The sequence below is a fragment of the Sciurus carolinensis genome, chromosome X (assembly GCF_902686445.1).
Source record: "Sciurus carolinensis chromosome X, mSciCar1.2, whole genome shotgun sequence".
NCBI classification, from domain to species: Eukaryota; Metazoa; Chordata; class Mammalia; order Rodentia; family Sciuridae; genus Sciurus; species Sciurus carolinensis.
Window position 1 is genome coordinate 9,145,426 of NC_062232.1, and position 72,089 is coordinate 9,217,514.

At 38.3% G+C, this 72,089-nt stretch overlaps 2 protein-coding genes across 3 annotated transcripts; both read left to right on the top strand.

Annotated features, from left to right (window-relative positions):
- The first annotated feature begins 20,083 nt into the window (after positions 1–20,083).
- On the top strand, positions 20,084–36,067 carry Tlr7 (toll like receptor 7). 2 transcript variants are annotated; one of them, XM_047535906.1, is made up of 3 exons: positions 20,084–20,212; positions 20,524–20,606; positions 31,279–36,067. In XM_047535906.1, the coding sequence occupies exons 2-3, from the start codon at positions 20,604–20,606 to the stop codon at positions 34,414–34,416; spliced, it is 3,141 nt and encodes a 1,046-aa protein (XP_047391862.1). In that variant the 5' UTR covers positions 20,084–20,212; positions 20,524–20,603; the 3' UTR covers positions 34,417–36,067. The 2 variants fall into 2 exon arrangements, with proteins under 2 accessions (XP_047391862.1, XP_047391863.1); XM_047535907.1 differs by lacking the exon at positions 20,524–20,606 and having other exon boundaries at positions 20,153–20,212.
- Positions 36,068–52,720: 16,653 nt separating this feature from the next.
- Tlr8 (toll like receptor 8) lies at positions 52,721–67,626 on the top strand. The gene is made up of 2 exons (XM_047536825.1): positions 52,721–52,795; positions 62,728–67,626. The coding sequence occupies exon 2, from the start codon at positions 62,734–62,736 to the stop codon at positions 65,845–65,847; it is 3,114 nt and encodes a 1,037-aa protein (XP_047392781.1). The 5' UTR covers positions 52,721–52,795; positions 62,728–62,733; the 3' UTR covers positions 65,848–67,626.
- Positions 67,627–72,089: the final 4,463 nt, after the last annotated feature.

Consider the following 72,089-nt stretch of genomic DNA (forward strand, 5'->3'; position numbering starts at 1 on the left):
CTCCTCTAAAATTGTTCTTGTCTGGTCTTTTGGTCACATCACTAAAAATGCTGACTAAAACAAGAATGAGAGGGGAAATTATTGCCAAATACATGAGCATTTTAATAGGCTATGACATCTACTCTAGATTCAGATGGAATTATTCTACTAAGTGAAGACTGTGGTTCCAGTGAGGCTAAGGTGGGTTGGTTATTTCTTCATCAAGTGACCATCTCGTTTGGGTGTGCCTGCCACTTTTCTTGGTTTTAGCACTGAGAATACTATATCCTAAGAAATCATGGGCAAACTAGGATGTTTGGTCACCTTAGATTCCTTGCTTGTAAGACAGAAAATTCTGGATTCCCAGTGCCACCTTGGCTAAGAAATCTCATGAACAAGAGTCTGCCCTTGTGCTGAGTGCAGAAAGAAAAAGAAAAGCAGATTATATGTCAAGCCCAACAATGTGCCAAAGACCTGCACCATTAATAGATCTTTTTTTTATTGTAAACAAATGGGATACATGTTGTTTCTCTGTTTGTACATGGAGTAAAGGCATACCATTTGTGTAATCATAAATTTACATAGGGTAATGTTGTTTGATTCATTCTGTTATTTTTTCCCCTTCCCCCCCACCCGTCCCACCCCTCTTTTCCCTCTATACAGTCCTTCCTTCCTCCATTCTTGCCCCCCTCCCTAACCCTAACTCTAACCGTAACACTAGCCCCTCCCACCCCCGATTATGTGTCATCATCCACTTATTAGCGATATCATTCGTCCATTGGTTTTTTGAGATTGGCTTATCTCACTTAGCATGATATTCTCCAGTTTCATCCATTTGCCTGCAATGACATAATTTTATCATTCTTTATGGCTGAGTAATATTCCATTGTATATATATACCACATTTTCTTTATCCATTCATCAATTGAAGGGCATCTAGGTTGGTTCCACAATCTGGCTATTGTGAATTGAGCAGCTATGAACATTGATGTGGCTGTATCTCTGTAATATGCTGATTTTAAGTCCTTTGGGTATAGGCCAAGGAGTGGGATAGCTGGGTCAAATGGTGGTTCCATTCCAAGTTTTCTAAGGAGTCTCCACACTGCTTTCCAGAGTGGCTGCACTAATTTGCAGCCCCACCAGCAATGTAAGAGTGTACCTTTCTCCCCACATCCTCGCCAACACCTGTTGTTGCTTGTATTCTTGATAATCGCCATTCTAATTGGGGTGAGATGGAATCTTAGGGTGGTTTTGATTTGCATTTCTCTTATTACTAGAGATGTTGAACATTTTTCCATATGTTTGTTGATTGCTTGTACATCTTCTTCTGTGAAGTGTCTATTCATTTCCTTAGCCCATTTGTCAATTGGATTATTTGCATACTTGGTGTAGAGTTTTTTGAGTTCTTTATAAATTCTGGAAATTGGTGCTCTATCTGAAGTATGATTGGCAAAGATTTTCTCCCACTCTGTAGGCTCTTTCTTTGCATTGCTGATAGTTTCCTTTGCTGAGAGAAAGCTTTTTAGTTTGAATCTATCCCAGTTATTAATTCTTGATTTTATTTCTTGTGCTATGGGAGTCCTGTTGAGGAAGTCTGGTCCTAAGCCGACATGTTGAAGCTCTGGACCTACTTTTTCTTCTATAAGATGCAAGGTCTCTGGTCTGATTCCGAGATCCTTAATCCATTTTGAGTTTAGTCTCGTGCATGGTGAGAGATAGGGGTTTAGTTTCATTCTGTTGCATATGGATTTCCAATTCTCCCAGCACCATTTGTTGAAGAGGCTATCTTTTCTCCATTGCATATTTTTGGCCCCTTTGTCTAGTATGAGAAAATTGTATTTATTTGAATTTGTGTCCGTGTCCTCTATTCTGTACCATTGATCCACCTTTCTATTTTGGTACCAATACCATGCCGTTTTGTTACTACTGCTTTGTAGTAGAGTTGAAGATCTGGTATTGCGATACCCCCTGTTTCACTCTTTCTGCCAAGGATTGCTTTAGCTATTCTGGGTTTTTTATTCTTCCAGATGAATTTCATAATTGCTTGCTCTATTTCTGTAAGGTACATCATTGGGATTTTAATTGGAATTGCATTGAATCTGTATAGCACTTTTGGTAGTATGGCCATTTTGACAATATTAATTCTTCCTATCCAAGAACATGGGAGATCTTCAAATCTTCTAAGGTTTATTTAATTTCTTTCTTTAGCGATCTGTAGTTCTCATTGTAGAGGCCTTTCACCTCTTTTGTGAGATTGTATTTTATTTTTATTTTATTTTTTTTGAGACTATTGTGAATCGGGTAGTTTTCCTAATTATTCTTTCCAAAGATTCATCACTTATGTATAAAAATGCATTAAATTTATGTGCATTGATCTTATATCCCACTACTTTACTGAATTCACTTATGAGATCTAAAAGTTTTCTGGTGGAATTTCCTGGTTCCTCTAAGTATATAATCATATCATCAGCAAATAGGGATAGTTTGAGTTCTTCTTTTCCTATTCATATCCCTTTAATTTCTTTGGTCTGTCTAATTGCTCTGGCTAGAGTTTCAAGGACGATATTGAATAGAAGTGGTGAAAGAGGGCATCCCTGCCTTGTTCCAGTTTTTAGGGGGAATGCTTTCAGTTTTTCACCATTTAGAATGATATTAGCCATGGGCTTAGCATAGATGGCCTTTACAATGTTAAGGAATGTTCCCACTATCCCTATTTTTTCTAGTGTTTTCAGCATGAAGGGGTGCTGTATTTTATCAAATGCTTTTCCTGCATCTATTGAAATAATCATGTGATTCTTGACTTTAAGTCTATTGATATGGTGAATTACATTTATTGATTTCCTGATGTTGAACCAACCTTGCATCCCTGGGATGAAACCCACTTGATCATGGTGCACTATCTTTTTAATATGTTTTTGTATGCGATTTGCTAAAATTTTGTTGAGAATTTTTGCGTTGATGTTCATTAAGGATATTGGTCTGAAATTTTCTTTCCTCGATGTGTCTCTGTCTGATTTAGGTATCAGGGTAATATTGGCTTCATACAATGAGTTTGGGAGTGTTTGCTCCTCTTCTATTTCATGGAATACTTTGAGAAGTACTGGAATGAGCTCTTCTTTAAAGGTTTTGTAGAACTCGGCTGAGAACCCATCTGGTCCTGGACTTTTCTTTGTTGGAAGGCTTTTGATGACTTCTTCTATTTCATTACTTGAAATTGGTCTATTTAAATTGTGTATGTCCTCCTCGTTCAGTTTAGGCGATTCATATGTCTCTAGAAACCTGTTGATGTCTTCAAAATTTTCTACTTTTTTGGAGTATAGATTTTCAAAATAGCTTCTAATTATGTTTTGTATTTCAATCCTGTCTGTAGTGATATTTCCTTGTTCATTCGAATTTTAGTGATTTGGGTTTTCTCTCGTCTTCTCTTCATTAGTGTGGCTAAAGGTTTATCAATTTTGTTTATTTTTTCGAAGAACCAACTATTTTGTCAATATTTTGTATTGTTTCTTTTGTTTCAATTTCGTTGATTTCAGCTCTGAGTTTAACTATTTCCTGTCTTCTACTACTTTTGGTGTTGGTCTGTTCTTCTTTTTCTAGGGCTTTGAGCTGTAGTGTTAGGTCGTTTATTTGTTGAGTTTTACTTCTTTTATTGAATGCGCTCCATGAAATAAATTTTCGTCTATGTACTGCTTTCATAGTGTCCCAGAGATTTTGATATGATGTTTCTTTGTTCTCATTTACCTCTAAAAATTTTTTAATTTCCTTCCTAATATCTTCTGTTATCCATTCATCTTATAATTGCATATTGTTTAATCTCCAGGTGTTGGAGTAGTTTCTGTTTTTTACTCTTTCATTTATTTCTAACTTCAATCCATTATGATCTGATAGAATACAAGGTAGTGTCTCTATCTTCTTGTATTTGCTGACATTAGCTTTGTGGCATAATATATGGTCTATTTTAGAGAAGGATCCATGTGCTGCTGAGAAGAAAGTGTATTCGCTCTTGGTTGGATGGTATATTCTATAAATGTCTGTTAAGTCTAAATTATTGATTGTGTTATTGAGATCTATGGTTTCTTTGTTCAATTTTTGTTTGAAAGATCTGTCCAGTGGTGAGAGAGGCGTGTTAAAATCTCAAAGTATTATTGTGTTATGGTCTATTTGGTTTCTGAAATTGAGAAGGATTTGTTTGACGTACATTGATGAGTCACTGTTTGGGGCATAGATGTTAATGATTGTTATGTCTTGCTGATTTATGCTTCCCTTAAGCAATATGAAATGTCCTTCTTTATCCCTTCCGACTAACTTTGGCTCAAAGTCCACATTATCTGAAATGAGGATGAATACTCCAGCTATTTTGCTGAGTACATGTGCATGGTATGTTTTTCCCCATCCTTTCACCTTTAGTCTATGGGTATCTCTTTCTATGAGGTGAGTCTCTTGCAGGCAACATATTGTTGGATCTTTCTTTTAATCCAATCTGCCAGTCTATGTCTTTTGATTGATGAATTCAGGCCATTAACATTCAGGGTTATTATTGAGATATGATTTGTATTCCTGGTCATTTGGTTCATTTTTTTTAATTTTATTTATTTATTTATTTTTTTGACACACCTTGGTTCCTCCTTTATTTGACAATTCCTTTAGGATAATTCCTCCCTTTGCTGATTTGCATTGTTGTTTTTCATCTCTTCCTCATGGAATATTTTGCTGAGAATGTTCTGTAATGCTGGCTTTCTTTTTGTAAATTCTTTTAGCTTTTGTTTATCATGGAATGATTTTATTTCATCGTCAAATTTGAAGGTAAGTTTTGCTGGGTATAAGATTCTTGGTTGGCATCCGTTTTCTTTCAGGGCTTGAAAAATGTTATTCCTGGCCCTTCTGTCTTTTAGGGTCAGATTGAAAAATCTGCTGATATCCATATTGGTTTCCTCCTGAATGTAATTTGGTTCTTTTCTCTCACAGCCTTTAAAATTCTGTCTTTATTTTGTATGTTAGTTATTTTCATTATAATGTGCCTTGGTGTGGGTCTGTTGTAATTTTGTGTATTTGGAGACCTATAAGCCTCTTGAACTTGATTTTCCATTTCATTCTTCAGATTTGGGAAATTTTCTGATATTATTTAATTGAATAGATTGTTCATTCCTTTGGTTTGTTTCTCTAAGCCTTCCTCAATCCCAATAATTCTTAAATTTGGCCTTTTCATGATATCCCATAATTCTTGGAGATTCTGTTCATGATTTCTTACCATCTTCTCTGTTCAACTTTGTTTTCAAGGTTAAATATTTTGTCTTCAGTATCTGAGGTTCTGTCTTCCTGGTGTTTTATCCTATTGGTTATGCTTTCTCTGGAGTTCTTAATTTGGTTTATTGTTTCCTTCATTTCAAGGATTTCTGTTTGGTTTTTTTTCAATATCTCTAACTCTTTATTGAAATGATCTTTTGCTTCCTGTATTTGCTCTTTTAACTGTCGATTGGTGCTATCATTCAATGCCTGCATTTGCTCTTTCATCTCATCATTCAATGCCTGCATTTGATCTTTCATCTCATCGTTTGCTTCCCTGATCATTTTAATTATGTACATTCTTTACTCCCTTTCTGTCATTTCTTCTGCCATGCTGTCGTTGGATTTTATTGATGTAACATCTAGATTTGTTTGGGGCATTTTCTTCCCTTGTTTTCTCATATTGTTCAGGTATCAGTGGACCGCTAAGATATTGCAGATTCCCTCTATTGACTTATAATGTCCCTAAATATTTCTAGTATATCCCCTCTTAGCCTTCAGTAGCCTGAAGTCTTGGAGGAAGTTGATAATGCGGTGCTCCACAAGGAAGCTGCCTCTCTCGGGGTGGTGGTCTTCAGGTGGGGTACATTCCCTGCTAGTGGGCAGAGGTGCCTCCACTTGTTGACCAATGGTCATCCAAAGGGGAACTAGGCTGTGGGCTGAGGCAAGTCCTGTTTGTGCCTGTGTCTCTGGTTTTACCATCCTTGTGGGAAAACCTCACCTGGCAGCGAAGACTCACCCAGTGGGGAGGTCTTGCTGGTCAGTTCCCCTCCTAGAGGTTCCCCTCAATCCACAACTACCACCTGGCCTGGGCTGCCTTCCTCTGCAACATTCCCAGGGGCCCGGACCTACCTCCTCAGTCTGGGAGCCTCACCCTTCGCAGACGAGTCTCCCTAGGCTGCCTCTCCTCAGAGAATCTGCCCGCAGTCCTGGAACCTTCACTCCGCCCTTAAGCATGTCTCTGTGTGGCTCTTCCACCAAGAAGCCTCCTAGGTCCTGGGACCCTGCTCTGCACCTAATCGCTTGGCTATGCGGCCCCTCCTCTGAGCAGCCACCTGGAGCCCCATACAGTCGCTCCAAGTCCAAGCAACCCGCCGCACGCCTCTTCCTCCGGACAGCCGCCTGGTTTTCTGGTGCAGTCACTAGGAGTCCAAGCAACTCACTGCGTGCCTCCTCCTCCTGCCAACCACCCGTATCCCTGGGCAGTCACTCCGAGTCCAAGTGACCCGCCCCGTTCCTCCTCCTCCTCCAGGCAGCCCCCCGGGTGTTCAGGAGCGGTCGCTCTGAGTCCAAGCGACCCACTGCATGCCTCCTCCGGGCACCCACCCAGAGCTCTGGTGCAGCCGCTCTGAGACCAAGCGACCCCCCCATGCTCCTCCTCCGGGCAGCCCCCCGGTGTTCAGGAGCAGTTACTTTGCGTCCAAACAACTCACCACTCGCCTCCTTCTCTGAGCAGCCGCCCGGAGCTCTGATGCAGTCACTCCGAGACCAAGTGACCCGCAGCACTCCTCCTCCTCCGAGCAGCCCCCCCCCGGGTGTTCAGGAGTGGTTGCTCTGAGTCCAAACAGCTCCCCGCGCAGCTCCTCCTCTGGGCAGCCGCCTGGAGACCCAGTGGTTGCTCTGAGTCCAAGCGCTGTGCTGAGCGGCCTCCTCTACGATGCTCCCAGTTGTCCGAGTTCACTGCTCCAGTGGGGGGAGGGATGTCTCGTTGGGCAACTCTACTTCACAAAGTTCCCTGCATTCCGGGTCTACCGCCCCATCCGGGATGCCTCCCCAACGGGAAAGACTCACCTGGCTGCTTTGAGTTGGTCCCAAGTCTCTCAATATCACCTCTTTTGAATCCTGAGTCCTGGAGCAACATGAAATGCAGCCACCCTCTAGTCCGCCATCTTGAAACCCCCAATAGTTCTTTTTATATCTGTTTTCAACCAACTGTAGAAGCTGAAGCACTGTAGGGAAACACTTAGAGACTATGTTTAAGACCTGACATGGTCCATGGTCATTAATCACATCTACCTTTAATGCTGTAAGTGGCCTGTAGAGCCCGCAGGGTAGAGTCCAGGCAGAAGGCAGACAGCACTGAGTGTTTACTGTTGGACATTTGCTCTTCCATGTATTGAGGGGTTCCTAAAAGTAGCCAAGGGGTGTTAAATCTAGTATTGTCTTGCATTATATCTAAGTCTGACCATGAATTATGGAAAAAATTTGAATACTGTACTAGAACTGAATTAACATCCCCCTTTAAAATCATCATTGATGAAAAGGAAGACTGGGTGAACCAACCTTTCCCTGGGGTCAGATACCTCCCCTTGGAGTAGAGTCCCTCTGCTGTTGACATTATGGGCTGGATAATATTTGCTGTGGGACTGCCCTGTACACTCTAGAATGTTTGGCGACATCCCTGGTCTACAGACCCAGTCCTCAAGCCTCATTTGTGATAATGTGACAATCCAAAAACATGTCTAGAAAAAGCCAATACTCCCTTGGGGCAAAACTGTCCTCAGTGGACAACAAGGTTTATTTTAACCAGGACCTTCTTCCTTAATCCTCTTTCCTGAAGATTGCCATTAGAAATAGAGTAGGTTCAAGTTGGCCTCTATCCTAATCACAAATAGAAAAGCATTTTAGAATAATAAGGATAAAACAATGGCAATCATATATCACCTTTTAAAAATTCAACACCTGTGTTTTATTACAACATGAAATTTATATAGAAATAATTGCATTATCCTCTTCATGCAGGGTCACAAACATTCATCCTTGGGGGAGAGATTTTGACTAAGTAAATCATTTGTTCAGTTTCTTCTAAGAATGGTTTCAGCCCTGTTTTTTTCTTTAAATCAAGAAATTGACATAATACTAACAGCAGCCTTGAAAGAGGTAATTGAAATTTAGTCTGACTTTAATACAGACCTTGAGAAAGCAGATTTCTTCATGTGCCATGCAGATTGCAGGTTACCTGGCCCTTCAGTTATTTTTCATCCCACTGTAAGAGACCAGAATGAAGATGAATCATGGTGACAAAGGTAATTTAACTCTTATGTGCTAAGATGACAAATGTGGTCCATGGCCAAATCACAGAGCTCATTACCTCTCCTGTCAACAGTCATGGAATTGATAAGATTTTGGAGTTAGGTGGACCATTGATGGCTAAATGATTCCCATCTCATTTTACAGATAAGGAAAGTAAGACTCAAAAGAGATGAAGTGACTGGCTTAGTAAGGTTGCACTGTTCCTTAGAGATAAGCCGGGATTGGAAAATGATCTTCTTGATTCTTCACATGAGGAGGTTTGCTCTAAACCAAGGAAGCAACAATGATTCTAGTAACTAGCTACTAACAGTGAAGGAGCATACAACTAAACCTCAGGGTAGGAAAAGAGCAAACTATGGCACAATTATTTGCATCACAGCCTGGACTTCTTGTTTCTGTTAACTTAGATATCCCCATATGTTTCCCCCACCCTGCCAAAAATTCTTTATTGTATTCACTGCATTCACCTGGTCCTCTTCCAGATGGTCATGCTAACAGGTGATCCAAAATAACAACACTGGGTAATAGAGGTTTTTACAGTAATGGTAATTTATGAAGTGTAGTCCTGAACTAGTAGAATCTGCATCAACAGGAACTTAGAAGAAGTTGAAAACCAGCCCTGATGGTTATATCCATGTAAGTGCTGGTGTGATGGTTCCTGTTCATAGTGCAGGGAAGATCCTTTCCTTTTCTGACAAAAAAGCTTCTGACTCTGGTAAGTTCCTCTCAAATTTAATCATGTTTAATTGTAAATCTTGTATTCAGTTGAAAAACTATGCCAACTTGGTGGACATTTGAAGAGAATCGAAACTTGTGACAAATGTAGTTTCACAATTCCTAAATTAAAAACATTTGGTATTTGTATTCACTCACCTGACAGTTATAATTGCCAGGGGCTGTTTTGGTTGCCTGGTATATTTCAGTTGCTACTAATGCTTTGGTTAAGCGGGAAATGCTGGTGGTCTTGGAACACAATGTATAAGGTAATGCTCTTATATTATTAATATACCACTAGTGAAAATGCAGTTATTAAAAATGTTAAAATTAGAAGTATTAAAATCACCTATAATAAGGAGTTTACTAAACACTCCTTAATATTTAAGTAGATTCATCTTAGTATTTCATATTTAAATAATATGAGAATAACTTTAAAAAATAGTATCTTTAGGAGGGAAGATAAAATCTAGAAAAAATGATCAATATCCTTTTATTTAACACCATGTTTAGAAACACCATTGATCAGTTAAACAACAAAATTAGTTAAACCCGGGAGTTTTTTTTTTTTAAGACAAATATGCAACTTAATTATTTTATGTTAACTTGGAATACATCAATGGACTTCTTTCAAGGTGACAATTCTCCATTGGTCTCTTGTATTTCTGCATTTCTTGTGAGCAGAGGCGTTGACTATCTTTATTCCAGAAACACTTTCCAAGGATGTTGGTATAATGAACAGAAAATAGTGGAGAGTGTTGGAAGATAAAGTGTCTTCCTCTGGCACAGGTGGATTTGTTTGCTGTCTAGTATAATAAAGATAATGTCTGATAATGTCTTCCTTGTGGTAAAGTTCAGGGAAATTTGCTTGCTACCCAATCTAAAAGTTTCGGTTCTCTAAGCATAGGTTCTCCAACTGTGGTGCAAATTTGCTATGTGCACAGCACCCACCTGGTCAACTCTGTGGAAATGGGGCGAGGAGAAACAAAGGAACTGATGCTTGCCTTGCCATAAGAACTAAAGTTATTTGTCTCTGAGCCAAGAGTCTCTTATATTCTACTAGATTCCAGAAAACTGTGGTGAGTTAACTTATTAACTGGCAAGTAGGGTGAAATCTTGAATCCTTCATGGTCTTTGACAATCATATTTATCAATTGTTTTAATGTACAGCAAAGGCCCTTTGAATATGAATTCCCTGGTTATCTGCCTTCCATAAATCACACTTGGGATATATTAGCAGTTTACCTTGATCTTTTTAAACAAGGGAGCAAGAACTTAAAAACATGCCCTACAGCAATCTGACTTAGGAAATTCTTCCAAATATTTTCCCCTTTATAACTGTCTCATATGTATCTAACTTGGTATCTATATCAGTCAGGAGTCTTTGGAGAAACAAGACCAATAAAAGATGATAGAAATATATAGATTTATTTTAAGGAGTAATGGGAGCTGGCAAGTATGAAATCTATAGGGCAGGCTGTACACTGGAAACTGAGGCAAGAGTGGGTGTTACAGTGTTGAATATGAAAAGTGTAGGGTGGGCTGATAGGATGGAAACTCAGGCAGGGTTTCTAGGTTCTTGAGGCAGAATTCCTTTTTCTCTGAGAAACCTTGGTTCTTGTTCTTCAGACTTTCAACTGGTTGGATAATGCTCACACATATTATCAAGAGTAACCTCCTACTGATTGTAAATATTATACACATCTACACAATACCTTCATAGTAATATCTAGACTAATGTTTGACCAAACAACCGTGTCCTATACAAGTTGACACTTAAAATTAATACTCATAATAGCTTTTTTCCTATTTTAAGCAACTTACTTTGACTATCTTTCCAAAATATCCAGCTGTTTCTTTTTGTACTCTTATTTGATTGAGCTCTAGTATTACAATTAGAAATAATTGTAATTGGCATTAAAAGGCTTAGAAACAAATACAACTGACTCTGGGAATACAACTTAACCTGTAGGAGCAAAAGGGAATATGTACTAGTACACTACCAACTTGAGAGGTTAAAAGATTCTGAAAATCAGTCAACGCTTTTTCACAGACAGGAAGGAAAATGCAGATGAGTCAGTCAGATTTAAATTCAGATCAGTTAAGACAGTTTTTTCTATGCCTGTTGGTTCAAAATTGACTGTCAACTAAAACCATATGGACAGTGTTAAAAATGTCAAATACTCAAGTGAAACCCAAAAGTAGTTAAATGAGAATATTTGGGTGCCAGGAATCAGGAAATTAATAATGATCCTTTTCCAAAGCAAAGCTGAGATGGAAAACCTTGGGTCATGGCTGCCAAACTCCCAAGTTCTGCTGCCTCCTCTCAACATGACAGCATATCAGCTTTGGGATCTCACATTTATAAAGCATAAAAATGGTGGAAAAATAGAGAAAAAGACACCACCAATAAGACCACAAATGAGTACAAGTCAGAACTGACATTTTGGAGAATTACTTTTTTCTCTCCTTAGAATTCCTACAAATAGAATCTCTCCATTAAAACAATGCCTATTTTACATTCTAATCTAATTGCTCATCAATTTGCACTCCCCTAAAATGTCTAAATCCTTACCAAAACTAAGAACTGATAATCTTTTTCTTTTTTTACAGTTTGATAATTTAAAAACTGGGGTATGGTTATATGTGTATTTCCATAAGAACTTTATTTTATTGACAACAAGTACTTTACAGAATCTATAAAAGCAATGTATCTATTATATAGATGTACTCAAACTTTATTAACCTAATACCAATTGTTGCAATACTATTTTTTATTTTCTTCAATTATAATAGCACTGTATTATTCATTATAAAATAATATGTATTTCTTGATGTAATTTTGATAAATACAAGGACAAGCAATGAAAAGAATGACCAATAATAATGCCTAAAAGTATGATGCATACCCAAACAATTATTTATTTTAGAACTTTATTTTTTGTTTACTTTTAGCATATTATATTTTTTTCTGTCATTTAGTATTCTAATAATGTGATTTTCAGAAGTTGTATAGCATTCTAAATTAATGTTGAAGTCTGATATCCTTCCAAGTATCTGAAAAGACAGGTCTTGACTTAAATACTAATCCCTCTACATTTTACAAATGATGGATGGTTATTTTGTTAGTTCCTAATGAACCATACCTCCCATTATTCATGCCACTGTTGAATGTCTGATTTTCATATTGACTTTGGTCATGACCAATAAATAGGACATGAACAAGAAAGACACAAAGACTTAATTGCTGATTCACTGGAGCTCATCTCTCTTGAAATTCTCCCATTTGGGATCTAACAACCATGAAAAGAATCCAAGCTAGCTGTGTGGAAAGAGAAAGAGGTCATAACTTCCCAGCCTTCTGCATGGAAGAAGTAGACAGGAGAAATACCACCAATAACAATCACATGGGAGACCCCAACTGAGACCAGCTGAGGAACTGACCAGTAAAGCTCCAGTGAACCCACAGTATCATGAACAAATAAATGGCTGCTGTTTGAGGCCAATAAGTTTTAGGATAGTTTTCATACAGTTATAGATAAGCAAAACATGAAAGTATCTATTATGAATAGTTGCATTGATTATGGAAAAGAAATCCTTAGAATCATAAACTCAAAGGAAAAACTTTTTATTATCTACTCAAATTGTTGAGGTCCTGGCAGCATAGATGTCAGAAAGAACAGGGGCAGTGGAATTAAGACATGAGTTGTATTGCAGTTTGGTTCATTACTATATCTATGATTCTTTGTACATCAGCTTCCTTATGGGAAAATAGCTGCCTTGTGGGCATTTTATTCTTGGGCTTTATGGAGTAATGGAGCCTCTAACTCCATGAAATCATAAACAGGATGAAGGTATTATTTAAAAAGTAAATCAAGGCACAAAATTTTCAAAGTTTATGTGGAAAAAAAAAACCAGTGATTTATGAATCAGGCAGTTCCAAACGAGAAGTGGTTCAGGAACTCAATAGAGGGAGCAAGCAGGGAGCTTTTATAGAATGGATACAGAAGTAAGGAAATTATTTGATTGGTTACACTTATACAGTTACCTTATTTGGTCTGTACCATTAGAAAGCCCTTAGTTATATAATGGTAACTTTATTGGCTGTTTTACATTGCTTGAGTTTAAGTTCCGTAATTCATTAACTTAGGTATTTAGAAGAAATGGCTCAAGTTTCACCTCTGTTCACAAATCAAGAAAGGTTGAGGAAACTGCTTTTGACTGCTCAGGGACTTTTCAGGCCTGGTCTCCATTTTAATTTACTTTAACAGAATGAACAGGTGTGAGTTAACTTTTTTTATTAGCTAGCCATGTCTCTTGAATCCCAAGCAAGTGCTCTTCCATTATACCTAATACTGATAAATCACTTATGGGTCTATGGAGACCAAATGGTGAGATGGAGTGTGTAAATGCACACCTTGGGAAAGCTGCTTTGGAGTTTCTGAGACAGCAAAGACCATTACATCACATTTAGATATAGCCTTTTAACCAAGTCACCTACTTGATTATTTGCATCAGTATCATGAACTTTTAGTTTTATTCAGTGAAATCTAGTATAAATTGAGGACCAGCCTTCAGCACAAAAGAATGTCTTTGTCATACTAATTTGCATGTCGTGTCAAGGGCATATCCAGAACACTTTCATTTCTTGGTAAAATGAAACTTAGACAAGAGCTAAGCAGTGAAGTGCTTCATGTTTCAGTTTAAAGAGGGAATGAGAAACAAAAGACAAGGTTAATTATGACACTGGGGCTTTACAATGCTAAAAATACACCCTCTATAAAGGAATATGTAGGCTGTGTTCTTTTTCCACATGTCATTTACAAAAAGCAGGCTCAAGGTACCTGCAAATTTCTAATAAAGCACATCATTTTAAAAATACCCATAATTGTATCTAACTTAAAGGGTTAAAATTTCAGACTATTTATAAAAATCCCACAAGACTTGTCATTGAAGTTCTGCTTCTTTTCATCAAGTAGACCCTGGCTTACAGCATCTCAGAGTGGGAATAGCCAGCAGAAATTTTGGAAGCATTGGGACTCACCCATACTTCTCACTCATAGGCTCACTCAAATCTTGCATAAAGAAACCTGAAACCTTATCTTACCACAGGTTGGGGATGCAACATTAGGTGGAATCCAGCAATTTGAGGCATTTATTTAGTTTACCATCAGTAAAAAGGTGTTTCTCTGGCTGTGGAAAAGTATATATCATGCTAAGTTTCTACTGACCCACTTAGATGTCTATGTCTGAGACCACTGGTAGAACTGAGACTCAAACCTAGAACTCCATCCCCACCTGTATCCTTGTTTCAATCACCACTCTGAATGAGGCTCAAGACTGACCTTCCTTTTCATCTCAGAGACTTTGCCCCAGGAGTCTTTCAATATTTAAATGTCTGAACCTAAAAATGGCACTAAACTAGGAAGGGCAAACCAAATACAGGACATCCAGATAAATTTAATTTTTAGATAAGTAACAAATGATTTTTCAAAGGAAATATCCCAATTTGTTAAATTTGGCAACGCTACATTAAACCTTACCTGCCCACCAAGGACTGTTTCCTATCTTTTTCAATTTTACCTGCACAGAAAGAGAAAAAAGCAATGAGACTGACAAAACAAAGTACAGCACAGCCAACAAGAGGCCTATTCTCACAAAATAAATAGAAGATCTCTATCCTCTTCATCCAGTGATTTCTCTTGAGTTAACTTAATTGCAGAGGACTTGGCCAACCACATAGGATCTGTGGCATCAATCAGACAGGGGTTGTTCGTGGGAACCACATGAACTCTTCAGAAAAAGACTTCAAAGGGCCAAAGTTAGTGGTTGCAGTAAGCACTTTTATGTCAGAAGATCACAAATAGCCGAACTGTCAATAATAGAAAAAAGGCGAAGTAAATTGCAGAATATCCAGACAATGGAAAGTATTCTAACTGTGAGAAAAGATGAAGGTGTAGAAGGGACGTCAAATAAAAGAAGCAAGAGAAGATCAAAGTTTACACTGACAAACTATACCATTCTAGGGGGGAAAAGGTGATAAAAGTATGGTTTCATTGGCTTGTATGCCTAAAGAAACTCTAGAAAAATAAGCAAGAAACTAAATAACAATGGTTTCCTGTGCAGATGGGGTGTGATTGGGTGGTAAGAGAGTGGAAGATGTTTTACTGTGTATCCACCTATATATGTTTGCATGCATGTGTATATGTATGTACATGTCTGTACAGAAAAGAGTTAACAGTGGGTCTGTGATTGTAGCTCAGCAGTAGAGAGCTTGCCTAGCCTGTGTGAGGCACTGGGTTCGATCCTCAGTACTTCAAAAGAATAAATAAATTAAATAATGGTATTGGGTCCATATACAACTAAATTTGAAAAGAGTTAAGATAACAGGCCTGAGAGTGCTGTGATGAGAAAAGACTGCTTGCAAGGTTGATCCTTGACTGGTGCCTGGGAACTTGTCTTTAGGAATGGTTCTCACCATTTCCAGAACTGCCAGGGATGGCTCACTATACTTAAATTAGGTAAGCAATGTGCTAGACAGAGGGTGCCTACATAACAGCTCTCAGTAAACATTCTGGGCACTGAGTCTCCAGTGATCTTCCCTAGTGGAGAGCATTTTGTGTGTATTTTCTCAACTGGTTGCTGGAGGAAGTAAGGCCATCCTGTGTGACTCCATGGGAGAAGACTCTTGGAAGCCTGGGCTTGGTTTCCTCCAACCAGTACTCCAGGCACCTTCGCCCATTGCTGATTTGGATTTGCATCTTTTCACTGTAATAAATCATAGCCATGAGTAGGACCTATGCTGAATTTTGTGAATCCTCCTAGTGAATCACCAAACCCAGGGTGGTCTTGGGCCCCCCTGTCATGATATACAGTATCTCCCTCTCTCTCCCTGTATCTATCTATATATCTCTATATAAAAGTTCAGTACTACATGAATATTTATTACCTATTGAAATCAGAAAAAATGAAAAGGAACTTTATATTTGCCTAAAAGCCCCATTTGATCAATTCCCTCTTTCTTTTTCTTTCTGTTTCCTCTCTTCTTTCTATTTTCTGTAAGAGTTCTAAACCCATGGCTATTATTTCCATTAAAATGAAAGAAAATGTTTAAAAATTATTGCCTTATATTTGCCAACTAAAAACCTCAAGCAAAATGTTTGCAGAGAAGGAGGGGAAAAAATGAAAGAAATAAAGAATACAACAAACTTCACCACCTCAATCTCTAAGGAGACAGAAAATTCTTGTAGATTTTAAATGACAGTGTTATGTTTAATTTTTAACTTTTTTCAGCTTTTATAAATTAATGTTTCAAAAATCTTAGGGCTTCATTTTAGAATAATACGGTCCTTCTTTGTGCTTATAAAACAGTCCAGCCCATTACTGGAAGTACATGTCTGCCATTCATGAGAATGATTTTGTCACAGAGCTTAGAATTAACTTTGAAGGTATCATATTTTTTCACAAAGTTTTTATAAACAAATATTTTAAAGAAAATACAGAACTCGGAGAGGTTTCTGAATCAGAAAAAATAAATATAATTTAAAAGCTATAAAAGATGTTTTGGGGACAAATCAGGGAAATTTGAATGCAGAATCGATATGAGATTATATAAAGTATTCTCTTTGATGTAAGCTCATTTTAGAAGATATTGGCTTACGTATTTAGCAGCAAAATTTCATGCTGTCTGTGACTTTCAAATGATTAAGAAAAATATATAAATATCTATCTACATATAAAAGGATAAAACCAGTGTAACTCACTGGTAAAAGTTATTGAACTTGAACAACTAGTGTTCACGTTATATTGTGTAATTCTTTCACATTTTCTATATGTGGAAATTTTTCAAAATAAAAAGTTGGGAAGAAAAAGAAAGATTTTTCCTTTAAAATCAAGAATATTAATGTAATTGAAATTAAGATAGAATGATGCTAGGGATTGACTCTGTAGTACAGCACTTGCCTAGTATGCACAAAACCCTGGGATCAATTCCCAGCACTCAAAAAATTACTAATTAAAAAGTAGAATTATATAATATCAGTTAGAAAATCAATATCCACTCTGCTACTGAGTTAAGAAGGAATTAGTATTTATTGGTGAGAGGGTTACTGGGGATTGAACCCAGGGGTGCTCGACCACTGAGCTACATCCCAGTCATTTTTATTTTGTGATAGGGTCTTACTAAATTGCCATGCCTCCACTTCCTGAGTCACTGGGATTACAGATGTGCACCAAGGTACCTGGCTTGTAAGGACTTAGCAAATTTGGATAAGTAAACAAAGGCTTTGTTGATGTTTAAATATTCAAAAAGTTGCACTTGACGAAATTGTTAGCTAATTCAACCAACTAGAACCCAATCAGATGACTGATCATTTCAATGGGTTAATCTGCCTAATGGTCTTTCTCTCAAAATTCATCTAATTGATTGAAATGCTCTTATTTTCAAAATCACTTTTATTTTCATCTTCATAAAGAGCAACTTCTTAAGCATGTACTATGAACAGGATGCTGGGGGCAACACATTCTTAACTCAAGGGGTCTCTAATATGTTGGGAAACTAGAGATAAGCATAAAGGATAAATAGCCATGCAAGAAAGCAAAATCAATATGCTAAATACATGTATCATGGTCTCTCAGTACCTTAGCAAATAAACCTGGATGTGTCTTTATATTACTCAGTCTCAGCCTCATTGCTCATGTTATAGATGAGTAAGATTTATTTTTACGTAGTCAACTTTTTCAATGTTTCTTTAAGACACTGAAGGTGTTGCCAGGGGTTATTTGTGTGTCTGTCATTGTCAAACTTAGAACAACTTTCACACTTTAAGATTATGAAAACATTTATCTATGGTTTCTTCTAGCACTCTTATTTAACGTGTTATATTTAAATTTTTGAACCATGTGAAATTCATTTTAATATGAGAAACAAGGTTGGATAGTAGGTTTGTTCTTTTCTAAATTTCAAGTCAGTTGCCCAACTTTATTTGAATAATTTCTTATACCCCACATGTGCTTTTACTTAATTCTGACTTCTTTGTTGCATCAATGACCCAGTTTGTGTTCTATGCCATTTTAGACAACACAGCATTATAATTATCCATTATAGATCTAGAAGGGAAATTCTTCACTTGGTGCTTTTTCATTTAGAAATTGCCTGCCTGTTCTTTTGCCCCAGTCAGGCTAAATTCCTAAGAATCAGAAATGCGCCCTTTATTATACAGAAGGATATGACATTCATGGATAGTATTGCCCCAGTCTTGGTGATAAAATAACCCAACTGATTTTCTAAATGTCCCTCAGTGTCAAATCCATCTGGTAAGGTCCTCAAAAACATCCTCTTGGTATTTGATTGAGATTGCACAAATCTATGAGCAAAGCAAAATCTCCATTTTTTTTTACAATGTTGTGGCCTCTATTCCCAATAACAGCATATTTCTCTTCCTTTATTTACATCTTTGCGTGCTTCAGGGCCTTACCAGGAAACAGATGTCACACTAACATGAGAAATTGATGAGCTCAGAAAACTGACTGTATACTTGGATGGGATTTAAGGAGATCACAAAGGACATTGTACTTTAGGGGAAAGCCTCCTGGCTCCAGATCTAAAACAGCAAGAGAAAGAAGCAATTACTGGAATTCATGGAGGAGAGCATCACTGGACAAGAGCATCATTAGATAAGGGTTGCAGCTGATTCACAACCAGGCAGAGGGAGGCACCAGGGGGAGAGAGACCCGGCACTCAGATTTCTAACCCAGATCTCCCATCTAAAAGACACTGAGCTGGGACCAGTTGGTCATACAGCTCAGCCTCCAGGAACACAGAGCAAGATGGGAAGGATGGCAGAGCCAGGGCAATGTGAGGGCTGACAAGGGCAAAGCTTGCAGCCTACTAGGTAGGGGAAGCCACTTCCTCTTCCATCTTCCATTTCCTGTCAATTTTCTTCCCAAGCATTTCTGACATTACTGTTCTGGATGAGCTTTCCTTCATGGCCCGTTTGGGTCAGTTACCATTTATATTTGAGAAAACTATTATTTTTTACATATTACTTGCATAGCAGAATTCTTTGATAAGGAGGTGTTTGATTTTTATGCCCATGTGGGTATCATTTATTATGTGACCTGGGGCAAGTCCAATATCCTTTATGTGTCAATTCCAGTATTTGTAAAAAAAAAAAATGGGTAATAAGTTATTTACTTCACTGTTTTCATTTAAAAAGATAATACATATGAGGCATCTCTAATAATATCTGGTTCATAACAAACCCTCAGTAAATGTTACCTATTATTATCATATCTAGTAGTTTTTCAGGCAATTTAGGGCACCGGCAACTTTTCAACTTAGCATATTGTTCCTGGTCACTATCAGCTGATTTCCCTATGCCAAACAATTTACCATATTTTTTCCAGAGAGAACAGGTGGATTAAATAACTTTAAATATAGCTACAGTATTCTGGCCTTACGCACTAAAGGCTCCAATAATCAGTTAAGAAAGGAATCATTCTCTTGGGGACCATGCTCTCAGAAGCAAGGCTTTATCTGACACTAAAATGCAAGTGTAACTGATCTTTTTAAACTCAAGCGAATGAACCGACTAGTAGCTTAAAAACCAGCATCCCTTCCAGCTGGGTCAAAAACAAAATAAGGTAAATTTAGACAAGTCTCTGAGATATATATAGAACAGTGGTTATCAACTTGTGGTGTTTAGTCCCTCAGGGGATATTTTGCAATGTCTAGAGACATCTGTGATTATCACAACTGAAAGGAGGCAGTGCTGTTGATATTTAGTGGATATATGGCAGGGTTAGAGCTGAATACCCTACAATGTAACAAAGAATTAGTTGTTCAAAAATGTCAATACTGCCAAAGTTGAAAAACCCTGCAATAAAAAGAAAAGATTGGTCTAGCAAATGGTTTGGACTTAAATGAGATGTTGCCCCAATTATGGTGGTAGAAATAAGAGGAACCTAGTGGTTCTGCAAACCCCATGTCTGGGTGGCTTAAATAGTCATGCTCCTCCCTACTTCCCCCACCGCCCCCTACATCATCTTTGCACTTGGAAACTCCAGGGCTGGCAGACTAGAGTCTCTGTGACTCTATGCTTCCTGCTGCCCATCTCTTCATCTCAGAAGACTCCAGATATAGAATCACTCCATGCAATCAAGAAAAGTATTTTAAGCATTGGAACAAATTGGAATAATTTAAGTAAGTTGATGTATGCACTGCTACAAGGGAGTGGGGCGGGAAAGAGAGGGAACCCAAACCACATGCAAACAGTTTTTAGAATATAAAGCAAAAATGTGGTAGTCTAAAATGTCAGTTATTCAAAGATAATGACTTTTAGTAACATTAGAAATGGTTTTCTGGAGTTTGTCTCTCTTCTACCTTTAAGGAAATTAATACTATTAATAGGTATTTTCAATAGTATATTTTAAAGCAATGTTAGCAGCACATTTTTAGACTACAGTATTTTGCTGTCTTTGTGATATCAAGTTTGATGTCTCTTTTTACCTTAGTTGATGCTATTGAGTCCATCTCAGGCTGATCTTGGTACCTCTCATGCTCTGCCCTCTTTCACCAGACCTCTGTATTCAAAATGGTAAGAAAGCTAAGAGATTCATAAAATTGTTATCTTTGGGGGGGAAGAACTGAAACCAGCTGGCAAAAGTAATATTGTATTTTGGTTATTTCCCAGGAGAAAACTCTTTTGTGATATTTCATAATCAAGATTAATTGGGGAAGTGCTTCATAATTTCAGATTCATCAACACTTGCTCTGTCCAACTTCCTTCAAAAGTTTTATATATATATATATATATATATATATGTATATATATATGCTGTAGTGAACAGGAGCAGATATTTGAATTGGGGACATAGCTTCTAGAAATCTCATTTCTTCGTCCTACACTTTTGGCTTTGAGGCAATACAAGTCACTGAAGTTACTTTGAGCTTCATGCAGCATATGGTGGTTGAATGACTACATAGGCAAGACAGGGTGGGATGAATATAGGACTAGGATTCCAGGAACTCCCAAGCTTGGGTGCTGTTAAAGAAGAACAGAGATGGTAAATAGTTAAATTGGTACTATTAGAACTATTGTAACAGGGGAAGAGAGACCTCAGTATAGAGCTAGGCTCAATTCCAAATACAGCAAGAATAATTGGGGATTTATAGCCAGGGAGCAGGATGGCGGTTAGTGGATGGAAAATTACTAAGAGGAAACTTCAGGGATTAGGGGAATTCTGGCTAAACTGACCTGGAAGGATTCTTGCTGGAGGCAGGCCAGGGGGATCAGACATCTCCTGGGGAATGGTGGGGCGAAAGGAATTTGATCAGATACCAAATGTGCCCCAAGGTATGGGGGAGGATTCTCAAAAGAGAGAGAGAGAAAGAGAGAGAGAGAGAGGAGAATTCCTGCTCAAATCAGGCAATGAGAAGATGACAGAGTGGTCTTTTGAGGTCTCTTGGCTTAGAAGAGGCTGATTAAAATTTTATCAAGGAGAGTCTTTGTCAGTACTGACTCTCCTGATCACTATTTGGGGTACCTGTGCCCATCACCAAGGCTTCTGAAGCTTAATTTCTCTGATCATAAAATGAGCATTAGAATATCCTCCTCAGTTGCCTTTGGAAACATTGTGACGTTCAAATAACAATCTATTTGTTCAAGTTCTCTGCAGGTGACATGATGCAAGTATAAGCAATCAGGTATGCTAAAATTAAATCAGAAAACAACATTGGTGGCCTTTTCCTGAAATTATTTTCTCATCCAAATTAGACATGATGAAGAGTATTCACCAAGAGTCCCCTGCAACCTCTAGATCTGAATGTTGACTCTCAAGCTCATTTTGTATCTAAGGCCTCATGAAGTGTTAACCATGAGGCTACTCTGCTACAAAGGAAACAACTGTTTAAAGTTTCATTTCCTTGAAATCCAGATGTCTGTTTTATTGCACACATGTATGTACACTTGTCTTTGTCTCTTAAGCGATGGCATAATTGGAGTGGTGAGAGTCAAAAGAGCTCACATTTCTTGACAGTTTAGTACAGACCAAGCATCATGCTAAAGGCTTGATATGCATGCTTCTGTTTCAGTCTCAGAGATGAGGAAACTGAGACTTCACGAGGGTAAGGAGCTTGAGGATGTGACTTGGGCTGCCTGACTCTGGAATGGGGGCCCAAGGTCCCTCAGTTCTTAAATTAAGCCTGGCATGCACTTGTACCCAGCAGACACTCAATAAATGTAGGTGATTATGATCTTGGTACTTAAGAGAATAGGACAAGTTGGCATATCTCTTATACAAAAATACATTAAAATAAATTCCAAAAGAATAAATACACAAGGCCCAAAAGCACAGGAAAAATATTCAACCTTACTAATAGCCATGTAATATCCTTTAATCTGGAAATTTGACTTCTAGAAATTCTTCTCAAAGAAATGATCAGGGTTGTGATGAACTATTTATAACTGCTTTTGCACTCTGATGGTCAACTACTCAAAGAATTGAATAGGGAGAGAGACTGTGTAACCTCCAAAGCCTAAAATACTTACTAACTTGCCCTTTATAGAAAAAGTTTGCCAATCTGTGATTTATGGAAAACAAGGGGAAAGGGCTTAATGTCACATGTGGTTTAAAATCTTATGGTTTTTTTTGGCTCTGATGCAACACATAATAGCTGAATTCCTAATTCACATAAAACCACTTGATGTAATTATATTCTTTTTGTTTGAAAACTAAGTCTGTTAGGCTAAAATGGTACAGAGTAAATGATTTTTAAAAACTATTTATTTATTTAAAATACTGGAGACAGAATCCAGGGCCTGGCCCATATTAGGCAAGTTCTCTATCACTAAGCTGCATCCCCAGACACGTTCTTGCCAAATTGCCCAGGCTGGCCTATAGATCTAAAATCAGGAGAATTCAGTTCAAATACAAACTCAAGTCCTGCCACCAAAATAGTGCATCTGAGTAAATAGGTTTTGTCACTTTGAAGATTTATTTATTCAAGATTTCGTATGAAGGGTGGGCAAGCAGCTTTACATTTATGTCTGATTAAGTGTTATTGTCTCACCAAATATTACCCTGATAACTGAGAAAGTTCTGTTCACAAGAGAAAGTCAGGGCTTCTGGTGAGTCAGCCACAGAGGTATTTGGTTCCTAAATGAGCAGGAATGGGGTCTAAATCATCACCAGTTCTCTACTTTGTCTAACACAGTATCTAACACAGAGTAGGTTTCCAGTAGTGTTAGTTGACTGACTACATGAGCATAGAATTCCCTATTATGAAGGTATAGCTCAAGGCACCTTTAAGTATATAAATTCATAAACTGCCCCAATGTAGCACTACTGGACATAGGAGGCAATTCACAAGAAATACAGCATCTGAAAAATGTTTCTGCTTTTTTCCCTTCAACTTAGTTCTACTCAAAACATAAATACACATTTTTAATATTTTGAAATTTTATTATGAAAACATACAGTCCTCCCCCCACAAAAACCCTAAATAGAACAAAAGAGAAACATTAAAGTGCCAAGAATCACTTAATTGAAAAGGAAATTGACTAAATTGCAGATCCACATTATGCCAAGTACTTTTGCTGTTAACTCTATGAGGCAACTTGAATACAGATTGGTCAAAACCAAGTTTGAATCTTGATTTGAAATTGACTCTAATCAGTAAAATGGGAATATTTATATGCCCTTTCAACTTCAGTGTGAGGGATCAGTAATGTAATAGAAGTAATGTGTCTGCCTTAACATCTGGCATACTATAAGTAGGAAATAAAAGACACTGTTTTTATTCTCTCTTTCTCTCTCTCTCTCTCTCTCTCTCTCTCTCTCTCTCTCTCTCTCTCTCTCTCTTTCACACACACACACAAATGATTGAAGGCTGCACAATCTGAATTCTACATTTTCCACTTTAACAAATGATGTGATTTAGTGAGAGAATAGAAACACCTGTGCATACAAAAATTATACACTCCCATTTCTACCATAATTAGTTCACTAATTGAGCATCCAAATTTATCCAGTATATTTGCATGTGTAATTAGCTATGATTTATCACCAAAGGCAGCCCTATGTCATGGTGTACTATGTTATTTTATAAATCAAATTACTGAAAGATGCATGAATTTAGGCAATGATTGCCCAGAAATCAAGTGAAACAAAATTACATGGATTATTTATATCACTTGAAAAATTAGACCTGGCTCAGAGTGGAGCCTTTATATTTTAAAATAACATGATTTGAAGCTAAGTACATCTGAAACTTGTTTGAAAGGGGAATTTCCACACTTAAAATGTTCCATTGGAATAAAGGAATAGTTCACATTTTGAAACCATGCTCTCCAAAAGATCCCGTGAGTCTGGAAGTCTCAAAACGTATTCTTTCTCTTTAAATAATACATTTAGAAAGGCTTTGTTCATTGAATTCATTTACCCCCCTTACTTGCTTGATCAAAGACCAAATTTCTCACTGCAGTTGATCCTGGCATGGGTCCTGGAAAGCAAACTTATTGGTATTTTCAAGTTCCCGTTCTTCCAGGGCAGCCAGCTGGGAGATCCAAGAGACATCTTGTTTGCCATATAACATTCCAAGGACTTGGGCTCAACTATTGAGTATAGGACAGGACTAGTCCTGGTTGCACCTGTTCCCAGGTGAGGCAAATGAGCCCTGTACTTCCACTGGTGGTTCAGGATGGAAAGGATAGAACTTCTGAGAAAAAGGATGAGGACAGAATTTCCCTGCATCTCCACTTCCCATGCCCTTCCAAAGACAACAGCCCCTTTTCTTCTGTGGCACTCTTTCCACTTCAACCCTTCCTTTAGAGGGTTTCTTCTCATGCCCTTGAAAAAAGAACTTACCAATTGTGATAGTTTAATAGGGGACTTTTGTGAGATTTTTTTAAAAGTTCAAAGTTTTAATTTCCTCAGCAAATATTTATCAGGCACTCACTATGTAGCATTATGATGAAGTGTAAATAAGGTTTCTGAACCGAAAAGTGTCCCTCACCTATAGAGAGATGGAGGTAGTACAATAGAAGTGCTAAGAGGGAAGACTCTGTGTTTGAATGACCTGGAAACTACTTTGGGCAAGTTATAACATCTCCGCTTTTCATTTTCCTCACTGAAAATGAACCTATCAGAATTGGGAGAAGGAGTAAATAATTTTGAAATTAGCCATATATGAACAGACTTATAGGCTTTTCAGGTAATACCACTTCTTCTAATTCTGGGTATACTTGGACTGAATTTTCTTAGAGTTAATTCTATGCACAAGTTTAACACAACCTAAAATTTTATCCATACCAGGGGTCTACAAACTGTGACCTGTAGGCTACATCTGTTCTGCCACCCATTTTTGAAGAACTGTGAGCTAAGGATGGTCTTGTAATTTGAATTACATTAGAATTACATTCAAGATAGTTACCTAATTACCAACATAATATCCTCAATTTTACCTAAATCATTACCTTTATATAAAAATTTTGCCAACTCCTGGGTCTAGACAAATGTTGTCTATCAGAACTTTCTGGGATGATGAAAATGTTCTGCATCGGTGTCTTGAAATATAATAACCACTAGCCTAATATGACTTTTGTTCACTTAAAATAGAGTTATTGTGACTGAGAGACTGAATTTTAATTAATTTAAAATTAAATAGCAACATGTGACTAATGGCTATCACATTAGAGCAACTCTAGACAACTTCAAGTCTAAAACCTGTTTTCTGTCTGCTCTCTGGACTCTGTGCTCCTCAGCTCCTCACTCTCAATTTAATCAACTATCCTGAGGCTCTCTCAGTCAAGGGGAGGTAACACTCATAATCAGATTTTTGCCCTGGACTGGCTTTTAATGTCTGCTAGAAAATGCTTAATGTAAAGTGCTTGAAAAATGCATGTGGACATAGACTTATTGTCTCTAAGACTGCTACTTTGATTCTGTCCATTACATCTGCCTTAGTTTGGGGTAAAGTAGTTGACTTTTTCAACTTAACCAGGCCCCAAATTTAAAAAAACATAATCAATTTAGTGTTCAGGCTGCAGGCAGACAAAATATCTCTTACCAAGTTCTATTTCCTTCCAGTTCTTCTTTGAAGACTGGCCAACTTCAGTATTAGTTCATTTTTTCTCATAGGACTGCTAAAAAACAGCAAGAAGCTACCAACACATACTCATCATTGTGAATATTCCCAAACCATTTCTCCTAAGAGTAAAATTACAGTTGGCATATGTTCTACCTTCCAAGATAGCACAGGTGATAGTTTATCAAGTGTCTTTCAGTACTAGAATACAGGACACCAGCTTTCCAGCCTCCAATACCCAAGTCTTTCTTGCTTAAAGCCTGATGAAATCAACATCAGGTAATTTAGTTTCTCTCATGGGTAGCAATTTATTTCCAAATTCTATACTGGTTAAAATTAGGTTTGTGTGCCAGGCACAGTGGTTCACACCTGTAATCCCAGTAACTTGGGAGGTTAAGGCAGGAGGATCACAAGTTCAAAGCCAGCTGGCCTCAGCAACTTTGTGAGGCCCTAAGCAAATTAATGACACTCTGTCTCAAAATCAAAAAATAAAAATAAAATGGGCTGGGAATGTGACTCAGTGGTTAAGCCTCTCTGGGTTTAATTTCTGGTACAAAAAGAAAATTAGGTTTGCGTTTGTGCAGTGAAAATCCGGTTAACATTGACTTACCATAACAATTTTCTGATTTATCATTAACTCCTAGAAATCAGTAACTCAGAACCATTATTTTGATTATGCTCTATGAGGTCACACAAGGAAGGATCTGGACACTCTGGATCATCCACTTTGTTGCTTCACTATCCCTAACATGTTTTCCTCATTTGCATCATCCAAGATGCCTGCCTACCATATTCACATTATAAGAAGTCACATGGAAGTAGACAAGAGGAAGGGGAATAGCTCCACTGTTTAAGGACATGTGCCAGAGATTGCATGCCTCACTTTCTCTCACATCTCATTGACTTAGTCATAGGGTCACACTTAGCTGCAGTGGAGTCTGGGAAATATAATCATTTTCCAGAGTGGTAGATGCTCAACTAAAAATGGAGTCTGTCACTATGAGATGAGGGAAGAGGGGAAAATTTGGGGGTAGATATATTGCGATTGCTAGACTCTGATGATAATAGAAAGAAATAATTGACAGTATTGGAGAATACCCAATGGAACAAGAACAACATACATTTTTTTTGTGGTGCTGGGGATTTGAACCCAGGGTCTTGTGCTTGTGAGGCAAGCACTCTACCAACTGAGCTATATCCCCAGCCCAACAACATACATTTAAACTACACATAATACGAGTGTCAGCATCTTGTCTGGAAAGGATTAATGATTTTTCTACTTTGTAGACCCCTGTTGATTCCAGAAGAATAACCTGAAGGAACCTTCTCTGAGGGGAATTATTCTCCTGCAGAATAGACATGAAATGAATAATCCTATAAATCAGCAAGATGATTTCTGACTGTGCTAAGTGGTATGAAGGAAATAAAGCAATGTAGTCTAATACAGAACATATATGCCTCTCTGTGTCACAATTGACTTGTCTGTATAATGAAAATAACACAGGTCAACAATTCCCAAATCCCAAAGCTGAAAGCTGTGTCCTAACTCAGTTGATAGCAATATGACATGATCTGAGTTGCTCCCTGACCCCCAATAGCTGTTATATAATACAGAGTACATGCATCATGTTACCTTCTAAAATCTGAAATCCAAAACAAAGGTTTTGGACAAGGAATTTAAAAAGTTAGTACCTTCTCCTGTGGTTATTGTGAGGATTAAATTAGTTAGTATATATAAAGCACTTAAAATGATGCCTGGTATATGGTAAATGATACCTAAGTTCACTACTATTACTATCACCATCACTACTATTACATGGGAGGTTATTTAGATTAGTTGATCAGGGATGTCTGCTCTTAAGACTGTCTCCTGAGCAGACACCTAAAGAGATCATAATGACTAGGCATGGGAAAAGGAGAAGAAAGAAATTTTCAAGAAGAGGGAACAGCAAGTATCAGGATTGAGAAGGTTACAAACTTGGCTGCAATGCAGAATAAAAAAGGCCAGATGGATGTGTATTGAAAGAGGGAAAAGATGGTTCAAGGTCAGAGAGGGAGGCTGGAAGCAGAACATACACACAATAAGGAATGTGAAAGACTTTGGATTTCATTCACAGTATAATAGGAAGTCATTTTAGTTGATTGGGTTTGTGTTTATAGAGAATGTCCTGATGCTGATTAATGAATGAATTGTAGAAAAGGGGAAGCAGAGAGATCAATTTGGAGTCTACTGTAGGAGTCCGGGTAAAATTGAATGACTAATTGGATTAGAAAGGTGAGCATAGATGAAGAGAAAAGTAGACAGGTACAAGAGAAAATTTAGAAGGGCATAAAGGTTTTCAAATTAATTTTACACTTGAATTTATAAAACCAGTATGTAAAAAAACTAAAAATTTCACAGTTATTTTCAGTTGTGTTAAACCCAGTGGCATGTTGCACTCAACACATGCAGGCTTCACAAGACCAATTCTGTGTATTTCTCCCCATCACACACGTAGCTTGAAATAGGCCATGATGGAAATATTTACACCATGCACATTGACACATGCTATGAATCAGGACTTGACAAATGAGGGCATTTTGCTGACAGAGGAGAGGGAAAGCCAAGTTTTAAACATTTACCTGCACACCATTCGTTAGGTGTGACTTTATTCTTCTATAATAGTATTTTCTTAGAGTTTCCATTTTAATTGATCACAAATGTACTTAAACTAGAAACATCCTGGAAAGCTTGGTGACTACTGTCTCAATCATTTCATGTTTTTAAATCAGTTAATTCAGAAATATTCCCACTTCTTCTTAGGGTTGCATATATGTTCATGGAAATGGGTTGGGAAGAGAGCACCTGGTTCGTGATTGTCCATTATCCATGTTGGGCCTTTCTGGAATAGAACTTGCCTCCCTGGACCACAATATCACTCTTAGCAGCAGTATCTGTTGCCTTCAGGTAGAGTGATCTATTCACTCATCATGTCTTCTGACAGAAGCAGAGCCAGAGTTGGGGTCAGAGGCCTGGGATCCTATAATTGAGGTCCATGCATAACACTTACTCTACTTCTCTCTTTTCTATTTTCTAAAGTCTTTCCTTATATATTGACTCATACTCTCCTCCCTGCATAGTTAACACTTTCCCTTTATGGTTGAGTAATTTTGATAGTCTAAGAAGATGTACCATATTTATCTAAGCTCTTCTTGTATCCCCTGGTCAATTACCATATATTCCCATGTATCTGCATGATTCAGTTCTGGTGGATGAAGAAGGTAAGGAAAAGTATGGAGAGTGGAGGGACTTGCAAGTCAGTGAACTTGGTTTTAGCAATGATAAAAGCTAGTACAGGAGTTGTATCAGGTAAACCTAGACAGCCAGGCAACAGGCAAGGAGACAAGTTATGGAAGACTTGGAATCCTGTAATAAAAATTTGAGCTCATGCTATAGAAAATGAAAAAAAAGAAAATCATTTTAAAGACTACACAGTGAGACAATCACTGATTAATGTTTGGGAATCTTGATGGCTAATGTGTATTGGAAGATTGAGAGCACAGGAACAAGGTTTAGCAGTAGACCAAGGATGGAGTAATCCCAGCTGGTGTTTTGCCAGCTAAAATTGGAATGCAAGGAAGGGGGATGTTGAGAATGGTGATGGAGGAGGTCAACTGTAATCAGTGAAATGGTTTTAATGATGTAGAAGAAGGGACAGGGTAGTGAAAGGTGAAGAGGGCAATTTTATTCCCTTAACACACTTTTGTGTTGCATGTAAAGATGGCTTTAAAAAGCCATTTTGAGATCCTTCTGAGCTGTCCTGCATTGAAGAATAGGAAAGTTGGGGTAAAGTTTGCTTATTTACCTTCTTTTAGTGGAAATAAGGGAAGTAGGCATTTGGTTTATTAGATATTATTGTGATTATTCTATTCAGTATATTGGGAGTACAAAATCATTAGTTGAGTTACAGCCTATTGTAGAAACATAGACTGGATGATTCTATGTATAAATACTACTAAAACTAAAACAAGTATTCCAGAGTAAAATACTGATAGAAATACTGAAATATGACAAGTTCATGGTTGAAACTCCTTCTAAGGCAGGGCCATTTGAAATTCATATGATGATCAGCAAAGTTCTTCAGTGCTTCTCATATTTCTATTTAAGGCTCATTTTTTCCAGGGCCCCAGTGTCTTTCCTGCTAAACCTAGATGCCCAAGAATCATATTTCTGGGTAGAATCCTATATGTCCCATTTTCCCATTTTGTCATTTTGGTTTATGCTTATAGTCTTAGCATAATTATTAATGGCTGACCCCTCTATCTCCTGTTATGTATGCACTTGATCAATTATATACAGGATTATTCTGATTATGGATCACCAGGCAAATTTATGTAATATAAGCCTAATGGGTTAGGAAAAACATTGATCCCAAAATCACATTGGAGGTGATTTCTGAAATAATTTCTGAAAACAACCCATGGGGAGAGCCAACTTATAAAATGGCAGTAAGGCAGTGCCACAATGGCAGGAGTGTATTTGATAATCAAATGCTATTTCCTAATTGGGTGACATTGGGAAAACCAGTTAATATTGCTAAGTTATGCCTTAATTTGTAATACAGGGATAATGGTCTCTTTTATTTTCCTATTTAGAATATTATGAGATTTGAATATTATGAAAATCTCTTGTAATATGTACCAGGGCAGGGTGAGCAAGTAAACATTAATTGTACTTAAGTTCTTTTTTTTTCCTGTGCTAGGGATGGAACCCAGGGCCTCCCACACACTAGGTAAACATTTTACCACTGAGCTACATCCCCAGCCTGTACTGAAATCCTATGTGTGGTTCTTTTCAGATACATATGCATTTTTCATATTCCTTGACCCCCAGAATTTCAGACTTTGGCAGCTAATTGATGACTTTTCTGTTGTAGCATTCTATTTAACAACAAATCAGAAAAGTCTGCTTTTGCTCAATAGAAGATACTTTACTAGAAAGTTAAGGTGCCAAAAACTAAATATGTGACTAAATTATGGAAAATTTCAGTGATTAACAAATATAGTCCTAGGATGTGCTACTTAGATAGCTAAGACCAAGACCTAAATTGTTCATTTTTACAGTGTAGAGAGGTAACAAACGGGACTTTCAAATTCTGATTGTTCTATTTTAGAACAATCATTTGTTCTTTTTTTATTTTCAGGTGTTTCCAATGTGGACATTGAAGAGACAATTTCATATCCTTTTAAACATGATCCTAATTTCCAAACTCCTTGGGGCTAGATGGTTTCCAAAAACTTTGCCCTGTGATGTCACTGTGGATGTTCCAAATAACCATGTGACTGTGGACTGCACAGACAAGCATTTGACAGAAATCCCTGAAGGTATCCCCACCAACACCACCAACCTCACCCTCACCATTAATCACATAACCAGCATCTCCCAAGACTCCTTTCATAGGCTGGACCATCTGATAGAGATCGATTTCAGATGCAATTGCATACCTCCTCGAATGGGACCAAAAAACAACGTATGTACCAGGAGGCCACAGATTAAACCTGGAAGCTTTAATAGACTCACTTATTTAAAATCCCTATACCTGGATGGAAACCAGCTTCTAGAGATTCCTCAGGATCTTCCACCCAGCTTACAGCTTCTGAGCCTTGAGGCCAACAACATCTTTTCCATCATGAAAGAGAATCTAACAGAACTTTCCAACATAGAAATGCTCTACCTGGGCCAAAACTGCTATTATCGCAATCCTTGTAATGTTTCATTTTCAATTGAAAAAGATGCCTTCCTAAATCTGAGAAATTTAAAAGTGCTCTCCCTGAAAGATAACAACATCACAGCTGTCCCCACTGTTTTGCCATCTAATTTAACAGGACTGTATCTTTACAACAACATCATTACAGAAATTCAGGAAGATGATTTTAACAACCTCCACCAATTGCAAATTCTCGATCTAAGTGGAAATTGCCCTCGTTGTTATAATGTCCCATTTCCTTGCACACCCTGTGAAAATAATTCTCCCCTACAGATCCATGTGAAAGCTTTTGATGCATTGACAGAATTAGAAGTTTTACATCTACATAGTAACTCTCTCCAGTATGTGCCAAAAAGATGGTTCAAAAACATGAAGAAACTTAAAGAACTAGATCTTTCCCAAAACTTCTTGGCCAAAGAAATTGGGGATGCCAAATTTTTGCATTTTCTCCCCAACCTCATCCAACTGGATCTGTCTTTCAATTATGAACTTCAGGTCTATCAGGCATTTATAAATCTATCAGATGCATTTTCTTCTCTGAAAAATCTGAAAATTTTGCGGATCCAAGGATACGTCTTCAAAGAGCTGAAAAGCTTTAACCTCTCTCCATTACGTAATCTTCCTAATCTTGAAGTTCTTGATCTTGGCACTAACTTTATAAAAATTGCTAACCTTAGCATATTTAAACAGTTCCAAAGATTGAAAGTCATAGACCTTTCAATGAATAAAATATCACCTTCAGGAGAAGGTGGCTTCTGTTCTAACACCAGAACTTCTGCAGAAAGTCCTGGGCGCCAGGTACTTGAAACATTCCATTATTTCAAATATGATGAGTCTGCAAGGAGTTGCAGGTTCAAAAACAAAGAGGCTCCTTTCTTACTTTTTAATGAGGATTGCCACATGTATGGGCAGACCTTGGACCTGAGTAGAAATAGTATATTTTTTATTAAGTCTTCTGATTTTCAGCATCTTTCTTTTCTCAAATGCCTCAACTTGTCAGGAAATAACATTGGCCAAACTCTTAATGGCAGTGAATTCCAACCATTAGTCGAACTGAAATACTTGGACTTCTCTAACAATCGACTTGATTTACTCTATTCAACTGCATTTGAGGAACTTCACAAACTGGAAGTTCTGGACTTAAGTAGCAACAGCCATTATTTTCAATCAGAAGGAATTACTCATATGCTAAACTTTACCAAAAACCTAAAGTTTCTGAAGAAATTGATGATGAATGACAATGGCATCTCTACCTCCACCAGTAGGACCATGGAAAGTGAATCTCTTCAAACTCTGGAATTCAGAGGAAACCACCTGGATGTTTTATGGCGAGATGGTGATACCAGATACCTACAATTCTTCAAGAATCTGCTAAACTTAGAGGAATTAGACATCTCTAAAAATTCCCTGAGTTTCTTGCCTCCTGGGGTTTTTGATGGTATGCCTCCAAACCTAAAGACACTCTCCTTGACCAAAAATAGGCTTAAATCTTTCAACTGGGGAAGACTCCATTTTCTGAAGAATCTGGAAATTTTGGACCTCAGCCACAACCAATTGATGACTGTCCCAGAGAGATTATCCAACTGTTCCAGAAGTCTCAAGAAACTGATTCTTAAAAATAATCAAATCAGCCATCTGACAAAGTATTTTCTGAAAGATGCTTTCCAGTTGCGATATTTGGATCTCAGTTCAAATAAAATCCAGGTTATCCAAAAGACTAGCTTCCCAGAAAACGTCCTTAACAATCTGCAGATGTTGCTTTTGCATCATAATCGATTTCTGTGCACCTGTGATGCTGTGTGGTTTGTCTGGTGGGTTAATCACACAGAGGTGACTATTCCTTACCTGGCCACAGAAGTGACTTGTGTGGGGCCAGGAGCACACAAAGGCCAGAGTGTGGTCTCTCTGGATCTGTATACTTGTGAGTTAGATCTCACTAACTTGATTCTGTTCTCATTTTCCATATCCTCAGCTCTCTTTCTGATGGTGGTTATGACAGCAAGTCACCTCTATTTCTGGGATGTGTGGTATTTTTACCATTTTTGTAAGGCCAAGATAAGGGGGTATCAGCGTCTGTTGTCAACAGGTTCTTGCTATGATGCTTTTATTGTGTATGACACTAAAGACCCAGCTGTGACAGAATGGGTTTTCGAGGAGCTGGTGGCCAAATTAGAAGACCCAAGAGAGAAACATTTTAATTTATGTCTGGAGGAGAGAGACTGGCTACCAGGGCAGCCAGTTCTGGAAAATCTTTCCCAGAGCATACAGCTTAGCAAAAAGACAGTGTTTGTGATGACAGATAAGTATGCAAAGACGGAGAATTTTAAGATAGCATTTTACTTGTCCCATCAGAGGCTCATGGATGAAAAAGTAGACGTGATTATCTTGATATTCCTCGAGAAGCCCCTTAAGAAGTCCAAGTTTCTCCAACTCCGGAAGAGGCTCTGTGGGAGTTCTGTCCTTGAGTGGCCAACAAATCCACAGGCTCATCCATACTTCTGGCAGTGTCTGGAAAATGCTTTGACCACTGACAATCATGTGACCTACAGTCAGCTGTTCAAGGAAACAGCCTAGTTCTTCTTAGCAAAATGTGACTATCGAACTTACTCAGGAGATGCCTGGTTGCCTGAATTTTCTCATTAATTTTTCACCACAAGAGTGCTTTGAAATTCTCCAAGAAGAGGGATGTCCTATGTTAGAGGGGAGTCACCAATGTATGACAAAGAAGTTGGAAAGATGGGATTTATGTAATACATCAAGTCTTCTTTCTTCTTTCTTTGTATCTCCATTTACATTTCAGTTTCTCATATCAGCTCTTGTACAAAGTACTTTTGGAAGACAGATGACAAGGAGAGAACATGACACTCTGATTCATCTGCAATCATGATCATTAAATATATGCACAATCTTGAAATTAAGAATAACCATACTTCTACCCTTAAGAAGTTGGCTTGTGAGCTGGGGTTGTAACTCAGTGGTAGAGTGCTTGCCTAGCATGTGTGAGGCACTGGGTTCAATCCTTAGTGCCACATAAAAATAAATAAATAAAATAGAGGTATTATGTCCATTTACAACTAAAAAATTTTTAAAAAAGAAGTTGGCATGTTCAGGAAATAGGTAAAAATACTACAGGTTTTTATTGTGTGTGTGTGTGTGTGTGTTTTGTTTTGTTTTGTTTTTGCTGTGCTGGGGATTGAATCCAGGGCCTTGTGCTTGTGAGGCAAGCACTCTACCAACTGAGCTATCTCCCCAGCCCCTAAAGTTTTATATGATACCAAACTGTACCAGAATTAGTTTAGTGAATTAAAAACCTAGTAAACTCCTCAACAAATTGCTTTCTAGTGCCCCTTCTGTGCAGACCAAATGTTAGCATCACACAGGTAGTTGCTGCTTTTGTGTCTCCTGTTCTTTTCCCTTGGGTACGTTGATGAGTTTCATAGGGAAGGGGAAATATAGTTACTATCCATGAACATGGTCTACCTACAAATGGAAAAATAATTAAAACAATTTACCTTTATGCAAAATGATGTTCTTTACCTTTGATAATAACTAACCCACTGAAGTATTTTTATCTGAACTGCAAAATACTATATCTAAAGCAAATGAGCTTCATCCAATGTTCTTTCAAACTACTTTGTTAACTAATGCCATATATTTAGAAGTATCTGCAAACTTGATGCAACATTATGTGGTCTTGATGGTAAACCCAAAAAGAAGATGGAAAGTGCATGCATTTATTTATAGTTATCAGAGATGACAATTAGATGAATGACAACTATACAAATTCCTTTTTATTTTTGAAAGTAGAAAAAAAAGAATCAGAGGTTGACAAATCTTAATGTTGAGAAAGCTTCAGTCTCCTAAAAGGACCAAAACATTCTTAAGACAAACTGGGTATAAATTCACATGAGTTCAAAGTTTGAAATCTGACCAATTTACCTTATTTTATAAAGTAATTATATAATAATATATGTTATAATAATTATAATGCCATTTGGAAAATAGCATACATAGGTTCAAATATGAGAGAGCATTAGCTTGGAGAAATAGCATTTTACTCATATGTTACAATGCCAAAAGCTGTACTGTAAGTGAATACATATTATGTGAATTATTATAGTATAGTATATAAATTATCATAGTATCTGAATTACTTCCACAGGACATTTAATCAATTAATAAGAGTCACACATTCCCAAATCAATTTTTAGAATTATAGAAAAGTGATTAAGTTTCTAGAGTCAACTATTTCACAGCTTCTACTAGCTTTGCCATGCTTAATAGATTTTTTTTTCTTCAGTGAAACAAAGATAATGGTATTAAAAAACTTGCTTTCAGCCACAATAAATTTTCTTCTATTAAAACATAAATTCATATAGATTAGGCTATTTTGGTAATTTATAAAACCATAAGTCACTTGAAGAAAATTTAAACATCTTCTGAAATGGATTAAGAGGAAGGGAAACTTAAAAAAAATGCAACTCAGAAACCACAGTTTATTTCGACACGAAGTTAAGTACAGTGGTTTGATGTAGGGAAAACAACCAAGAGCACACCAACAGATATTTTTTGTTTAATTCCTTTATGATCTTGATAAGTCACCCTTTTAAATGAGGGCCTTCTGTGGAGCTTTGTGGGACTGGAGCTGTCCATAGATGGCTTTTATCAAAAGACATCACCTCAAGTTTCCAAGAGAACATGACTTCCCAGGTCTCTCCATAAAGCTCCATAAAGCAGAGCTTCTCTGCTGGCCCACCTGTGGTTGGTTATACCCTAGAAATGACTCCCAGATTTTCCATAAATTCTGCTCCACCATCAAGATTTAGCCCCCAGGTCCTTTCAATTCTTGGCCTGCAAAGGTGTGTCTTTCCTGCACAGATAAATGCTGCATGTGAGCAAGACTTAGACATTTTTAGGATTCAAGCCAAGGGAGGCATTGGGCAGGAAATTTTTTATGGTTGAGAGAAAAGCAAAACAAGTGTGTGAAGTTTGTAGGGGAGATAAAAGATGAATGTGATTGTAGCCCCATTTCCGAGTCAGGTTCTCTAAGCCCCAGCATCCTGTTTACTTCCAGTAATATCTGTCTGAACCCTCTTAGCTCCAGATGGTCTCTTAATTGTAGTCATGGAGTATAGAGTACATGAGAGGATGTAGTGATCTGAAAAGGTGGACATCTTGTTTAATCTCCTAGGAAATTGTGGTAAAGGTAACAAGGACACACACTCTTCTTTTGATGAGATCTTTCCCCTTCCCATAAAACATGACTTTTGTTTACTTCCTCTTCATCCTAATCCAAGTAAATGAAAAAACAAAAAAAACAGGCTGCACATCATGCTAGTTATTTAGTTATTTATGGTCCAATTATTAAATGGAGGTGGAGCTGAGGTTGGAGTTTTTCCTGTGCCTCTTCTGCACATGCCCAGTAAGAAGACTGATTAGACAGACAATGGGAAATTACCTCTCCTTGGAGTTTTGGGGTGTCAGGCCCCCGAAGCAGTTAGTTTTGGGACATGCTGCCAGTTGCATCAATGAAAGGTTAAGTTCTTTTTCCTAAGGAGTATTGGGAACTTATTGTAGCATATGAAACATGAATAGCCAGCAATATGGGAGGGAAACAACTGAAGAACATGATTAAGGAGACTCAAAAGTTTAAAAACAACAAGCAGAAAATTAATCCATTTCACTGAGTCAATCTAATGAAGAGAACATGAAATGAACCTATTAACCAACCAACACAGAGAAGGGAAATAGTTAAAAGGAGAAAAATTCCCAAGCCCATGAAGAGATTGTAAGGGAAGAGCCCTGGTGACATAGAGTCTATCCATGCTGGTGAGAGTGGAATTATAACAGCACAGTTTCATACAGTTCTGTATTCTTTCTTTCCCACCATCCTTTTTCCTCCCCCTCACTCTCAGTTTTTTTGGCTATAGACACCCACAGCAAACTCCATGGATTGCATAAGAATGAAAAGAAGGCAACGGTACTTGCAGGTGGATTCTTCTGTTTGGAAAGGTGGCCATGTGTGTACTTTTGGTTTAAAACCTCTTTTCTCACAAACACAGAGTAAATCCCCACCTGCTTCAGTGAGCATGACCTTCTATAATTGACTTGGTGAAACCTTCCTGAGTAACATTGCCTGGACTTTCTGCCACATTCAAATTCATATTCTTTCTACTTATCTCAACTTTTGAGCTTGGGAGGTAAGAAATTGGATATGGTCTGGTACTCTGCCTTGAGGATTACTCTAATCTCAGGTTGCAATTCTTTTCTTCCATGTTTGTCATGAAATTTCAGTGATTTCATTTCTTCATATGTTTATCCCTGCCCCTTCTTGATAATTTATATTAATTAAAAGTTTTAGAAAAGTACAGTCTTCAACTGACCATGGAGGTTTGAATCACAGTGTCTAACAATAAGCATCCTCCGGAAACAGTCTGGTGGGATCTGGAGGGTAAAGAGGAAGTCCTGATGCCTTGTGGCAGTTTTCAAACATCCCTAGTGTCCACCACTGGGCAGGGTAACGAAGGCAGTTTCTTCCACAGACAATAAATGGCTCTTAATGTTCTTCTGGTTGGTGATGACTTCTAGGGCTAAGGCTAAACAGAAATGGGCAATTTGGATGCCACATTGCTCTTGCATGATACACATGACTGCTTAACATCACTGGTGGAGGCAACACAGTGGAATGTAGATTCCAGGGACTTTTATAACAGTGAATTGCATGAGTTGACATCTTGAGCAAAAGTTTGTAGTAACATCTGAGTGAACCCATATTTGAGTCCCATTGTCCAGTGGGACCACACTGTTAAGATTTCTTGAGCTGTTTTGGGAGTTAGTGCTTGGCTGTGGTTCTGCTGTCATCTCTGAGAATGTGGCAAGGTCCTAGTGGGCACCTACCACACAGGACTTAGTTACCTGGTGAAATGCATTAAACAAAATAGCTTACAGCTCCTATCTCTCACTCTTAGGTCTGAATTTCCCACAATGTATTTGCCTTTGGATTGAGGCATGGTAACCAAAGTCCTCGGTTAACTTATAACCTGCCAGGGATTGTTCTAACACATTATACTTGTTCATTAGTTCATTCTTTTATGAGATAGTCAACTCTTCAGAGCAAGTCACCTAAGAAAACTGAACACTGGAAGCATATTATGAATGGGGATGATGCATCTTAAAATAATTCTAATTTGGGTTCCTACTCATGAGAACAGATCCATAAAGGGAATGACAAGCAAGGAGAAACTGAGAAGGATTTTAGGAAGAAGGGCACAAGATGAAGTCTCTGGGACCCAAACAATGTTATTGAGTGGGGGGAAGTCACACTTATTATGTAGCAAAGGCAAATTAAATGTTTCATTTATTTCATTAAATCTTCACATCACCTCTATGAGACTGGCATTAGTACCTCCATCTTGAGGATGGTGGGTTAACTCAGAGATGAAGAGGCATTAAAAAATTTAAGTCAGCTGCCCAAGGTTATAGAGGAACTAAGTGATAACACTAAAAAAATTGATCTAACTTTGTCCAACAGGTCCAATTGCATCTTGAATTCTACCAGAGGCTGGTACTACCTAAAAATCTTGGAAACTATGTGGATTCCAGGTTCCCACACCAGAGATTCTGACCACTGGGCTCAGTAAACTACAGTTCTAAAACTAGTCCAGGGTATTTCTGAAGCAGTTCACCTGCAGATCAATTTGGGAAAACTGTTAATACAGGGGTTACTTTAACAAGCAGCGTCCAATCCCCCAAGGTGTATTCAATTATTCTTTCTCCTTCTGTGTATAAACCTTGGTGCTTGCAGTCCACTGCCAGGGAGTGGAGCTGTACTTGAACTCCAATTGTTTCCCCCCTGGACACCTTTGGTGTAGGGATATAATTTAGATAGGACTGGTAGTTCTGTTCAAGGTTAAAATGTGAAGATAACCTGGACAAGAACACTGGGGCTGATTTAGGCAGAGACAAGGGCAGGTGGGTAAACTGAATCTCAGTCCCATAATTCCTAATAAATGGAGCTACTGTTTACAATTAGGGTGGGGAAGGATTTTATACCATATTTTTTCCAAATGTCTTACTGAATGAGTAGATGCCAACTATGGTTCTACATGTATGTTGCAGGGTGCCATCTAGTGGAATGTGAAGTCCTTCATGAGTACTGATGCTCTGCTTATGAGACCTTAGCTGGGTCTCCAAAGTGGGATATGGAAAGAAAATACTGTGTAAGAACAGGTATAATAATCTTTTAAAAAGTATGTTTGTGGCTTTTTTATTATATACCCAGTGTATTAGAATAGAAATAAGTAGGGGTGTGTTTTAAATGTTGTTGACTCATGGGGAGACAACAAAAAGTTGAAGACAACACACTATCAAGGTTTTGTTTCTACTACCTATTGCTTTTTCTTGATGTTTCAAGATGGAGCTGCTCATGCATGTCCCTTTGCATATGCAGATGTAGATGAGTAACTCTGAGTTAACTGTAAGAGTGACCCTCTTTTTCCCTACAACTTTTTTCCTTTTTTGACAGAACATGTCCCCCAATATTAAACTTCTTCTATTATTATTATTTATAATACTAGTTCTATTCTCCCCAGACCTTCTAGGTGATCCCGACAATTACATGTGTTGGAGTATCAATAGAATCCCCCTTTCTTTTTCACTTGTTGAGTGCACTCCCTCATATTTCTGAACATCCAATCATTAACCCTCCTCTCCTACCACTAACTCCCCCCACTCTAGAAATGGCATCTTGGAAGCCTGCTGTAGCTTGATGGTGTTTGAGAGTTAGCGATCATTTTCATGCTACTCCACATCAGTTCATGACAATGGGATGGGCTTGGTCGACCTGAATGGGCTTGATGCTTGAATTTTTCCTGCCTGCTTCCTGAAAAGTTAATCAAGTCAAAGATGATGGAATGCTCACTTGCTGAAACAGTGTGTGTGTGTATTCACATACTTATTATATACCTGCATATGTATCTGTATATATGTTTGTATATATGTACATATAGTTATTCAAGTATGTAAATATTTGTGTTTATGTGTGTGTGTTAGAATCACTGAAGTCCACAACACCTTCTACATAGGTCAGTTATGAACTTGAGAAAATCCATGAAGAGTATTCAGCATAAGATCTAACATCTACCAAGAGCTTCATAAGGATTATTTTAGGTTATTTTTGTTTTATTACTTTAGATAAACAATTTTATCATCTCAAGAGACTAATTCTATATTCATCATACAGTTAATATTTTAATCTTTTTTATTTTAGCAAAGAGTATTTGGTAATTTTTCTACTAACCATTTCTGCTGTGTATAAAATTTGTGCTCAACATTTCAAGTACTATATTCATATATTACATAATTTTTTAAAATTTAAAGGACAACACTCAATTTAGCCTTTCCATATATTCCATATTCTTAAACACTGCTTGATATACTCTTGCTTTTTCTGGATTTAAGTTCATTAAACTTTCCAGAAATGTCCCAGATATCCAGAGCTCATCTCTATAAGCTTTTTTAAATGTAATTTTTTATTTTCCATAATATTCTATCATAAGAATGCTGACCACTTCCTCCTTAAATTTTATCTGAGGAAAGTCCCTTTTCTTGATCCAAGTTCCCAAATTTCCCCAGTTCTGTATCCTCCTATGATCCCATGAGGAGAAGAAAATTTGAAAGTATGAAATGGCGCCACATGTTTGTTTGCATAAAACCCTGTGATAGTTCCTTACCTGTAAGAATCAGAATTGAGTCGTTTCTGGTCTTTCCTCCCTCACCTGTGCTGTTTCCTCTGATTCTGGGTATAATTGGTCTTCTCTACTGTTACAGGTAAGTTTCGATTTTTCCAGATATAGCCTGTTTTCTTAAAATGCCATGTTGAGGGAGACCATAACAAGTTTTATATATAAAACTATTAAGTGGTTCTTCTGAAAATGCAATTGACAGGGTTTTTCTCCTCAGGAGAGGCACTGACCTCCAAGGTTGTGCCAAGTCCAGCCTTTGTGAAGTTCACCTGGGAATTTAGAATTCCAATTAGAAAAACTGAAGTTTAAAGAATTGTTGGGAGTTTGGGGGAACAGTTTATTTATACCTCTCTCCAGATGAGCTGTACACACTAGAGATAAGTTCAGTTAAGAGCCAGTATTTGCGGACTATGATGGCCATAGCTTATAATTGTCATCTTGCAACTCTTCAATCCCTCCATTTAATTGAGTTGAACCATGCAGTCTCAGGTAGAAAAGAGATATGTAAGACTTTAGTCTAGAGTGAAGGCTATCTGTCGCAGAGTGTTTACCTATGGTTGCAGAAGTGACTAGATGGTATACTCTATATATGCATAGGTTGTCCCAGGAGAACAAGAGCTGGGGGACTGGAGTGAAGAAGAGCAGAGACCATTTCCCCCACTGTTGCCAATCTACCAAGTCACTCCATATTTCATGAGAAGCACAGGAAGTGAGGTGGGGGAAGGAGGGACAAGTTCTCTTCCTTCCTCATTTCAGAGGTCAATGTTGAAATGTGGGGAGAAGAGAAAATTCTCTCTTTTGGGTAGACAACAGTTTACTGGTTTCCCTCATTATGTATCTATCTGACAGAAGACAGAGTCCCTACCTTCAGGGCCTAAATATGTCATTTCTAAGGCTCATTATTATTGATTAAATTCTATACTTTCCTGTTAGCATTAATGAGATGGTACAGAACGTAGCTATGGACTTTGTATTCTGCTTTATGTAGGTGTATTATTCAAAGATCAACTTATTCATTCATTCATTCATTCATTCATTCATTCATTCACTCAGTCAGTCAATAAATATTTATTGTGTGCCTACCAAGTGCCAGGCATGGTGCTCAGGGATGAGAAGACACTGGTAGGCAAAAGGAGAGTTATTTCCTGTTCTTCCAAAGATTATTCAGAAATCCATTAACCAGATAATCACATTGAGGGATATTGAGTGCTTTGAAGGAAAGGAAAGAAAAAGGAAGGAAGAGCTTTCTGTAAGATTATATAACTGTCATGGTTACTCAAAGAACTGAGTTAAACTGGGGAGTAGGAGAGGCAGGTTTTCCTGAGGATGGCCACCCAAGTTGAGATGGAGGACCACATTTGGATGTGGGAGGTAGTGAGTGTGTCTTAGTCATATTGAACTTGGGGGCTTTCAGATAAACAAATTGAATATGCTAAGTGAGTCGTTGGCCATAATCCATGGAGTTCAAAGAATAACACAGCTGGAGAGATGGAGTTGGAAACTTCTGTGGCAATGTTAGTAATTGGCACCTTGGGTAGGATCTTGCTACTCAAACTGTGGTCCTTGGAGCAGCAACATCAGCGCCTGGGGGGTTGTTATAAAGGTAGAATCTCAGGTCCCACCTCAGATATTCTAAATCAGAATTTGAATTTTAACAAGAGACTCAGGTGATTCCCAGACAGTATAGTTTGAGAAGTACCTCTCCACTTCTCCAGCACTATTGACAGTTGGGGACAGACTCTGTTGGGGAAGGGGAAGAGCTGTCCTGCGTATCACAGAATATTTAGAAGCAACCCTGGCCTCTATCCATTAGATACCAGGAGTGCTTCCCTACCCAAGTTGTGACAACCCAAATATTTCCAGACAATGCCAAATGTCCCTTGTGGAATAAAGTACAGCTAGCTCCTCTTCTGAGTTAAGAACCATTGACCTAAGGGCAGAATGTGAAGTAAAGTGGGAAGAGGATCAGAACTGGAATTTGAATAATTCTAATCTTTCACAGTTGGAAGATGAGAATGAGCCTGAAAAGGAAAATGAAAAAAAAAAAGGGCACAGATATACCCAGGAATAGTGTCTAAGAAATCAAGGAGGCAAGGATCTGCTAAGATGAGGATGTGGATTACCACATGCCCATTTAATTTAGAGAAATGGAGGCTACTAGTGACCCCAAAATGAACTCTGTTGGCAGAGGGAAAGGGTTAAGATTATGAGGAGGTGGGGAAACTAAGACTGTGAGTTAGTTCCTTGATACTCAGTGTGGCCCCCAGACAGTAACCTCAGAATTCCCTGAGAGCTTGTTAGCAATGTAGACTCTTGGATACCACCTCAGATTTATGGAATTAGAATCTGCACTTGAACAAGAGCCCTGGTTCCACAGGTGATTCCTGTATCCATTAAAGTTTGAGGAACACCAGAATAGGCAATTCTTTAAATCTGGTAGTGAAGGAAAAGGAAGAAACTGACATTACACAATTGGTATGCTACATGTGAGTGCCTTAAATATATTACCCTCTATAGATTTGAAAGAGCTACATTCGGTTGAACATGTTGGATCTGTAAAAAATAAAATGTGCAATTTACAACCTTATAAATCAGAACTCTGATTTCATCCCTATTTTTGAGATGCTTGCTAGATTCAAAATTGTATGATTTTATTAAGGTCTCCAATATCCCGGTCACTTCATGCATTTATTCAAGGAATGGGTGTTCATAAACAAATTCAAAAGCATTTGTAGCTGTTTGGTTTTCATAAAAGAAAAATATCTAGTATAGTTTTCTGTAAGTAAATCTTGATATTTTTTATAAGTTATTTGTTATGGTGGTGGGAATGCAGTGCCTATATTGCTATAGATTTGTGGTTTTCAATTTTTTTTTTCTTCATGGAAACACACAGAAGATGACCCTATCCCCAAGGGTTACAAATGCAGAGAATTTTATCATGAGCATAATACCAGGATATCCCAGAAGGGAGTGTATATTTATTGTGAGATAATCCTAGTGATTCAGATAGCAATTCCTTACCTGTTGCAGGAGTTCTTAACTTTGGCTGCACCTTGAAATTACCTGGGAATCTTTAAAAAATACTCATTCCTGGGCCTCACCATGGAGATTCTGATTTCATTGGTTTGGGCTTCATCCTGAGCTTTTGTATTTTAAAGTTCAAGGGTAATTCCAATAGGCACAAAAATTTGAGTACCACTGCTGTAAAACCATAACTCTATTGCCATTGTTTTTCAAACTTAAGCAGGCATCAAAATCACTAGAAGTTAATGTGAAAACTCAGATTACTGGTCCTCACCTCAGAGTTTCTGATGCACTGGGTCTGGAAGTAGAGCCTGAGAATTCGCATCTCCAACAAGTTGGGCCAAGATGATTCTGATGCTACTAGTCTTGCCCTACTGAGTGGTTCTCAAACTTCATTCTTCATCTTCAGATTCCTAGAGCCTCTCCTGGAGCCCCTCAATTAATACCTCTGAAAGCAGAGTCCTGACATCTGCATTTTAAACAAAAACCCATCAAGACAATCCTGATGCAAGCAATCTAAAGATGAACTTTTAAGTTTAAATAAAAAACTCTAGACAATGTACAACTTTATGCACTGAGTTGACACTGGGAGGCAGAGTCATCTTGAAGAACGTCATCTCTTTTCTTTCCCTTTTCTTTCATTCCCATTCAAGCTGATCTTAAGCTCTGAACTTGTTGTCTGAAGGAACATATTCATGGCAAGCAAGTTATTTGTATTTTGTCTTCTTAAGGTTGAATGGTAGGGGATCACAGGTAGGTTTGTGGAAGTAAAACTACTAAAGGACATCAACAGCGTGAGTCTCCAGGAAGTGTCCATTTTGGAGAAAGAAGTGAAGAAAGAAGGGAAGAAGGGTAAAAAGAAGGCTGGAGAGGGCTGCTGGAACTGAGAAAAGAGGGAAACTGCCAACTTAATGCAGAAAATGGTTCTACATAGATTCAGGATTAGGAAGCCCAATTAAGAAATCAATTGTGCTGAATCTTTTGGTTCAATCCACAGAACCACAAAAAAAGAAAACAATTGTGCCATCCTTTCACCACCACCACTCTGGTTTATCAATCACACCCAGAAACTGTGCCCAAACCCTGTGAGGCTAGGACTCTTCCACTCTCCTCACCTACTGAGTGTCTGAGTTAGACTCCTGGAGAGTTAAGCAAGATGAAAGCTCAGAGACAGAAATTAATCCAAGTTGTAGAAAATAAAGTCACCTTTCTGCACATTTGAGTTGGTGAACTGAGAATCACATCAGACACATTGCATGGGTATTTGAACATTTCCCACCTAGTTTTATTTCTTATATAATTTTTTTTGTTTTGGTTTAGTTTAGTTTTCCAAAATTTAACTCAGTAGGTGGATTTAGATTATACTTTGTGATATCTGAGCTTGATTTCTTATCGCGTATGAAATAAACTGCCCCTCTAGCTTAGAACTTATTTAAAATCCTCTACCTATTATAAAATAGGAGGATCAAAGATCATTTTGTAATAGTGGTTGCTTCTCTTAAATCTTAAGCATTTTTCCACCCATAGGATAAATGATCAATAAAATATTTTGAAACATGGCTTGCCATAAATAGAATGGCCCCCAAACCAGAATAAAATGTTTATAAGTTTGTATGTTTTACTAACTTTTATTACAGCAGTTTAAAATCTTATACTCATTTTTGTCCTGTATCATGAAATAATCACTAGGCTGCTAAAGTATGAAATACTGGGCAGTTAGCGCCATCTGGTGGTAGGATGATTAGGCATTCTGGATCTTCCAGTCATTTCTGAAACGTGAAGGGGATTCCAACATTCCTTGGGAGAAAGATACAGAAAGGAAGAAACCAAAATGGCCTTTTTCAATGCTTCAAGCACCATTTCTGAAGATTTGAAAATGAGAATTAGAAGGAAGGAGGAAAGAAACATGTTGGAAGGAGGAAAGAAGGGGTATTAGAGATTGTGAGACATTCAAATGAAGACCTTGTGGAGAAACAGTCTAAATGATGGAAATTGCCCTTAGCAAAACTTCACTCCACACCAAGCCCTGGGCCTCCAACCTAACAGTTTGATCTTGTGCTTTTCAGAGTCTCCTTATATATTTGAATTGATTGACTGTCCCTAAAATCTTCCCATGCATTTTCAGTCTATGGCACTGACACTTCCAACCTCCAAGTACACACTGCACCACACCTCCTACCTCACCAAGAAATCTGAGGCCCTCCAACTGGCACCTCCTCAAATTCCTTCCTGTCTACATGAAATCGTGTTCCCCATAACCATTTTTCCCTCCCACTTGGGAAACAGGCTTCATCAGTTTTATTCCATCTGCTGCATAATCAATCTTTTCCATTGTGCTGGCTTTTCCTCCTCACCTGAACCCACTGATTTTTAAAGTATGTTCCCTCCAATGATGTTTGTGACAACTTGCTTGTAATTTTTAAAAACTGGTATAAACACAAATGTCAGCCAGTAAGAGATTCATTAAATAAAATCTTACATCTGTAACAATGTATTTAGCATTGCTTCAAACAGCAACAACAACAGAAGACAGATCTGTGTGCCCCAAATAGGGTGCTAAGTGAAAGACATGGTACAGAACAGCACGTATTATATGAGTCCATTTGTATAAAAGTATTCTGTACACAATTGTATACAAGGATATACACAGAAAAGATGGTGAAGCATATAGACCAAACTGTTAATAATGATTATCCATGAGCAGTGGAATTTGTATCTTATATATTAAACATTCCTGTATTTGGATATTTAGGACCACATAACAGTAATATAATAGATAGGTATAGTATTATGATTAGGAATATTTATAAATAAAAATTTTCCTTAATTCTGCCAATATTATCCTCTCTGTATCTCCCTTTCATTTTCACCAATATTCACCAACTAATAAGTGTGTAAGACTGGTCTGGATAAATAAAACAGCCCTTGGGCTCAAAAATTTTTACAGTCTACAAGAGAATGTAAGGCAGATCCATCAAAATAAATCCAGAGCAGACTATAGCAAGTGCAATAGAGCTTTCAGTTCAATTCCAGATTTGGTGCTGAATTGGAGTAAATTATTGACCCTTTACAAGCCTGTTTGTTCTTCTGAAAATTACAGTAACAAGTGAAAATAAACATGAACTATAAATGGATTCAACCTTAGATGGATACCTTGTACAACGGATGTCATTTGATCTGTACCATAAATCACTGAGAGGTAGGTAAGAACCTGGGGAGAGAACTCTGACTTCACATCTGCCAGCAGGATCTGGTAGGGAAGGTGCCAGTAGAGATGGGCAGGACACTGTTAGGCTGTGTCTCAAATGCTTGTGGCCAGAGAGGCCTGCAAGATCACAGAATGCAGCCCCCATGATTTACATAGCTGAGGTCAAGTGGAGGCAGGAAGACATCTATTTGGAAAGCATAAGACTTAGGGTCTCTCTAGGAGCAAAGGACAATCACATCAACTGAACAGGATTGAGGTCCAGGAATATTGTGAGGGAAAGGAGAAAGATTGGATATATGTTGGAGAGAAACTTGACTACCACCTCACTGGTTCATAAATATGGTGGTGGTCTGAGTTAAGATGGTAGTAATTGGTGCAATAATTTGGGAAGGTTAATCTGGGGTTCTGTGTGATTGTTGGTGGGGTTTTTGCTCATTGGGAAGGGCTGTCATCATTTTTTAACCTTCTATCACCTGGCTTTCCATTCTACACACTGTCAAAACTACTTTTGAATGTCACTAGTAACCTTCTCTTTGTCAAATAAGATGACTTTTTTAAAAATTTTGAGACAGGATTTCACTAAGTTGCCCAGGCTTAACTTGAACTTATGATCCCGCTGCCTCAGCCTACAGAGTTGCTGGGATTATAGGTGCCACTGTGCCTGACTGAATGAAGCAACTTTTTATAGGTCCCTGTCATATTTAAGATTGTTGGAATATTATATAAAGGTTAAGAGCACAAAATCTAGAGTCAATGTAATCTGACTTTTTTAAACCTCTTTTTGATTCAGCTTCTTTCTATGAGAAATGGTAATAGCCACAATCCCTTCATCATAGGTCAAGTTTCTGTGTAGGAATGAGATTGGGGCCATGTGTATGGTGAGTGCAACTTGGTAGGAACAATGCAAAGCAGCTTCAAAGACTGTCAAGCTGGCTGAGGTGGGGAACTGCTCTTTGAAGAGCTGGGAAGGAATCCAGAGTTCCTCATGAAGGGTCTTCTTCATGATCATAAATAGGTTAGATTTTATCCTGAAAGTAGGGGAAAACCTCTCCAGAATTTTTGTAAACAGGAGGTGAGAGCTGCATTCTACAAAAATCTCTTTTCTTTTCTGGGCTTGTTCTCATTCCTGGGGTACTCATTGTCTGTCTCCTTTGACAGCTCAACATATTGACTGAACATTTGATAACACTTAGGCTTTTCACTTAGGATAATCATGTAGGAAGAAGTTGAAAGAACACAAGAGCAGAAGTTGAGCAGTGAGAGTTCCAACACTAACTTTCCCACGATTGTACCCTTGAATTTTGGTTTCAGTTCCATGAAATATGGGGATCCTTCCAGTTTTAAACTGCTATAGTCCTTGGGGGTATCTTGGGCCATTATTTGGGAGACAGTGACTTAAGAAAACACAGAAAAATATGACAATGTGTAGAAGACCCTGGTTTTCAGATAATTACACTGTTAAAGGTGGACTCAGGAAAGGAATCCATAGAAGACTGTAGAGACCTTGCCTTATCCCTGTGTTTAGGCAGCCAGAGTTGCCATTGGAAGGGGCAGTTTCATTCATCATGGTGAAATGAGGTTCAGTTAGGTTTAGTTGGACCACCACGTGCAGTTGCACAGTTGGCCCCTGCACAAGGCTACTTGGCAATATGGTTAGGCAAGTCCAGCTCCCTGCCCTGATTTGGAACTATATCAGCCCATGGGAAGAGTGCTATTTGCTAACTAGTTCATCCAGAGAGCCACCACTTTCTAATGGGCACCAAGAAGTTTTACAGACTAACACTCTGAGCTTTTATTTCAAATGAGAAATACTAGTACATACAAAAAACAAACAAAAGAGGTTGGGAATGAGCATAATGTGGTGTGTGGAAGTTAGAATTCATGTGAGGACTGAGAAGGCTCAGGAAAAGTGGGTTAAGGAACTTCTGTGGTTTGAGTGTTTGTGTCTCCTCCAAAATTCTCATTGAAACTTAATCCCCAATGCAACAGTAGAAAGAAGTGGGGACTTCAATATTAGGTCCCAAGGACTCCCTCTTCATCAGTGGATTACTGCCTCATTAAAAAGGCTGGAGGCCACCTCTTCCATCCTTTCCACTGTATGAGGACACAGGGTTCATCCCCTCCCTCCAGAGGATGCAGCAACAAGGTACCCACTAGCAAGTACAGAGCAACCTCACCAGATACCAAACCTGCTAGTCCATTGATTTTGACCTTCCCAGCCTCTAGAACTGTGAGAAATGAATTTCTATTGTTTATAAATTACCCAGTCTATGATATTTTGTTTTTGAAACACAAAGAGACAAGGACAGGGACCTAGGAGTGAGGAAGGAAGAGTAAAAATGGGGCACAAGCTGGAAATTGTGGGCATTAGTACAGGAAAAAGGTAGTCATAAAAACAGCTATACTTGTTGAATGCTTTCTTTGTGCCACATATTTTTCTACGAGTTCCACAAGTGTGAACACATTTAATCCTCAAAGCTACTATATGCGAAAGGTACTATGATTCCTACCTTATTTCCATTTGAGCAGTGAGAACACTGAGGCTCAGGGTGGCTCATCTGCTGGTAATTTAGGTGTCTAGGGTGTGCATGTTATCTGGCAAAAGTGGGAAATGGTAGATGGTCTCCCTTTCATTTGGGTTAAAGATCTGTGACAGCATAGATGCTGTGGTGAAGAAGAAGGGAAGATTGGCCCAAGAGATGCCTAAAAGCTTTGTGCCTTGCAGGGCACAGCAGGATGGGCAGAGCAGACCTGGGCACCAAGGCCAATTTCTGGACTTGGACAGAGGTTCAGATCACCTGGCCACTTTGCACATTGGATGGAACTTCTGGTTCACAGTGCCCTTCTTGCCCTGCTGTCAATTCCATTTTCATTTTCACCTTCCATGGTACTGATAGTGGGGAAAACTATGAAGATTCATTTATTGCAAACAATTAGCTTCTTTTTATGAGATGGTATGTGTATATATACATATATGCATACACACTCAACATATACACAAACATGTTTTATAAGATCCCCTGATTGTTCTACAATTGACTGGCACTAGGTGGCCTAGAAGTCAGCAGATGAGAGTCTGACTTTTCTAGAAAGATTGAAAAACTCTAGCCCCAAGAAGTCTTGCTCAGTTCACTACTGGAAGTAATTTTTACTTATTTTCCCTGCTTTATTCATGAGCAAATGTTTCAAGGGAAACCAAGAGACTGAGAGGTGGCCAAATGAGGTCTTTGAGCTCATAATCACAAAGACTCTTGGTTAGCCCACAAATACCTAGTCTCTACTCTGATGTCATGGGACTTGCTTCCTAAACTATGCAACATATCTTGAATTGGGATGGGTAATTAGAGGTCAAGTTAGGAATGGCCACCCAAGTCATTTTGTGACTTCTGGAAGACATTCCTTCATAATAAGGCTTTCCATAGTTTGTGTGTATGTGTGCATAACCCCTGTCAGCCTTGTCCCCAGTATGGTTTCCTCCCATTCAGGGAATGTAACACAAGATTAAACACATTATATCCCATTCCAAACATTGTTCCTTTGGCCAGGGCTCAGTAAACTTTTTCTGTAGAAGGTCAGATAATAAATATTTAGGTTTTACAGGTCAAGAGGCAAATTTCTGATGTTATGTATATATATACATAGTAAGAGAAAAACAAATTTCTACAATTCCTTAATTTATGAAATTTAAAATATAATAATAATAATTGAAGACAGTTTTGTAGTACTTGTTCAGTAACAAGAAGAATAGAATTACTTTTGAAGGAGATAACATTTTGATTAATCCGAGTTTAGTGTTCCTTTTCGTCAGATCAATGGCCAATTTTTCATCTATAAAATTTCTTGTTCACTTCTGAATCAGATTTGGCTCAAAGATTGCTGTTTGCTGACCCCTGTTCTTGATTAAGCCTGAGCCCCTGATTCTGAGAGTTTTAAGTAAAATTCACTTCTCAGACCAAATCAGGAAAAGTGAATTCTTCGGCCTTATGAAAGCTCATCAACACTTCACTCACTCATTCATTCAATGAATAGTTAACTAGCTTTTACTATATGTCAGGTTCTGGGTTAAGTACAAGGACAACCAGAGGAAAAACACGCTCTTTGCAGCCACAGACTGGTGGGTGACCCACACCCAACTGTGTTGTGTGCTGTCTTATAAATGTGTGGAACAAAGGTGAAGCAATACTTGGGTCGTTTACCTACATCTGTGAGTTACGTGTCAAAAGATGAATTTTTAAATTGAGTACAAATTTGTGGGGTTTTTGTTGTTTTGTTGTTTTTTGTACCAGAGATTGAATCCAGGGCCATTAACCACTGAGTGACATCCCCACACCTTTTTATTTTTATTTTTATTTTATTTTGAGACAGGGTCTCACTAAGTTGCTTATTAATTTGCTAAGTTGCTGAGGCTGGCTTTGATCCTCCTGCCTCAACTTCCTGAGTCTCTAGGATTACAGGCACGCACCACTGTGCCCTGCTTGTGGTCATGTTTTTAGCACTGCAAAAAATACATATACTAACATTTTCTCACTAGAATGAAAAAGTTTACCCATTTTCTCACCCTCATTTTCGCCCAACCCTGCTCTCCAAAAATAACTATATTACCATTTGGGTGAGGATCTTCTGAACCACTCCCTATCTATGCATGCACACACATACACAACAACTCACAAAAATGTGCTGTATATATCTGATTTGGAGTCTATTTATATCATTTTATAAATTACTTTTTCCCCAATTTCAGTTTCCAAATTTTAAAGCACAGTCAATAAATGATTTAGCAAGAGTTAAGAAATTACTAGTTCCCTTCTTCCCACATAAACTTCTGCAAACCACATGCTGTGTTCTGCTGATGGTAAAGTGATCCATTTCAGGAAGTGAGCCAGTTTCTTCTCTGCATGCACCTAGTGCACAGACGGTACCAGTCAATGCTGCTTCAAGTTGTGGAGTGAGAAATTAGAAGGGGCTTCAACAGAAAGGGGTAAGCCATGGCTATTCTTTTAGCAAAGCTTTCAAACAAAATAGGATTTCTGATGCAGAGATCTGGGTTGGTGGTTATTCATATGTACTATGAAAGTAATAAATTGTTTATAGATATAAAAGGGTAAAATAACAACCCTGAATGGAGGCAAAGAGACTTTTTTAATTCGTATGGATGTTAATGTAAAGTAATTAAAAAGTAAACTTAGAAAATTGAATGCAATGATAAGCATATTGTTTTGAACAGGAAAACAAGAAAATTCCAAGATAGAAATTGAACTGGAGTATTACTTTCTGGCCCTGCTCAAGGCAATATTCTCTTCTAGAAAAAAAAAAGGGGTTGCAGGGGCACAGAAAAGTTTTCATCTTGTTATATTATAGAAAAAGACATACTCCCTTCACATTTATGAATCAGTTGCTAGAGGCCTAGTGAAGATGCGCTTAACATAATTACTAAAATCTTAAAGTTAAATATTAATGACTACTTTTCTTGTTCAGAGTTTTAAAGTAACATAACTACTTCTAGAATTATTATTCTACAGTGTCTAGTCATAGCTCGTGGTATGTTTTGTATTATCATAAACTCTCAGATTGAGAGCTGGGGTTGTGGCTCAGTGGTAGAGCACTTGCTTAGCATGTGTGAGGCACTGGCTTTGATCCTCAGCACCACATATAAATATATAAATAAATTATAAAGGTTTAAAAAGAACCTCTCATATTGAAAAACTTCAGTAGTCTTTTAAGATGATATACTTATAGAAAATTTAATGAGGCTTAGAGCAATTAAATCTGATTTCAAGAGAACTTCATTCAAAATTTACCATACACCTTTTTCTCAATCATTTAGTGCTTATTTATGTCCTTGGATTTTTGCAAAAAAAATTTCAACAATTTTATGTTTATTTAAGTCTTCTTGAAATTGACATTTATTCTCAATGTCCATTATGGATCTTAAAGGTAAATTAATTTTGCACTAAAATTTTATGACACAACAAAATGACTGTAGTGGCCCATGTGGGATTGAGTCAACTTGGCCAATGACAGGGATGAATTTGCAGTTGAAATTATCCCATTTCTATTTGATAAATTGCTATGATGGTCAATATAATTGTATCATAAGAAAGCAAAATATAGACTAATAATAGAATCAAATTAAATTTGGGAAAATGCCCACCTCGTTCCCTCCAGTGGTACATGGAGGTCAAGGACCTTTACACTACATATTAGAATCAGGAAGAACTGCTGCCAGGGCTGAATCCCATACCCACAAAATCAGAATCTCTAGGGGTGGGTCAATTAATTTGTAGCTTTTAAAATTCCCAGGTATCTCCAATGTGCAGCCAAAGTTAAGAACCACATGAAGTTTTTGGTCCTTTCATTGAAGAGCACAATATTTTTTTTGGAAGTGGGGGAGAAGACTCTGGGAACACGTGGGGCATATTCTTTAGCCAACTAATCAAATTAGTTTGATTTCAGAAAGCAAAATACAAGTTCCGGGCATACTAATCTGACAAGCTGAAACTGTGAATAAGGGTGAGGGCAATTGTTAGAGTTCATTCTCCTCCTTCAATCACAGCTTCTCTTCCTTTCATGTAATAATTCTAAACACTGCATGTTTATAAGAGAGGGGACAAGAAACCTCAGATTCACAGAGGACTATGGTGTGTCTGAGAGGGGAAGAGGTTGTGATCCATGGTCATTTTTGAAACTCAGTTGGACAATATTTGTAAGTGCATCTTAGTGTTGCCTACAAGGTACATTGGTGGGAGTGGCTTTCCAAAGGATTGTCTTTTGAGTTTGAATGAGTTATTATTTTTAAACTATTAGCTCCAATTGATGACTATTCAAGACCTATAAAAACAGAGTAAATTTAAATGCATACCTTTGATTCCATGTAGGCATTAGTAAATACAAGCTGTGTTGTCTTTACAAACCCTTACAAATAGCTGCTAGTTGGTGCATGTATCTAAAATCTACTGTTAGATTTACTGTTCTTCTGCAAAATGTCTGAGAATCTGGAAGTTCTCTCTGGTAGCCTAAACGGTGCAGAAAAGGAAGGTGGAATATCTGCCCAACATTTGAATCCTATAGATTTTAGGCATGACTATGATATCTCTACTGACAATTTAAATCAGATCACTTCCAACTAGACCCTCAGTTCCAGTCTTCCTGATTCATTAAGTACTTGGTTTGATCTAGGCTTGATTTAAGCTCTGCCACCTACCATCTGAGTGACCTTGGTATCTTAACCTCTCTGAGTCTCGGGTTCCATATCTGTGAAGTAGGGGCTTATGATACCACCCACCTCATTGATTTTTGAGGATTGAATGAGAAAATGCATGATTTTCACTTGTCCCAGTGTTTGTCTCATGATAAAGCACTCCACTAGGCTCCCTACCATATTCCTGGGATCTAAATGGCAAAATTTTTCATATTTTTGTGTATATGAAATCAGGATTCATCTCTTCAGTAATGGGTATATTTAATGTCACATCTTCTTTTGTCTTCCAAAGCTGTTTGTGACTCCATAAAATTTGGAATGGATAAAATAAAATATGTACTATTAATTGTAAATTTCATGTAACATGATAAATTGTATCTGTATCACCATTTCCTAATTAATTTACTTTCATCATGAATCCCTTTTCACCATTGTTAACAACAAATGAATCAGAACCAATTAAAAATTGGAAATAATTCTGCTTTGGCAAAAATTAAGTTCTGCTTGAATCACACATTGTGCCAAAATGGCTAAGTAATTCAATTGGGGGAATTAATAGCATTTTATAATCAATAGATTTTCCTCACACTTTAGAATTAGGTGGAGTCAGTAGGACCATTTCTAGAGACATATGTATCTAGGGAGATGATCTGAGGCAAATAACATCCTGGCAAAGAGAACTCCAGCTGATCCTGAAGGAAGCCATTGAAGAGGAAGAAGGAAGGAATCATCTTTGCAAAATGTCTGCCTGCAACCTACAAAGGGCTGTGATAAGATTTTTTTTTTAATGGCAAAGTCCAGGAGGTAGCACTACATCCCTCCTAGTCATTCACTGTGGATTGTGTGGGATTTACTTCAGCCTCACCTGGGGGTGCCACTTCTTTTTTGTCTACATACCTAGTCTCTGCCTGACTTGAGGCCCTCCTCAAGGTGAGTTCTGAGAATGACCCCTCATCTCACTCTGACCCTCAGGGAGCAAGCCCTCAGATAAGGCACACTTTCTGAACTGCTATTTAAACTATTCTGGTGTCTTCAAAATGTGTGTTAGGTGTCCATCAGGGTCCAATTTGAGAAGCGAGATTTGGGTTAGGACTGACAAGAGTTGTTGTCCTTGTGCTACTTGGTTCCTTCAGAACCTGAAGGAGAGAGTTGGCGGGCTGTATACCATGGACCCAATCAAATACCAGATGATGCACAGGAAACAGAAAAACCACTGCAAAACTACTTCCTCAGTAGCAACAACTCTATTTGGCAGAGAGAGGAGAAGTTAGCGGGTATTTTTTTTCATGATTCATACTCTTTAAAAAAAAAAAATTAAGAGAATGGGTTCTGTTTTGAAAGAGGTGAATCACACAGGCCCAGTCTTCCTCACTAGGGAGTTCTATGCAGTGTGTTCATGGATATGGTCAGATACAAGGCTATACTGATAGGTTTAATTTGTCCAGTAGGGTATTCCATCAAACAATCTTATTTTCTTAAACACTTTTTTTTTTGGTACTGATGATTGAACCCAGGGGTACTTTACCACTGAGCCATGTCCCCAGAATTTTCTATTTTTTATTTATTTACTAAGTTGCTGAGGCTGGCCTTAAGCTTGCAATGCTCCTGCCATAGCCTCCCAAGCTGCTGGGATTTCAGGTGTGGGATTTCTGGCTGGGATTACCCAGCCAGATCAGGTTTTGTTGCAAACAAATTATGGGGGGAAAATTTGGGGTGCTCAGACCTTTAAGGATTTTTAAATTGCAGAGTGAGGACTGAAATTCTGTACAAAATAGTATTAAGAAAATAAGCCATAAACCACTCTCCTGGGGCCAGAAGGCCTAATTCCACCAACTGTTTCTTTTCTGATTGTCGTCTTTCTGCGTCTTTCCATCTCTATTTTTCATGCTGGTGCCTGGCGCTGACCATTTCATAGCAATGGTGGGCCACTAAAGGGTTGATTAAAGTTCCAACCTGATGAGGCTTACCATGGATGAGGGTTGTGAGTCCACTTGTTGATCAGGCTGTGCCTTTTGTAATCTGGAGATCTTTGCTACCATGCAGGACCAGGACTAGGGGAGATGAGTGAAGCACTCATTTTAGGTGCAAAATTTAAGGGAGAGACGGGGGTGTCAAAAACTTAGTAATGTAACTAAAACAAAAGTTGTTACTGAAAAACTTTTAAATGTGTTTTACATTTATATGAAACGTGTAAATAAATTCACATTTCAAAAAAAGATTAATGATATTTTAATGCTATAGTTTTAAAAAATCAGATTGGCAAACTATAGCCCACAGAATGCATACCTATTTTAGTAAACAGATTTTTACTGGAACAAGAGCCAGACTAAGGGAGACTAATTGAAGCAGTGTTTTACAAGTGCAGGGTCAGGTTCTCTCTTTATTTAAAATACTGATCTTTTATTCATAATGGTTTTTCATTCTTTTAACTAGTATTCATCTTGATCACCAAGTTTTTCAATGCCCCCTTATATTTTGCCTCACCCTGGCCCTGCTATTATGTCATTCTGCTGTCCCAAAGCAAGATCCTCCCATCTCCTGTCTGGGATGCTGGGGTGGGATGTTCAGATGACAACAGGTATCAGAGTTCCCAGAGCTGAGACAGGGCTGCTGGGCTCCATACACATACCACACTTTAGCCTTTGTGTTTTCTCAGGGGCAGGTCACTTCTGTCTCCACTTGTGTCCAAGGCTCTCAGATTTTGTCTTTCAAGAGACAGTAAGTCTTGCAAAAGGGGTTGGGAGGGGTCTTGCAGACTCTTAACCACACCATCATCCTGCCCCAGCTGACTTGCCAACATTAATGTCCCTACTGCCTCTAGGTCTTGCATCTTCCCAGGGTTTTGTGGGGGCAAACTGACTTTTGTCCAGTTGACCCTAATGCTTCAGCCTTCTCTGCTCTGCTCTGTCACTTACTGCTTTTACCCGTCTCCTTTCCATTTTCCTAAACTTCACATATTTTACATCTACTGTGTCTCCTTTCAGCCTTTGATTTATAAGTTCTATTCCTTTACTATTAATGTAATGGGAGCCTTCAGCTGCCATATGCAACCAAGGGAAGCCAGAAGCCTGCCTTCTGCCCTGCCCCTCTCTCTTGTTCTCTATTTTATTTGCATAGTTGCAGTTTTTTCTCTATTATATTTGCATAGTTGCCATTTCACTTTTGCCAGGCTGAGTGGTTTTTATTTATTAGTTATGTCACAGGGAGAGCAAATTTTCAGGCTAGGGGTGTTAGCTCAGTGATAGAGAACCAGTCCAACACGCATGAGGCCCTGTGTTCCAGCCCCAGCACTGAAGGGGGAAAAAAGAGTGAATGAGTGAATTCTCACTTCATCTGGGATCAGATTCCCATTGATATCCTTTTGGACCTGAGATATTTTGGTAGTCAGAAGCATGGGTGTGGTCAAAAAGAACTTGACTGAGGAAATGCAGCTCTTGCCAGGTCTTTGGGCTCTGCTATCTCTAGGATGCAGATGAATGTTATGATTTGGGGTTCACTCTACTAGGAATTTGTTACATGGTGCTCCCCTGGATTTCAGCTTAGCACCCTGGAAAATGAGCTTTAGTGACCCACTCAAACTCTATGGTCCTGCATGGAATAGAATGTGGCAGCTTGAACGAGCAGTAATTTCTCCTCAACTTCTTTTTTTTTTGTACTGGGGATTAAATACAGGAGTGCTTTTTACTTTTATTTTTATTTTATGAGACAGGGTCTCACTAAGTTGCTGAGGATCCTGCTAAGTTTCTGAGTGTGGCCTTGAACTTGAGATCCTCCTGTCTTGGCTTCTGGAGTTGCTGGGATTATAGGTATGTGCCACCAAACCCGTCTCCCCCCCAACTATTTGGCTATTTTCCACTGTTGCCACTCATGTACTTGTCCAATTCAGGTTATTGGTGTTTGTCAAGTCCTGTTCTTACCTCAGTCACCGTTTTTGGGAGAGTGACCTTAGGAACCTCAAGCTCTTCACTCAGAAATCTCTTGTGGAGTGTTCTATTCTTTTTCATGACCCATAATTTAAGTTACTTCCAACTCTGGGAGGTTATTTTCATCCTGAAAACTGCGTGAATTTCAGAAGGCTCCTTTCTTGGTCTCTAGCAGCCCCTAGAGGCTTTTCTCCTCAATTGTTCTGATTTGTACCACAGAATTATATTTGAAATTAAATGTGGAGACCTTACTAAGAAGCTAGGGAGGTCACAGGATGGTCCTGCCCTCTGGATTCCCTGAAGTGTCTGCCTAAAGATGCCTCACTTACCAATGGTACTATTTTTAGCAGGTGAAGGGAAGGGTCAAGAATCTGGCCTTATCCTGACATTTTCCCATAGGCCTCTTTAAAAACTAATGTTTTATTAATTTATAATTAAAAGTTGTACTAGGGACCTGCACCAATATGATCTTCCTCCCCCAAACCCATAACCCCAGTCTGATTGTGACAAAAACACCAGACAAATCCAATTGAGAGCCATTTTAATAATTATCCTCTTTCCCATCTTAATTTTTGTCCATGGTACTTTCCACCACCATATAAAATTCTATCTTTCAACATCCATTCCAAATGAGCAGGTATTTTCATTTATTTTGTTATTTGCTGCATCTACAGCATGAAAACAGATCCTGAAATAAAATTTACATTTAATAGGTGTTTGTTGAATTCATGAAAAACATAGAAATGTCTTATCCTTTCTAATTGCTACATGATACTCCACCATAAGAATATATATATATTTCTAAATGTCCTGCTGTATATCATAAGTTTATACAACTTTTAGTTGTTGATTCAAATAAATAATATTAAAATTTTAGTACTGGGGATTTAACTCAGGGGTGCTTTACAACTGAGCTATATCTCCAGTTCTTTTTATCTCTCTAAGTTGCTGAGTCTGGCCCCAAAATTGTGATTCTCCTGTCTCAGCCTCCTTGAGTCACTGGGATTACAGGTGTGCACACCATGCCTGGCTAAAAACATAATTGTTTTCAATCTACTCCTCTTGTCTCAAATCCCTGGCTTCCTGTGAGTCCTTTACAATTATATGCTCGCTAAGATGAGTATTAGAAAATGACCATTGAATGGGGTGACATGAAGATATTGAGAACCACAGAAATATATTTGTTAGTTCCCTCCTATGTGCCACCCCAATCCTCTTGGCCTTTCCTCTTGCTCTGGACCCTGCTGTTGTAAACAATTCTTTGCAAGCTTCAACCAATTTTGAGAACTTGAAACCTGATGCACCTTGTTTCAACCCACGTCACATCTCTGTTTCCATCAAAGTGTTTCTCTAATGGCACAGCATGGGGACCTCACATGGATATACTCAGGGCCTTGGCATAAGCTGTTACCTTTGCCTGGAACATTCCTTTGACCTCAATATTGCTGTATTTGAAAAACAGCTACATGGGTCTGGAAATATCTGAGAGATCTGCTTCATTTTAATTTTCATCTCTTAATAAGCTGGCTTTTCCTTGGCTGTCAGAAGTGGGCAGTAATTATTGACCCTCAGAATAATCAACACACACATCAAAATCTTTTTTTAAATTTTTTTATTTGTTCTAATTTGTTGTACATGACAATAGAATGCATTTATACATTTTGATAGATCATACATAAATGGAGTGTAATTTCTCACTTTTCTGATTGTACATATTGCAGGATCACACTGGTCTTGCAGTCATACATTTACATGAGGTAATAATGTCTGTTTCAGTCTACTATCATTCCTTCCCCCATACTCCTTCCCTCCCTTCATTCCCCTCTACCTAATATAAAGTAACTCTATTATTCATTATACTCCCCTTATTGTGAATTAGCATCTGCATATCAGAGAAAACATTTGACCTTTTTGGGGGGATTTGGCTTATTTCACTTAGCATAATATTCTTTGACTCCGTCCATTTATCAACAAATGCCATAATTTCATTCTTCTTTAAAGCTAAGTGATATTCCATCATATATATACATATATATGCTACCTTTTCTTTATCCATTCATCTGTTGAAGGGCATCTAGTTTGGTTCCATATTTTAGCTATGGTGAATTGAGCTGCTATAAACATTGATGTGGCTGTGTCACTATAGTATGCTAATTTTAAGTCCTTTGGATATAGGCCAAGGAGTGGGATAGCTGGGTCAAATGGTGGTTCCATTCCAAGTTTTCTCAAAAATATTTTGTAACCTAATAAGGGTATAAGATATAAGGGTGTTATCTCACTAACCCTAGGAGAATTTCACAAGAAAGTACTTGGGGTTTAACTCATAATAAAGACAGTTTGAGTTAGGCTTTAGTGAAAATTCTACCTTGGTAAAGATGGTCTCTAGATCCAGTGAAATAAAATTTTAAGAGTTATCTTAAGCACAACCTTTGATGAAACCACATTAATCTGTTCATTACATTGTATGGTTACCAAAAGTAATACTTCCAGCTCTTCTATCTTAAGAAATATGCACAAACATTGAGGCATTCTACTAAGTGTTGCTGAAGATACGTGAGAGTATAAAGCACCATGTCTTCCTTACAGAAATTTCAAAATTAGCAAATAGCTATTGATGTCACTTTTTGCATGATAAGGGACATATGAGTAGTAGTTGTTCCATAAACATTTTTTTGAGTGCTATCTACATTTGAGACTGTTCTGGCACAAGAATTTCAAAAGGAAATTATGTAGCATGATGGCTAGTTGTAAAAAACAAACAAAAAAACCCATTTGGGAATCAGATTGGCTCAAGTCCCAGCACTACAATGTATTGTCCTTCTGAAAGGTACTTAACTCTCAGAGTTTGTTTCATCTGCAGACTATGGATAACAATGATACATAATGGGGGTGGGGTGGGGGTGAGAGAAGAATGGAGGAACTTCAGATTATGTAGAAGGAAATGAGAGGGAGCAGGGTATAAAAAATGGTGGAATGAGACAGACAACATTGCCCTATGTACATGTATGATCACATGAATGGTGTGAATCTACATTGTGTACAACCATAGAAACGAAATGATGTACCCCATTTGTGTACAATGAATCAAAATGCAGACTGTATAAAATAAAAAATAAATAAATAATTTAAAAATATAATAATGAAACCTACCTCACTGTGCTGTGAGCCTTGACATGGGAGAGGACGTGTTTATGAAGCACTTAGTACAAAGCCTGGCACTTTGTTTTGTTATTATTATCAGCATAAGATGTACACTTTCCAGTCCTGTGTGGAAATAAGAGAACATGATAAGTATCATCATCAGAGAGGTATAGAAAAATGGCAGGAAATGCCAGTAAGAGACATAGCTGGCAATGACACTGGCTTGAATATCTTAGATGATATCACAGTAGAAGCTGGATCTGATCACTCCTTAGGGGCTGGACAAACTTTCATCAAGAGTTGGGTCAATAAGTTGATACTATAAATGTATAGGTTTTATGCTACAGACTTAAAGTGAACCAGAGACATGATCCAGCTGAGAGGCAATATGATAGTGGGGCAATTTGATAATTGCATCTGCAAAAACTACTCATTGCCATAATCTCAGATAGCTTCATTTTCAACTGCTTTTAGCATCCCGAAGTTGAACACAGTAGAAAAGTAAACTCATATGGAACCTCATTTGATGCAATTTGTTTAACCATTAAGAGAACTTACACTTCAAACTCACACAAGAAATTTCATGATGGAATGCCCAGTAAACGTTGCTATTCTAAAATTGTGTTTCCACTTTTGATTTTCCTTTAGGAAAAGATGTCCCTGTGGTCTTCAATTCTTATCTGTCTTTTCCTGCTTGTCTCTGATTACTGTGAGTTCTTCGCTGAATCAAATTATTCCAGGAGCTATCCTTGTGATGAGAAAAAGCAAAATAACTCCATTATTGCAGAATGTGACAGTCGTCGACTGCGAGAAGTTCCCCAAACAGTGGGCAAATATGTGACGGAACTCGACCTGTCTGATAATTTCATCACGCACATAACAAATGAATCATTTCCAGAGCTTCCAAATGTCACTAAAATAAATCTAAACCACAATGCCAATCAAGAGCATCAGAATGAAAACCCTGGTATGAATAAAAATGGCATGAATATTACAGATGGAGCATTCCTCAACCTAAAAAACCTACAGGAGCTACTGCTTGAAGACAACCAGTTAGATAAAATACCCTCTGGTTTGCCAGAGTCTTTAAGAGAACTTAGTTTAATTCAAAACAATATAATTTCAGTAACTAAGAATAACACTTTGGGACTTATGAACTTGGAAAGACTCTATTTGGGCTGGAACTGCTATTTTGTTTGTAGTAAAACATTTGATATTGAAGATGGGACATTTGAATCACTTACAAACTTGAGGGTGCTGTCACTATCTTTCAACACTCTTATCTACGTGCCACCCAAACTACCAAACTCCCTACAAAAACTTTTTCTGAGCAATACCAAGATCAAAACTATCAGTCAAGAAGACTTCAAGGGATTGGGAAATTTAAGATTACTAGATGTAAGTGGGAACTGTCCAAGATGTTTCAATGCACCGTTTCCTTGCACACCTTGTGATGGAAATGCTGCAATTGATATACATCCTCTTGCTTTTCAAAATCTGACCCAACTTCGTTACCTAAACCTTTCTAGCACTTCCCTCCGGAAGGTTCCTTCCACCTGGTTTGACAATATGCCCTACCTGAAGGAGTTGCATCTCGAATTCAACTATTTAGTGCAAGAAATGGCCTCTGGGGCATTTTTAACAAAGTTGCCCAATTTAAAAATACTTGACTTATCTTTTAACTACGTAAAAACAGAATATTCACAATATATTACTCTTTCCAAAAACTTCTCTGCACTTCAGTCTCTTAAGACACTGCATTTAAGAGGTTATGTGTTCCAGGTACTCAGAGAAGTAGATTTCCAACCCCTGATGGCTCTTCCACACCTACGGACTATCAACTTGGGGGTTAACTTTATTAAGCAAATTAATTTTACCCTTTTCCAATATTTCCCCAAACTGGAAGTTATTTACTTGTCAGAAAACAGAATATCACCATTGGTAAGTGAAATCAGGCAAAATTGTGCAAATGATTCTTCTTTGCAAAGTCATATCCTTAAAAGACGCTCCACATATGCCAAGTTTGACCCACATTCAAATTTTTATCATACCACCAATTCTCTAATAAAGCCACAATGTACCGTTTATGGCAAAGCCTTAGATTTAAGTTTAAACAGTATTTTCTTTATTGGTAAAAACCAGTTCAAAGGTTTCAGTGACATCGCCTGCTTAAATCTGTCTTCTAATGGTAATGGCCAAGTATTAAATGGAACTGAATTTTTAGCTGTACCTCGGGTCAAATATTTGGATTTGACCAACAATAGACTAGACTTTGATGATAACAATGCTCTCCGTGAATTGTCCCAGCTGGAAGTTCTAGATCTCAGCTACAATGCACACTATTTCAAAATAGCAGGGGTAACACATCGTCTAGGATTTATACAAAATTTGACACATCTCAAAGTTTTAAATCTGAGCTACAACAGCATTTATACTTTAACAGAGGAGAATGAACTGAAGAGCATGTCCCTGAAGGAATTAGTTTTCAGTGGAAACCGCCTTGACCTTTTGTGGAATACCAGAGACACCAGGTACTGGCCCATTTTTAAATGTCTCAGGAACCTGACACGGCTACACCTGTCTTCTAATAACCTCCAGCATATCCCAAATGAAGCATTCCTCAACTTGCCGCAGGGTCTCACTGAACTGTACATAAATAATAATCTGTTAAATTTCTTTAACTGGACACTACTCCAGCAGCTTCCGCATCTCCACTTGCTTGACTTAAGTGGAAACGAGCTGTCCTCTTTAACTAATAGCCTGTCTAAATCTACATCTTCTCTTCAAGTACTACTGCTGAGCCGGAATAAGATTGCTCACCTTCCCTCTGGTTTTTTTTCCGAAGGCAGCCATCTGGTGCACCTCGATTTAAGTTTCAACTTGATAAAGATGATCAACAAATCCACACTTGAGACGAAGACCACCACCAACTTAACTCTTTTGAAATTAGGTGGAAACCCGTTTGATTGTACCTGTGACATTAGAGATTTTCGAAGTTGGATAGATGAAAATTCAAATGTCACAATTCCTAGATTGATAGATGTCATTTGTGCCAGTCCTGGGGACCAGAGAGGGAAGAGTATTGTGAGCCTAGAACTGACAACATGTGTTTCAGATACCATTGCAGCTGTACTCTTTTTCTTCACATTCTTTATCACTACCATGGTTATGTTGGCTGCCCTGGCTCATCATCTGTTTTACTGGGATGTTTGGTTTATCTACCACATGTGTATAGCGAAGATCAAAGGTCACAGGACACTTTCTACATCCCAAACTTTCTATGATGCTTACATTTCCTATGACACCAAAGATGACTCTGTTACTGATTGGGTAATAAATGAACTGCGCTACCACCTTGAAGAGAGTGAAGGGAAAAATGTTCTCCTTTGTTTACAGGAGAGGGACTGGGATCCAGGGTTGGCCATCATTGATAACCTCATGCTCAGCATAAATCAGAGCAAGAAAACGATATTCATTTTAACCAAAAAATATGCCAAAAGCTGGAACTTTAAAACAGCTTTCTACTTGGCATTGCAGAGGCTAATGGATGAGAACATGGATGTGATTATATTTATCCTGCTGGAGCCAGTACTACAGCATTCTCAGTACTTGCGGCTGCGACGACGGATCTGCAAGAGCTCCATCCTCCAGTGGCCTGACAACCCCAAGGCAGAAGGATTGTTCTGGCAAAGCCTGAAAAATGTGGTCTTAACTGAAAATGACTCGCGATATAATAATCTGTATGTTGATTCCATTAGGCAATACTAACTGATGTTAAGCCATGTTTTGACACCATGATAAAAATGCCAGGCAATGACCTTCTTGCTTAGTTATCTATTACTGTGTAACAAGTTACCACACAACCTTGAGGCTTAAAACGATCCATGTTTGTGATCTCATAGTCCCTGGAAGTCAAGAGTCCAGATTCAGCATAACTGAGCCCTCTGTCACAAGGTCTTTCAGAGGCAGCACTCCAGGAATTGACCAGGGCCACAGACATCTCTTGGATTAGTACCCACTTTCAAGCTCACACCTATGTGGTCATTTTCAGGATTCAACTTCTCCTGGGCTATTTGCCAAAAACTGCTCTCAGGTACCTGCCAGGTGGACCTTTCTCACAAGGCAGCTGGTTTCATCAAAGCCAGCAAGAGAGAGAGAGGTTGCTAGTGACACTAAATCATAATTGTTTGTAATCTAATCAGGGAAATGGTACCCCAATATTTGACCATATTCCATTTGTTAAAAGTCAGAGACAGATCCCACCAGCCCCATGGGCATGACCACCACCGTCCAGGGAAAACAGTTGAAGACCAAGGCGGTGGGACTGTGATCACCTCAGTCTGGGGAAATCAGTCTAAGACAGAGACAAGTGATTGGCTTAGTCAGTCATCAACAGTTTCCCCTAGACTACCATCCAGCCTGCCATCTTGGTCATAGATTGTGAACACCAGGAGATAGATATCATTGTGGCCATCTTAGCAATCAGCCTACAACACCTACTTTTTAATATATAAGAACTTTATGCCACTGTTAACTAATGTTTCTGATTAGATTGATCATAAATCTTATGGCTACAAGGTTATATTATGCTGTGATTGAATTAATCTTTCATTCACAATAACTTTTATAGGTATTGGCTATAATGTTTGACTTTTAAGGTTTATATATCATGTAAAGGCTGAAGTATATAGGTTTTTAGTATCTTTTATTTCTCAACCATTTCTTTTAAGTATGCATCTACATTGAAAGCTTTTGGAGTATTTGTTGGTTTCCCACTGCTGTACATCTTAAGATGAAAGATTAAACTTTCTTCATTTTATAAGACAAATGTATTCTATGTATATGATAGGGAAATTAATCTATACTATAAAAAAATTGTCATCTATGCAGGTTTTTGAGAATTCTTTTTGAAAAAATCATTGGTACAAATCAAAGGGGAAGCAGTTTTCATATTAAGATAATTATTAATAGATAAATTGATTATATCTTAATTTCACACTTAGAAGACATAAAGTCAGATGTCTGTCAGTACCCTTTATACGATCTTCCCAAATAAAGCCATTTTGGCATCCTTACCACTTCTACTAAACTGTGGTTCCCCCACATCAGGCCATTGCATTCTTTATCCAGTATAAGTATGAATCTTGAAACAGCTTATGAAATCTACCTGAGAATAACCAGACCTTATCTAAGCATAAGAAAATAAAGTGCCTACAGAATGAAAAGAAACCTCCATTGCACCATTCTTCCTAAAGCATAGCCTCTTCATTAATCTTCCAGGATATGTTTTCTTTAACTGTGTATGTCTAAGGAATTGACCCAAACAGTGTGTCATGATATTATTTAATATGGACAAAGCCAAAATCAACACAAGTTTGCCAAAGAGAATTTAATTTCGTCATATTGAACTCTATTTTGTTACCATGGTAAGTTTTTAGGGAGATAATTATGACTGTGCCTGCTGTGGCATGGAGATAAAAATTTAAAAGGCAAGATCAAGTTGAGGGTGGTGGTGTATGCCTGTAATTCCAGCAACTTGGAAGGCTGAGGCAGGACAAACACGAGTCAGAGACCAGCCTCAGCAGCTGAGTGAGGCCCTAACTCAAAATAAAAATAAAAGGACTGGGGTTGTAGTTCAGTGGGAAAGCACCCCTGGGTTCAATGTATCAAAAAATAAAATAGAATAACAAAATACAAAATAAACAAAAGGCAAAATAATTTCATTGAACACACACACACTAAGAAGAACAATAGAGGGCAGTTAGAGCCCATCCCTCGGTTTAGTCAGTTTGGAACAGTTACAATAAAATGTCACAGACTGGGTAGCTTACAAACTATATAAGTTTATTTCTCTTAGTTCTGGAGTTTGGAAAGCCAGGATCAGAGGGCCAGCATGGTTGGGTTCTGGTGAGGGTCCTCTTTTGGACTGTAGACTGCTGACTTCACCTTGTAACCTCACATAGTGGACAGAAGGTGAGAGAACACTCTGGGGTATCTAATATAAGGGCACTAATTCCCTTCATGAGGGTTCTACCCTAGTGACATAGTTACCGCCCAAAGGCTCCACCTCTAGTAACCATCACACTGAGGATTATGTTTTCAACCTATGAACTTAAGGGGATATAAGCTATTAGTCTGTAATATCTCTGTTGGTACCACATTAATTTGTTTTCTGCTAGAAGTTCTTTCTTATGGTCTCTAATTATTTCAGTAAAATTAAAATGTAGATTTTTTTTCAGTAACATTGATAATTAAGTATCTATGTGAAGCTCATGCACTTTGGCAGTATTCTGCCGACAGAATCAAAAATTAATAAAAGTGATGCCACTATCTCAGTGGTCTAAGACAACTAAAGTTTATTGTGTCACAGGTCTGCAGGCTCAAAGTCTGAAATCAAGATGTTCACAAGGCCATGCTCCCTTTGGAATCTATAAGGAGGATCCTTCTCACCTCTTCTAGCTTCTGGTATTTACCAATAGTGCACTGCATTCTTTAGGTTGAAGATGTATCACTCCAATCTCTGCCTCTATTGTCCATAAGGGTCCTCCCTCCATGACTCTCTCCTCTTCTCTACCCTATTGCACTGTGATTTCATCTTAACTAATTAAATTTGCAACCACCCTATTTCCAAATAAGGTCACATTCTGAAGTACTGGGGGTTAGAACTTCAACATGTAATTTGGGGGTGACATAGTTTGACTCATAAAAACCACCACGGCTTTTCTTTATCATAAATTACTCAGAACTCCGTGAAAGTTGAAAATTCTCTTGTGAATGAGAGTCACTTATGATTGTTGGAATAACAAAGGTGATTTCCTTGTCGGTTATTAATAAAGTGATTTTAGTATTATGGTCATATTTCCAATGTCATTATATTTGAACTTGAAGCCACAATAGTATCCATGATTTCCATGTTTTCATTTCTGACTGTGGGCACTTTAAGGAAAAGAGGGAATTAGTTAAAAACAAAACTCCATACCTTACTCAACCGTCATGTTGTATTCTTGGCGTAACAAGGCAAGGGATAATTGTGTTTTGAATCGCAGGAGAACAATTCAGGAATTCCTGTGCCAATGACTAGAAATGAAAAGCAGTCTTTATACAAGTTCTTCAGTGTGCAAAGGGCAGGGACTGGAATTTAAAATTCAACAGCTTATAGTCAGAAAATCAAAACCAAAAACACATCTGTAATAGTAGAATGTTGACATTGAGAAGTTTTTAATTATTTGAGATGTTTTTATTTCTTGTGTGAAACACATTTCTGAAAGTGGAGAGGAAGGACTAGTCTCTCATCTCCTCAGTCTTTCCCCCCTTTGAGATTATATCTGGACTATTTTTTCAATAGCTTTTTCTGGTTATCTTAGTGATGACACCACCAGAAACTCAAAGATGATGAAAAATCATTTTTGTATTTGCACGAACAGCCCCAAATGTAGTCATTCATACCTGGGCCTCATTGTTGATGCTTCTCTCTCACCCCCACAGCCAAGCACACATCAAGCACACTTTATTTGACCTCCCAAATTCCTCTGCCTTCCACACTCCACCTCCATCTCCATCATCAACACTCCTTTTCCAAGTCACATGCATCTCTTACTGGTTTCCTGGTATTTACTTTAGTCCCTGCAATTGACTTCCAGCAGCTAGACTGATTCTTGTAAAAGGTGTGGCTTTTTTCTGAATTAAGTTTTAAATATGAATAAAATCACAAGGCCCTCTGTGATTCCCATTCTCCTGTTCCTCCAGGCTCCTCTCTCAGCAGCCTCATCACTAGTCCTTAGTTTGTGCTGAGAACACACCCAACTCCCATTTCAGCACCTACTCACATTGTACTGCCCCAAGGGACCTACCTCTTCCTTTAAACTTTACTTAGCCAATTCCTTCTTATTCTACAGGAAGAGGTTAAATATCTCTTAGAGCAGCTTTTTGTCTAAAACTCACTTTGGTGCCTCTTTAGACTATTTTCTTAGCATGTATCACATGTTTTGTTGGCTGGATGGCAAAGAAATGAACAGAGTGTCTGCAACCCAGTTGTCTTCCATTATACTGTGTCGCTGGCTCTTTGCGGTACCAAATCCGCAGGTATTTGTCACCACTTGCAGCAACAATTTGCGCGAGTCTTTATGGGTGGTGGACCGGAAACTGAGCTACTTCTATTTCTGGGCTGCTTCCTTGCTTGCTTGCTTGTTTATAGAGGATAGAGGAAATAAGGCTTACTTGCTTTGAGAGGAGAGAGAGAAAGAGGCTTTGCTTATCGGAGAGAAAGAGAGACTTTGCTTAAGAGAGAGAGACTACACTTTCAGAGGTCTTATCTTCTTAGTTCTGCTGCTTCTTCTTAAAGGTGTGTCCTGCATCCTGTGTACTAAGGGTGCGTCTATCTGAGGTGCTTCTTAGTGATGGGTCCCACGAACTGCGATCTGCCTATCTGTGATCTAGAGGTGTGTTCTCAATTCTCTGTTCTGCGATCTGCCTTCGTCGCTGCCCCTACTCGCTGCTTCTATCTGCTTGCCGCTTCTTCTTCTTCCTTTCTGCTAATGGCTTCTCCGCTTCTTTCTGCTGGCTGCTGCTCTTACTCTCCCGCCCCTGCCCACTGCCCGCTTATATTCCCTCCAGGAGGCGGAGGGCGGGGCCACGCCAGTTGCGATCAGGCGAGGAGCCAGCCGACCCATCACGGCAAGGGTTCAAAACGAGCAGGCCCAAGCAGGCGTGCTGGGGAGCACCTGTGCATGCTTGTGCGCGTGAACTTAACTGAATACGGCCAGTGATAAATCACCTGAGTGCGCTATGCCAATTAACCTCCCCACCGCCGATGTGATCAGGTGCCGTTCTGGCTGGCACAGCCCCCAACAATACTGCAGGCTCTAGAGATCAGGAATGATACCTTCTCACCTATCGCTGTCCCCAGTATTCATTACCATGCCTGATACACAACAAGAATACTTTAAAAATACATTTTAAGTGGCTGAATGACTGAACAAAGGTTCAGATAGACTTCTACAACTTCATCCTGAGACAGATGTGGCACAAGGGGGAGGTTGCACTGTCAAAATCACACTGTAGCACTCATACATAGAGATAGGGTTTTTTCACCTTCCATTTCTCCCTTCCCCACTCTTGGTGGCAAGTGTGCTGGGTGTGTCTCTTGGTTACTATACAGTGCCAACCATCTTGGTTACTATGCTGGTGATTTCATGAAAATCTGAGCCTGGGCAAGTCATTTGCATTATTATCTGAATGTTGGACTGTGGCTCAGAGCAAATATAGCATAGTCTAAGAGAGGAAGACAAGAGAAGTTGCCATAAAATAGCAGAAGAGAATAAGTTGAGTGCAACTGTGTGAAGATCAAGTGATGGTCCATAAACAAGTATGTAGTACCAGTAAGACTAAATTCAGGGTCATGGAAGGCTGGCACTGTCTGCCACCATGTGGTCACTCACAGGCTCTATGCACCAGACAAAGCAGACTTTCCTCAAGTTAATTCCACACTGTGTTATAAGTATTCCATGAAACCTGCTCACCAGGTCAAATAGAGAAACTACTTGGTTATTAAAGCACTTATACTATACACTGTTATCTCCAAAAGGTAGCTATATTATACTGTGCCCCAAACTTATTTAGCCATGGATTCTTTTTTTTCCCCCAAGGCATTTCCCAGAACTAATGTTCTTTCTTTTCCTCTGTCTCTACTCTTCTCCTCTCCTCTCCTCTCCTCTCCTCTCCTCCTCCTTTCTCTCTCTCTCTCTCTCTCTCTCTCTTTCTCTCCATCCCTCCCTCCTGAAATGATGATTTAAAGCCCTCCCGGAGGTTTTCCCAGTCTGGTGAACCCCCAGAAATGTTCCCAAGTATATGGTGACAGCCATTATTCAGATATGAAAAGTTTTGTTTAAAAGCAGAAAAAGTCTAGGCCACATGCCTAGATGTCTTTATATTTGGCTGATTAGTTCCTTGTACTGGTCCTACTATTTCTCCAGAGGAGACAGACACTATTGCTTCTAAAAAAAAATGTGACA

Coding starts and splice junctions, on each gene's coding strand:
- Tlr8 (XM_047536825.1), top strand. CDS start 62,734: ATGTCCCTGTGGTCTTCAATTCTTATCTGTCTTTTCCTGCTTGTCTCT.